The sequence below is a fragment of the Ambystoma mexicanum genome, chromosome 7q, assembly GCF_040938575.1.
Source record: "Ambystoma mexicanum isolate Mex_15411 chromosome 7q, UKY_AmexF1_1, whole genome shotgun sequence".
NCBI classification, from domain to species: Eukaryota; Metazoa; Chordata; class Amphibia; order Caudata; family Ambystomatidae; genus Ambystoma; species Ambystoma mexicanum.
The window spans coordinates 991494849-991566937 of NC_090941.1; the positions used below are offsets into that span (position 1 = coordinate 991494849).

Below are 72089 nucleotides of genomic sequence, written 5' to 3' on the forward strand. Positions count from 1 at the left end.
GATATACCATGTAAAAATATGTCACGTGTAAACTGGGAGAATGTTATGCTAATTTACCTGGTCGTGCAATAGCATGTTTTCTTCCATGTGCATGGATTCCTGTGGCGTTTGTCTCTGCAGGTAAACAGGTGGGGTTATCGGTAGGTTAGTGGAAGTAGAGGGATTGGAGCATGTGCTTTGTGTGTGGTATGCATTCGTGTTTTGCTAGTGTTCAGCAAGCAGGAACTTAGCGGGTGCGATGCTTCTTCTCTGGCGACGAGAAGGTGGGTGAAGAGTGCTATTTTGGAGTTTAGTGGGTGCTGGTTATGGTAGCAGTTAGCTGTTAGCACCAGAGCAGAATGGCACAACGCACTGTACCCCAGCTCGTTTCAGCTTAGCGTCTCAGGGTTGTCACTGTGCTGCATGAGCTTGCCCTTTGATAGATTCATGCCATAGGTCGGAAAAGAGATGGGCAGCGTTATTCAGGATATTGCGATGAGGTACAACACAGGAATTCTTGCAGATCTTGGCATGATTTAGTGCAGTGGTATTCAAACTTGTTCATACCGAGCCCCCTCTTGAGTACAAATATTGTTTCTGTGACCCCCCCACCTAGGGGCTGACCCCCCTAGGGTGTTGAAAGATTGTCCTGGGGGGGGCAGGTTCTTTAAAATGTAAGCAGATGTTCTGCTGTTTATATTTTCTATAAGAAACAGTCACCTTAATCAGGTTTGTTAAATATTAAAACAGTCATCATAATTCATTTAAAAGCGTCTGTGCCCCCCTTGGACATCCTTCGGGCACCCTAGGGGCTCTGCTCCCCAGTTTGAAGACCACTGGTCTAGTGCAAATGAAGCAGTGCAGCATATTGGATCAAGGCAAGAGGGTCCTACATTCTATTGAACTGAGTGCTGAGGATTGGTGGCAAGTGCTATTTGACGAACCCGACAGAAAATTAACAATTGCTCTGACCTTTTTTTTTTGGCGGTCATGACAAATCGACTAGCAGAAGCGAAGGACAGTAATGAAAAAATTAATTAGTGACATGTTCAAAGTTCCTAACATGTTCGATTATTTTGTTGACGCCTTGAATCCTCTTTCTTGTTACTTGTTTTTGTATGTTAGTTGAATTTGATGTGACAACACATTAAGTTGATTGTTGAAACAATTTGTATTTTAAAGGTTTGTAACACACCATAAAAAATAACAATAATTAATTAATTAATTGAACTGCATTTACTGGTATAGCCCTTTCAGTGCCGTTGGACGGGCAGGTCTGTTTCTTTTCAGCTTTTAATTTGTATTTATCTTTCTTGTAAACACTCTTCTACTTTTGAGCTAGGTGTCTATTTGCTTGATTTGTTTGTCTTATTATTGCCTTTCCAGAGCGCTTCACTGTGATTTCCTCCTTAGGTTGTTTGGGCGCGTCTTTCCTTTGGGTGGTCTTGTCAATAGCCCAATGTAGAATGCTTTTTGAGAAAGTGAGATGGCCTTGGAGAGATCCGATTCATATTCTACTGGTTATGGACTGCCATATTTTAGTCCCCATGTGCCATTGGAGGAGCCTCTTTGACTTTTGCTGGTGTTGGTGATACCAGGAGTACGGCAGTAAAAGTGGATCCAAGTGGCCTCCCCGATTCGGATCACTGCATTTTGTTTTGTGTTAAACCCTACCCTTGCCTTGCATGGCATGTCCGGCTGTGTCCTGGTGGTGCTTGTTCCCTCTGATATATAAGGGGTAGGGGTCTTGCAAAAGCCTTTTGTACTCTCTGAAGCCATCTAGAGAGGTACTCAGGATAGTCGTAGGTAGATGCTGTTTCCTAGTCCAACTTTGGAGGAACCAGCAAGATGATGGCGACTGTTCTTTGCGAGAAGGTAATACAAAGCATTATGCATCTACTTGATAGGAGGTAGAAAGAGCATTTTCTCACCAAGGTTTTGATTTGTGATTTCAGTGAGAGGTGATTGCCAATTAACATTCCTTGTCTCTTCAGTAATTGGCATGTCTGAGAGCAGGCACACAATTTGTCTGGCTGAGGGATAGTTCCAATAATTTGTTCCTGGGTACTGCAGATTAGTACTTCAGTTTTGTTGGTGTTGAGTTTGCAAAGGTATTGTGTCATCCAGTCTTCCACTTGTGTGAGGCAGTCGGTAATCCCTTGAGCATGTACCTATTGTCCCCTTTGGGTGTCAAAATGATTAGAGCGTTGTCACGGAATGTCTTCCGTGAGGGCGGAAGAGCCTGAGCTTTTTAGATTTTTGATATAAAATGATGCAGGTAAATTTGTCTCTGAAAAGTGAGGTCTGATAATCAGACCCCACTTTAATAATGTCTAATGCTGTAAAGTATAGTGCAAACATGTAACTCTGCTGAGCCCGTCTGCTGACAACTCTCAACAGCTGCCTTGTAGTTTGCCAACAGGGCAGTTACAAACGGACGTGTGCATTTCCTGCCAACAGCCTAATGGAACCTAGTGTTGCAACAGCCAAGCTCATAGTTTAACTGTGTGTAGCCCTGATCCAAATGTACATAATTGTGTGCTCCCCAATCCTAGTGACAGATTAAACTCGAAATATAAGCCATGTCTAGCTTTGACATTGCGGTCTTTGGAAATCTACAATTATACTGGCCAAAACATATTGGTATACAATTATTGTCAGCTTGGTTGCTAGGAACTCAAGTAACTGACATGGCCTTATGTGTATAAGTGTCAAGGTCTGGGTTTCATCCAAAACAACCATTTGGGTCCAAATCCGCAGAAACCACTCTTTTGATCTTTCTGGGAATGCTTGTCAACTTCATTAGAGAACAGGAAATCTCCCCAATGGGTTAGCTGGGAACCACCCATCAGCAGAATGGTGGGGTGACATCAGGGGGGCAATGAACACAGACTCTTTGATGCAGTGCAGGCTGGCTTTTTACTATTCAGGAGAGAAGCACCAATGCACAGAAGGGTGCGATCAAAATAGATTCTCGCATGGTTCCCACCCTTCCCGTGCCGCCTCCCCACTACCTGCCAGAAGAAAAAGCACTCTAGGGCTTGGACCAGTAGGCAAAATACTCTGAACACAGCATCCAACCTTGGACATCTTACAGATGGCTAGAAAGGGACCAATCCACTGTAGCAGATTGTCTATTTAAGTGGGAGAGTCAGCCCTCTCTTTTGAAGTATCTGTGAACTAGTGAAGAAGTCCTCTTATACAGAGGTGAGGACAACAGCTTCCAGGAAAGGAGCAAGTTCTTTCTCTCAGCCATCCCAAAGGAACATATTGGGTGATCTGCAGGCTGAATACGGCCTACTGAGACCACTGTTACCTAGGAACCTGCTCATTCGAGGTGATAACCCCTCAAGTGCTCTCTGGAAATGTTCCTGGCTTCAAATCGCAGAACAACAATCTACTTAGTCCTTGGAGACCCTGAATTGGGTTCCTGAGCAACCAGAAGTCAAGAACCAGCTCTTTACCCTGCTTCCCGCATTTCAATCAGTTTACAAGCTGACTTGACCTCTCAGGATGCTTTTCAAACCGTTACAAGCAGCCAGATTTGCCTTTAACACTCCCGAATTTTTCAACAGTCTTCAATCTGTTTCAACGTAAACTCATCTCGCCCGTCCTGATCGTCGACTCCACCCAGCGGAAACCATCGACTTGCCCATCTCGACTCGCTAGAAGCAATCATCTCGACCCATTTTGACACAAACTGGACCCACTGAAAGCCGTTATCTCGACCCGTCTCGACTCATTAGGATGCCGACTGAACCGACTGTAAGCCATGGACTCGACCCATCTCAATGAACACTTTTGAGGCCTAAGAATTAGCCTAAAGGTTATTTGAAGTAGCGTTAGCCCTCTGGTTTTCCTTAAAAAGCCCTAGTGTTTACTAACTCTCATCTATATTTCTTTTTAAAAGACCTTTTCAGTAAACCTAGAATGATTGCCTGTGCATCTATTTCTTCAAACCCAGAGTGTCCCCCCTCATTACAAAGAATGCATATTCTGCGTATTCTCTTATAGGCGTGGGTTACAGTGTTTTTGATTAGTGTGTTTGTATTTTTAGTTTAAATAAAGCATCCTTTTTTTTTTATAGAACCATGGTTGGACATTCTTTTATTTCTGTACCACAGGACGATTTGTTGTTTGGCCTGCTTCTGTGCTAGCTCACATCCCTCCTGGAGAGTATAGACTTCCCTCAGCCCACATTACCACATGATGAAGGTATACCTATTGGGATGTTGCTGTTTCACCTTTATGATTGGGATCATTGCTGGCTTAATAGTAGCTGTGTGGGCTGAATAGAACTTTTATCCATTACTCATCCCGGTACTCCTACTGGGAAGTATTTATTTTGTCACAAGGGGTCATCTGTGTTGTTCTAGCCCTTCAATTTGTGTTCTCAGATGATGCTCATTAGAGGTGTCCAATAGATGTTAAACAGAAGTAATGATCTGACCACATGATCCCACATGATCCTTGGGGATCATGTGGGCATAAGTGGCTGATTGAAAAGTTGCTAGATATGCTATGTCTGCCCTGTCGGTGAGTAGGGATGTCATCCATTGGTGTGCTGTGCTGGTGAGGCCCACTTCTTGCGAGATGGATTTGTGGCTGATTCTAACAAATACTACTGATGTAAAGGGGTGGATCGTCCATAATGGGCAAACGGGCGCTGTCCCACCTGTACCCTCGCCCATCAAGGAGAATTGTGCCAGCTCCGGAGCGCTCCCTCAGCTGCTTGCTGCAGCTGAGGGAGTGTTCTTGGGCTGGCTTGAACTGTCAAAAGATTTTGGTGGGTGGGACTGGAGGTTGGGAGGGACGATGGGTGGAGGTCACGGGAACAACAGCATTTATTACGGGGCATATACCATAGATGCCCAGAAAAATATGCCTTTTTTAACAGAAAATGATGTGTTATTAAGTGACTAGACTGGCATTTTGGGGCCGCTACTCTAGTCTTTTTTTCCTGGGCATTTATGATAAAACATGCATTTTAAGTGTTATGACGTGGCTAGAGTGACACTTTGGGTCAGCCGATCTAGCCATTTCATACTGTGGCATGACATTTGTTTTCCTGGGCATCTATAATAAAGCATGCATGTTGGTTTGATATTATGTGGCTAGAATGGCATTTTGGGGCAGGCAGGCTAACCATTTCATACTGTGGCATGATATTTGTTTCTGGACATCTTTTTTTTTTTAATAACACATTTTATTGTATTTTGTTACTTCAAAACAACAGTATACAATATACAAACAAAACTTACATACGAACAACACGGACATTGCTACCATTCCTTTTCCTTAGTTAAAACAGAACAGCTCAATAGTACAATAGCGCGTAGCACAACAGGTCCACAGCTGGGTCACCTCCATATTGTATAGTCATTGTGCATCAGAGTCCTGCAGTTCTTTGCTTGTGCATTACATTGTTTGTCCCCATTTCTGCAATATTTTGCCGGCTTTCCCAGGGCAGCCCCTAGCTTTGTAGATACGCGCTCCATTAATATATAGGCGTCCACCTCTGCTACCCATTGGTTATATTGAGGGGTGATCTCCGAGCCCCATAATTGTGCAATATTCCTTCTGGCCAGCCCTGTGGTCGTTGAGAGCAAGAGCTTTTCAAATCGGGTCATTTCTCCCTCTTCTTCAATCTCTAGTAGTAGAAGTTTTGGTTAGTTTGGGATTGGCCGACCCATAACCCTTGACAACCTGTCACAGCATTTTTGCCAAAAGTACTGTATGCGTGCACATTGCCACAAGATGTGGTAAAAGGTACCCTCTTCCTGTTTACAGCGTAGGCATTTGGCATCTGTGATCTTGCCCCAGCGGTACAGTGTTACACGGGGATAGTATATTCTGCGTAATACTTTCAATTGTATAAGCCGGATTCTGGCCGATATTGCAGTTTCTCTGGGGTACATTAGGGTTGATGTCCATTCCTCAGGTAACAACGGGCCCACATCCCTCTCCCATTTTGCCTTCAGGCTACACAACTCTTTCGTAGCAAAGGAAGAAATTGCATTATACATGACAGATGTAGTTTTAACATTCACGCTATCTAAGACGATGTTCCTCTCTATCGGTGTGCATTCTGGTAGGTCAGCAAGGTTCGTCATATGTTTGGTTAGTGCGTGGGACAGCTGTGTGTGGTGGTTGTATTCAGTAGGTGGGAGACCATAAGTAGCTGACAATTCAGCAAAGGGTATGATTTTGCCATCTTTGATCACATGCTGGATTGTTAGTATTCCCGCCGTTTCCCAATTTGGCCATTTAGGTAGTTTGTATAGCTCCGGGAGGAAGGTGTTGTTCCAGAGGGGTTGTATGGGGGTAATTTTGTTTCCCCAACCTATGTGTCTGTGTGTTTCCATCCAGATTTGGGCTGTGTGGGTTGTTATCGTGCGGGAGAGGGGGCGGCTCACCACATTATACAAGCTTTCGATTGGGGGTATGCCATGCCCTGCCGCTTTTTCTGCTCGTATGTGTGGTAGTTCTGGGTTACCGTGTAGTATGTCGTTTACAGTCGCCATCTTACTTGCCCAGTAGTATATTTGAGTGTGTGGGAGCCCGATCCCTCCCTCCCACACTGAGCGTTGAAGGGTGCTCAATGCTATCCTTGGGTGTTTCCCCCCCACAATAGTTTCCGTAGTGTCTTGTGTATTTTGCGAAATTCAACTGTGGGAATGTGTAGAGGAGCATTTTGTAGTATATATAAAAACGAGGCAGAGCCAGCAGTTTGAAGAGTGCCGCTCTTCCTAGAAGGGTCAGTGGCAGTGTCACCCAGTGGCCCACGTCTTGTGTAAAGCGCTTCACAATTGGGTGTAAATTATGGGTCACATAGTCTTCCAGTCTGTTCGATATCAGGATGCCCAGGTATCTGAATTGTTCCATCTCCACTTTGTATGGGTAACCCTCGGGAGGTATACAGTCTATTCCTTTAACCAGGAAGAGTATCGATTTACTCCAATTCACTCTCAGGCCACTGAAGGTACTATATTTTATCAGTATTTGTGTGACTATTGGACAGGAGACTGCCGGGTTACCCAGGTAAATCAGTAGGTCATCAGCATAGAGAGAGACCCTGTCTTCCCATGTTGGGTTCCAACGGAAACCTGACCACGTTGGTGTATTCCTTAGGATTATAGCCAGGGGCTCAACGATCCGCGCGAATAGCATGGCTGATAGTGGGCATCCTTGTCTGGTGCCTTTCCCCAGTTGGATGTTGCGGGAGGGCCAGCCGTTTACTCTCACTTCTGCTATGGGGGCGTTGTACAGGAGCTGGACCCATTTTATGAATTTTTTCCCAAAGCCCATTTTCCTCATGATTACCCATAGTGCCTCCCAGTGGACAGAGTCAAAGACTTTCTCAAAATCGATAGCCAATAGCGGCAGTGATTGCTGTAGGGTTGGTGCTCTTTCAAGTGCTAAATGCAGTCTACGTATATTCATTCTCGTGGATCTCTGCGGCATAAAGCCACATTGATCTGGGTGGATCAGGGACATGATTACCTTTTGGAGTCTATTGGCAAGTACCAGTATCTTAGCTTCGCTGTTTATCAGGGATGTTCATCTGGGGGCTTACCCTCCTTTGGTAGCACTATTATGGTGGCTTTACGTAAGTCCGCCGGGAGTATTCCTTCCTTTCTTGAGTGTTCAACGTATTGAGCAACTGTGGAGCAGTGACTTCATGGTTTAGTTTCTTCCATATGTCAACCAGGAAACCGTTCGGGCCTGGGGTTTTGCCTGATTGAAGTTGGGAGATGGCTGCCGATATTTCTTCCTCCGTAATGTTACTTTCCAGTATGTCTACTTGCTCAGCCGCCAGCGAGGGGAGCTCAACCTCGTCTAGTACCGTGCTCTCTATTGGGGTATTCGGAGAGAGATATAGCTCTTCATAGTATGTTGCAAGACTAGCTCTGCGTTTTCATCTTCAATATTTCTGATTTGCTGGTGCCCCTCATCCTGCCTTTCCAACCAGGCCAATAATTTCCCTGCTTTCTCTCCTGTTTCATACAGTCATGCTCTCCTGGTTCTGTGCGCTCTCTTGGCACAGTCTAGTGATAGGTTGTGCAGTTTCTTTTGTGCCAGTTTCAAAGCTCTGTTTGTCTCAGGTGTGTTGTCTTCTATGTGCTGTGTTTCCCTGTGTGCCACCTCCTTTTCAGCGTCTACTACCTCCTTCCAGTGTGCCTTTTTCTGTGCCGCTGTCCATGCGAGGATTTCTCCTCTCAGTACTGGCTTGTAAGCTTCCCACAGTGTTTCGGGATTGTCCACGGAACCTATATTCAGCTCGAAATAGGGAGTGGTAGTGTTGTTTATTTTCTCCTGCAGGTCCGGGAACCCTAGGTAGTAATTGTTGAGTCGCCAGGCGGTTGGGGGACGTGGCCTTTCCGTTTCGAGTTCTATCAACAGTGGGAAGTGATCGGAAATGTCACGCGGGAGTAGGGACGCGCTATGTGTCTTGTGGATATTCTGAGCTGGTAGAAAGAAGTAGTCTATTCTAAATAGTGAGGCATGCACACCTTTGTTGAAGGAGTATTTGCGCGCGTCCCTATGTAAATCGCGCCATACGTCTCTCAAGCCTAGTGCGGAGGCAAAGGTAGCTAGTTTGGTGTTAGTTATTGGATTCCTCCCCCTTATGTGTGTGCGGTCTAGTGTGTTGTCCATGACCTCATTGAAGTCCCCCCCCTAATACCCAGATATCAGCCGTGTTCTCGGCGAGGATGGGTGTAATTTCTGCCAGTAGTGTAGATAGAAGTGCCGGTGGGGTGTATACTGCCATGATCGCAAGTGTTTGATCCCATAGTGTAGCGTTTATGTGTACATATCTTCCCCCAGTGTCATGAGTCACCTTCGATATCGTTAATGGTAGCCTCTTATGAATTGGGATCAGCATCCCTCTAGCTCCCATGGAGAAGCCTGCATGTATCGCGGTGCAATAGTTGGATCTTTTAAAGAGGTTGCATACCGTTCTGGCCAGGTGTGTTTCTGTTAGGAGTACTATATCCGGTGAGTGCCTATTTATGTATTGTGTTACCAGGCACCTCTTAATGCCTGACCCTAGCCCGTTAACATTCGATGTCATAATTGTCAGGCGCTTGTTAGCTATCACAGTCGGCAGCGCCATTGGGTATCTGGACCTTGTGGTTCATTCGTGTGCTTTATGGGAAATGTTTGTTCTGCGGGTGCTAACACCTGCATTGTCGCTGTCTTATTGCTGTTGTGCTTCTCAGAAGATGTATGCTCCGTGTGTGTTAGCAAATGGGCTGTCCCTGTCTAACGTGGCTGCGATATTCTTGTGCATGAAACAATGAACAAGAAACATATACCCAACTCCCCCCTCCCTATACTCCGTCCCAAAATGAAGCATCCGTCGCCCCCTTTTAAACTGGAATCTTATAACAGACAAACAATCACACTTTACTGAGAGGCGGTCATGGTGACGTAGCGCGGGCCTCCAGCCGTCTGAGCTATTATGTGGTTCATTCGTACATTGGCGTCATCATGAGACAGAGCAGCGGTTGCTCACTTGAGATGAGCGCATTGTTCGTGCTCAAACATTGTCCATTTGTGGCATTTCTTCCATTGGTTGCTGCGGTCGCATGTTCGGCGGTCCGTCCAGGCATGGTCTAATCCGTCTGCCATCCTGCCTTCTCCATGGTCCCCAAACCCCCTCCAAATGGCGCTCCACCCATTTCCAAGCTGCATTCGAGTCCGTGAAGTGTATGGTCGTGCCATTGTGGTATATTTTCAGGTGTGCCGCAAACAATAAGCCATATTTCACATTCAGCGTCTGGAAACGTTTCTTAAGAGTATCAAATGATTGTCTTGCTTTTTGTACTTCCTTGGTAAAGTCAGGGAAGAAGGCTATCTTGGATCCGTTGTATGTTATGGAGCCTTTTGTTCTGGCCATTTGTAGCACTGCATCGCGATCTCTGTAATTCAAAATCTTGGCAATCACTGTACGTGGTTGTGCTCCAGGGATCGGTCTGCCAGTCGGTATTCGATGCGCTCTTTCAATGGAAAATTATTTTGACACTGTCTTTGGGGCAAACAAATCGGAGAGACACTGCTCCAGAAAAAGTTCCATGCTTTGTCCTTTCATTTTTTCAGGCACGCCCAAGATTCGAATATTATTTCTTCTTGATCGCCCCTCTCCCTCTTCCACACGCCCCTCAAGTGATTTAATGTGTTCCATTACACTGTTCATCTGCTGACCCATTTCCTGCAGCCCGTCCTCTGCCACAGAGATACGTGTCTCAGCCTCTCCTGTGTGGGAAGAGAGTTTCTGCAGGTCATGGCGCAGCAGCGAGACCTCTGTGCTGATGCTGTCCATTTTCACTTCCATGGAAGTCCGTGAGCTGGAAATAGCGTTCATTACGTCCCGGAGGGATATGATGTCTTCAGAGTCTTGTGGGTCTCCAGAGTTGTTTGGTTCCACTGAGGGGGGCAGGGTGGGTGTTGTGGATTGTTCCATTGTGCGCTGTGTGCCAGCTCTTTTGCCCTTATCCCTGCCCATTTCAGGATCTTTGCGCTGATATTTGGCACAATTCGCTGGTATTTGGCAGTTGGCAGGACAGCCTGCAGACCACAGCCAGATCCGGTGGTGTCACGGGGAGCCCGTGATCTGAGAGTACCACCACAGCGAGGTATATGTCAGTGCATCATCGTCGCCACACATCACATGCGGGTCTCGTCTGCTTTCTTCGTTCCTGCAGGGAGGTGGCTGCGAAGTGGGCTGCTGGAGGGATGGGTGTGGTGGTCATCCGCCGCGGTGCATGCTCCCCGGAACGTGGGCTTGCAGCTGGGTTGTATTTTGTTATCTATGCGTTGCCGCGTGGAAGTAGCGCACCAATGTTTATGGTTATTTGATCACTTCCCCCTCTCAGCAGGTCAGTGTTATTTCTCGTGTAGGGCAGGAGTCACTCAACAGTGGACATTATCATATGCACCCAGTGGTGTCAATGTGGTGTTGACTCAATCACTGCCTTGCAGATCCAAAAGAAAATATGTTTGTTTCCCAGTGTTTGCCAAGTGCCAGTCGTTTTGTTCAGGGCATGCAGGTGCCCACCTGGATGGGTACGACTCCTGCTCTCTAAATATTGCAGCTTATGTGTACCAGTCTCCAGTGTGGCTGCTCGGTATGCTGTTTATTTAATGGTGGACTGTTGAAACGCAGTGGACGCAAGCCATATTACTTTCAGTAGATTTATTGCCACAGCATGTCTGCAGATTAGTTGCAGTGCCACGATGCCCTGCGCTCCATGTATTGTTTTCCTGTTCTGTCTAGGGGGTGCGTGTATCCCAGATGAGTTTCGCCGCTCTCCACGCCCAGCTCAGGTCTTGTCGGCGGCGTGAGTGGAATCTGTCCCCCAGGTCACAGAGCGCAGAGTCACCGACACCCTCTCTGCGGTGTCTTGCCGGTGCTGCAGAGGGTTTATTATCCCTTCTGCGTTTAGGCCTGCGTGGCAATGGGTGTCCCGTCGGACACCGCTAGGGACCAGGGCAGCCCACGCCGGGGTCCGCATCCGCAGCAGCGCCGCCCCCATGCAGATTCCGCTGTAAGCCGAAGCACCGGCACCCAGCGGGACCCGTCGTGCCCGCAGGCGGCAACGATATCAGCGCTCAGCGAGTTAGGCTCTCTGGGGCTTCACAGGGCAGCACCATCTGGGAGAGGGAGAGACCCACATTTTCACTGCTTCGTCCCAATCTCCATGCACCATCCGTTACTGCTTCCTGACGCCATCGGCCATCTTGGGTGCAGACTGTTAACGGTTGGCTCCACACTTTCGCAGCAGATATCTCGTGAACCGTGCAGCGTTTATGGATCAAACTTCGGCAAGTTGTCCCCGCTGGTATCTGCTGTCTGCAGTCATTTCTCCAAGTAGGTGCTTGTACGATTTCCAGGATATTTATCAGGATATGGCTGGCGGCCCGGAGAGCGCCGAAAATCATGTCTGCATCGCGCGCTCGTTCGTTTCTGGTCATCTTTGTTAAAGTCAGCATGTTAAGTGTTATTACCTAGCTGGACTGGCATTTTGGTGCAGCCAATCCAGCTATTTCTTTGGCTTGGCCTTTTCCTAGGAATCTATAATAAAGCAAGCATGATAAGTGTTATTACGTGGTTAGAATAACATTTTGGTGCAGCCAGTCTAGATATTTCTTACTGTGATATGGCATTTTTCACTGGGCATCTATGATAAAGCAAGAATGATGTGTTATTAAGTGGCGAGATTGACCTTTATGCGCAACTGGTTTGAATGTGTTTTCATTTTGTGGCATGGCATTTTTAATGGCAAAGCAAATAGGAGTATGTTGCTGCCTGGGTTATACGGCACATATTGGCAAAATCAGCGTGGCCATGTCTTCTTATAGTATACTTACTTGCATTATGCGGCGATGACTCGATTTAAAAGAGTGATTAAGATGCACTTTTTCATTAATGGAGTTGACTAGTTCTCTTGCATAGCTCCATCTGCGTTTGTTTTCTTCATCCTTGTTTTGTTTAAGTATTCGTTTTATGTGCGCCCTGCGGCCTCCGGGGCATGTGGCGCTCGCTATATAAGAAGTAAAATAAAGTAATGTTTTTAATCATGCCTTATCGCCAAGTGCACCTCATGTAGTAATTGCACATGCCAGGCGTTTCCACCTGCTGTTGGAGAGTGACATTGAAGATCGCGATACTGGCGAAATGGAAAGAGGCTTGTGTTGGGCTGCTAGGATAATGGAGGCAGATGCATTTCACCGTTGAATAATTGAGGATGGGGCTCCCTAGTGTCCTTAAAGTGTGGTTGACAGATGTACCTTCCTCTCCCTGGCCCCAATGAAAATTATTTGCTTTGTTCATTATTAGATCACCTTTTTAGCTAGGGCTTGGCTGACACATGTTTTGCGTCTCATGCACTTTCCCAGGACTGTAATCCTTCAGAACGGTGAGAAGGGAGGTGTATGGTAGAAGATGGGATAATGGCATATCGGAGGGAAGGGGGCAGATATTCGAAAGGGAGCCAAGAGGGAGAATGGCACTGACACACCTTTGTGTCACAGAACCATCCATACACTTCCTATTAAAGGTTAATCATGTTTCTGACACTTTAAATATACATTACAGTTTATCTGAATACAATGATTCCAGTCTTGACAAATATTGCATATTGCATAAAACACGTGTCAGCCATGCATGAACTAATAAAGTTATTTGATACGGAGTAAACTAATAATGTTCATTGAAATTAGTCAATGCATTTGGCTGGATAGTTCACACGTTAGCTCTGGCATCTCACATGGGCACAGCCTACATTTAGCAAATTTGAAACCCACAGCAAGGCTTACTCAGCCCTTCTTCCTTCTGAGGCCGATAAACTGAGCACAATTAAATGGGGAAATAATAGGGCTATAACAGAGCTTAGAAACAGAAGGAATATAGCATGAAGCGTTATAAGAACCCACATTTCTTATCTTGTGAAAACACATTGGCATGCACGAGGCTTGTTGTCCACTCAGTCTCCATTTGTTTTCTTCATGGTTGAATCAGTGGACGCATATCACTGACAGGAAGAGATAAAACCTGACAGGAAGTGATGCAACCCAACAGGAAGTGATACAACCTGGTTGTGTGACATCTAATGCTCACTTTCCAAACCAAAAGAAATACCTCACAAAATTATGCTGTTGTAGGTACATAGGAGATACCGGTGGAAATAAACTCTTTTTTTCTTATTTTCTGAAAAATCACAAGCGAACTCAAGGTACATCACATGTATCCAAACACGTTTTGCATGGCATATCTTTCATATCCCTTTTGATGCCCATTCAAGCACTTTCCTATCAGGAAAAAAAACAGCATTCTTTATGATCAACTAGTTGGCTGATCTATCTAAGCCGTATTACTCTCGATGGAATGTATCTGAATTGAAGACTATAGTTTGGGGCTGAGTCGTAGGCTGATACTATTTGAGGGTGGCAGGTTAACTACCCCTGGTATTGGGCAATCCTAATGGTGTACTGCTGACTTGCGGGTAGCAGTTGCAAAATCAGCTGCAATGCAGTATGGTTAAGGAATGTAGGCAGTGGTTGAAGTGTACAAAAAGAAGTAGTGGAACTATGTTCCCTGCTTGTCTGCCCAGCTCCCCATAAACCCCATCGCTGCACCCCCTCCCACACACAATCCAAGCCCCCAAACAAACACACCTGCTATTTATGGGAGCGTTCAGTGCACTGCACTGACAGTGCAAGCTTCAACTTCTTCCTACACTTTTATTTTAAAAGTAAACCATTCTAGAACGGTTTATTTTTAAAATAAAAGTATAGGAACAGTGAAAATAAAAAGGATAGGAGCACCGCTCCCACCCACTTTGACCTATGAATGTAGGCCACCAGGATAGTGTCACTAAACGCCCTAGAACAATGCAGATGATAACATAGGGGGAGCCGGGGCACAGTGGTTTACTTGTTGGGTCTGGCAAAAAAGAGGGAGTTCTAGTCCCATCCTCCCTACCACCAAATTGTGTGTTTCCTGGGATATCACTTCATCACACTGGTCGTCAATTCCTTTATCTGCCAAAATTGGGAGTTTTTGGCAACAGACATACTTGTGCCTTTAGGTTGTATAAAGAAAATGTGCACAGCATAGATTCCCAGTGATTTATATAGCGTTCTACATAGGAGGTTCGAAGAACTTCCCGCTTTTGACAGCTAACAGGTCTGCGACACAAGAGTCGCAAAACTGGAGAAACTCAGAATAAATCAAGTTATGCCGCACATAGACAGAAGAGTTAAGTCACTAAAGCACATCTCTGTAGTTGCTGATGTGGAGCTGAAAGCAAAACATGTCTCCCCTGCATACAGATACGACGGTCACAGAATCAGAGACTTTTGGGTCTTCGTCAGGCACGCTAACATCAAACCTGTCCTTAGGTTCACAAATTGTATTTATTTCATATCTTATTTGCTTAAATATTAGGCATTAACAAACATTTTCAACAAATTAACATAATTTACTTTGGTACTTTGTCGACCTGCGAAAAGTATTTATCTATCCCAGTATTGGAATATAAGTCTATTGCAGATGTGGCTTAAACTGTAGGTGGCCTTGTAGTTCCAGGTGCAGGGAAATAACACTGAGTTCATCAAAGATTGGAGGCATTCAGATCCTAAGAGCCATGGAGTCGCTCAGACGCTACAATCCCTGGAAACATTTGGATCCTATGGAACTTGGATATGTTGAGATCCTAATGGTCATGGAGATGGTCAGATCCTAAGGCCATTGGAAACATTCATATCCTAATGGTCTCAAAGATGTTAAGATCCTAAGGGTCTTGGAGATGCTCAGATCCTTAGGCTGCCTGAGATGTTAAGAACCTAAGGGCCTTGAAAAGATTAGGATCCTAAGAGTCTAGGCGATCACGCGATTCTGATGGACCATGAGGCATTCAGTCGTATGGTCCTTGGGGTCAAGTATTTCCACAAGCCTCCAGCATCCTTGAGCATCCGTGTTCTTCCCATACCATCACATTGGCCTCCTTAGGGATTTTACTTCCCCTGTCTCCCTTTAAGTCACTTCCTTTGATCCTGTGTTATTTTTTCTGCAAATCCCCAGGCTCCCTTTTATGAAGCGAAAAGTGAACTACACCACTGCTTAGGCTTTTTGAACAGTAATCCAAAAATACAGAAGAGTACATTTTCTCCGAATCCACAAGAGATATTCAAGTTAAAACATTATCCATATAATTTCTCTGTGCTGTCCAATTGTTTCTTGTGTTTCAGATGGCCTGCCTGGCTTTGTTATCCTCCTGCTTGATTTTGCTGGTGTTTTTGACAATACTTTCCTTTTTCTTTCTTGAGGGTCTTGGCCTGCGGTTTATTTCTTTGCTTCTCTCTTGGCACCTGGGCACCAACGAGGTTCATATAATGGTTTAGCCCCACTGGCTGACAACCACTAAAGTAGACGCCGGTTGTACCACTGTGTGTGAAGAACATCTCAACACTTGCATTAAAGTCCCATCGTAAAAGTTGAAACATCCTTGTTCTCTTTCAAGTGCACCACCTCTGAACAGGTTATGAGCCCACGCGCCTTGTAAGCCCCCATGGCCATGGATTTGTGGTGTTCCTTCAGCGATTGCGTAAAGTTCTGGCCCCTGCGGGATACAATCGCTTTTATGCCTTTGGTGGTATTTCTGACGATGACTACGCTGAGCTATAAGCCATCATCATGGCCCTTTTGAGCTGCTCGTAGGTTACAAACATGACGATATTCCAGGACCCCAGGCGCAGGAATGCCGGCATGAAGCTGAAAGAGAAATAACAACAACTGTAAATTCACCTGCATGGATTTATGGTCCTATAACAACAATATGAGTGCAGAGATTAGACAAGGGGCAAATGGCCATTGTAAAATGGGAAAAAGTTCTGGCACAAAGTTTTCTAGGTCCCGGAATAAGGCAGCACACATCTCATAGGAGGTCAGTGCTGCGGCGCAATGAGCGGACAATGAGGAGGAGCACATAGAGGTAGAAAGGATTGCCTACTTGTGCCAAGGAATTTTGTTTTGTTAGAAAAGGGAGGAAGCAGTTACATATTCTTCAAATAAATTAATTGTGTATTTTTGTTTGAAAAGAAGATACAGAATTTGAGCCTTGTTCATCACAGTGTTCCACATAGGTACATAATACAAGTAGTTAAAAGCATAGCTCACTAGTTCAAGCTACGCGTGGTTGTCATGCCACCTGTTCCCTGGGAAACAAAATTAGGGAGACAAAGGGCGTGTATGGAGGAAGTCCCTTATGCCTTTCAGCCCTTCAAGACTTGCAATGACTTACTGTTCACCTCTGGCTGGAGACCACATAGTTCTAAATTCCTGCCATGGTTCGACCAGTCCTCAATGGTGCTCTTTTAAATAACATTTTATTGTCCGTTTTTCATTAATTGACAAGAAGAACAACTAATGGGCGGAACTCTATACCCTCTTCTCTGGCTGCCCCCATCCTGCATCCAACCTACCCCTCTTGAGCTCCTACATGGGCTTTGGAGAGAGCATCAGACACATCTCACCTTTTGTCTTCAAGTCTATAACAAGTGCAAAATCACCTGAACCCCAAATTTGCACGCTTGCCTTGAATGGGGCTCCTCCTATCCTGGATGGCCCAATTCGGCTCTGCCACCGCCCGCTCACAACCTAGAGATGATCCTTCAATTATCTCAATATTTTGTCAAACGTTTTGGGGCCGCCACTCCTCTTGTAATCTACTCTATCAGTAGTCTCTGGCCATTCCCCACCTTCCATTCTTGAGGGCCCTCACTGCTCCTTTTCCTCTTCACTGTATACAGGCCATGGACGTACTTGGTTTTTGGTCCATCGTGCGTTCAATTTCTCCCCAAACGCTGTAATGGTGCACGCACTTATGGTGGCCGCGCTGCAATTTAAAGCAAAAATACCCTGGAATGGTTGTCACCATTAAAGCATGAGTAACATATAAATTAATAACCTGGGCATGGACATACACCAGACAGTTGCCAAGCCACACAATGGGCCTCATCAGGAGTTGGGCGAAGCGGTAAAAATGCGACAATAGCGCTATTACCGCTGGATTACCGCTCTGACCAATCCTGAGCTCATAGCATTTGACTCCAGCTCGGAGCTGGAGGTGAATGCGTCGACTTTCTGCCCATTCGCGGTGCAATTACCGCCAATGTAATTGCACCAAAAATGCCCCATTGAGTCCTATGGACTCAAAATAAATGGCGATTTACCGCACCACCACAACTTGTGATCCAGTGCTAATAGCACCGGACCAAGTTGCAATAACGTTAATTGCGTTGGGTGGTATCCTGGGGGATTTACCGCTAGGATACTGCCACCCCTGATAGAGCCCAATGTCTCCACTTTGAAGCGGTGCCCGTTCGATGCTGTTAATTGCCCCAAACATTAGGTTCTGACCTGAAACCTTTTTCGACGTCGAGCATCAGTTCCTTATGGAAACACTGTCTTGCTTTTCTTCTAGACATGCCATTTTAATAGCCGTGTTATTGATTCTTTCCCTTCCATGAATATATCCAGGTTGTATGGGCTAGTGTGGCATATTTATAACTCCTTTGATAATATCCACTGGCCCACTAAACCAGCGCTGGTAAGAATTTTGCAGGCCAACCAAATTTTGACTACAAACACTTGTTATGATATACTACCTTCTTCTGTATAGCGCCAGCAAACCCTCAGGTATAAGAGTGCTCATGAGAGAAAAGGTCTGAGTCAGCTTGCAGAGATGAACTTTTGCAGAAGAGAAAACTTTGAAGATTTTTGAAAATTTGAAACTTTCTTTCCCGTACTCAAAGAATAAGGAACGCTAGTCCATCGCCAAGAGCCTTGAACAGCAAAGCTTTGGCTACCAGCATCCTGTACTTGCAATCTTGGACATACTAGAAAATGCTGGTTAATGGATCATAAGGATCTGACTGAACTGTAACGAGTAAGCCTGGATTAAAGGTCTTTAGGAGCTTTTTTAAATTAACATTTATGGACCAAAGTGGAACCCTTGAAGGCAATTCTTGCCTATACTGGAAGCCAGTGTAATTGGCAAAGATTGGGGTAGAATGCATTTTATAAGGGGTATAAGTAACTATCCGGGTGGTGCCGTTTTGTAAGATTTGCAGTCCAGAAATGTACTTCTTGGGCGCACCTATATAGATTGATTTACATTAGTCTATACCTGCCCAGGCTATTGTGTTTAAATGCACACCCTCATGGCATGGTCCTAGTTGTTTGAACAGTCTAAGATAGTAATGCCACTGACAGTCATGTTGACTGGAGGTGTTAAAGCCATATGTGAATCAAATATGATTCCTAGAGTTTTCACTTTTGGCAGCACCTGTACGTTTAGGGCATTGACTGAAAAAGGTAGGTTGGCTTGTGACTGGTCTAATGGTATTATAATCAATACTGTTTTATTAATGTTCAGACTGAGCCATTTACTCTCCATTATGGTTTACAAATGAAAAGATGTATTAGGCTGGTCATTGTTTGTCATATAATTAACATGTTATGGTGCAAAGAAGATCATGTAATAGCTTGACATAGGTATTAAACAGCAACAGGGAAAGAGTGGAACCTTGGGGAACTCCACAATGAGCAGGAAGGGATTTAGTGAAAAGTCCATCTAGAGTTTCACAATTAGATCTATTAGTTAGAAATGAGCTGAAACACTGTAGCACTGTGTTGGACACCCTTGTCCACCAATGTCTTTGAATTATGTTCTCATAGTCCAGGTTGTCAAAGGCGACAGAAGGACCGAGCATGATGATCAAAGAGCAAGAGTGGTCATCTGTGTTGCATAACAATTATTCTCTGACATCTTTTGAAGCAGGGAGTGCTAACTCTTCTTTGTGACCTCTCCCACATCAAAATCCTGATTGGAGGTCACCAAGAGGTTCAGAAAATTCAACAAAAAACTGGAGTTGTGACAGGGACCACCTTTTCCAGGATTTTTAAAATAAAAGTTATGTTAGCTATGAGCCTGTAGTTGTTAGGCTAATCAAATAAGGTTTTCTTCAATAGAGGATACGTCCAGGAGGTTTTTAACATAGCAGGACTATCACCCAATGAGAGAAAGTTGTTTACAAAAGATGTCAAAAAAGGAAGTAATCTGTCAATACGATCTTTTACTAAAAATGAGGACAGGGATTGACTGAAAAGAAGGTAGAATTCAATTTAGATACTACACTTAGAATTTCCTTGTCTGAGACTTTGTGAAATATACATTGTGTAATGTTTTTATCTCTTTGAGGAGAAAGTCTTGTTAACCAGGACAATTTTGTATTAATAGATAAACAGTAAGGCAGTAGATAGTTGTAAATTGTCTTCTGATCTGTCTTTGGTCCACTTTCTTAGAGGTTTCCTAAGAATAATGAACACAGCTTACAGTTCTTGTGTGTACCAGCATTGCCATTGGTATTGAGGAATAATCATTACCAAGTTTGTTGGAACAACTGTATGAGTGATCTCAGGTAATAAGCGATTGTAGATAGCAATTTGCTCATTAATGTTGGTAGAGGAATATTGGAAAATGCTTTCCTAATTAACTGAGAGAAGCAATCTGATTTTAAAGGAATAGTTCACTCAAAAATGTTATTGTCCCAAAAGATGAGCAATAATCAAAAACATAGATTAAACATCTTTTTAAAGAAAGTTCCTAAGTAAACATTTGAGCAAACGAGGCTCAAAGAGTTTACATGGGAGCATCCATTTTGTCAATTCAGGCAGCCCCCTCAGCTCATGTTAAGCTCTGCCCTGGTGGCACTAAACAAGCAGCAAAAGCCCCCTACTGTGAGCTTTTGCTTACTGTAGCCAGAGCAGAGCTGTACATGGAGGAGGCTGCCTTCACTTTCCTTTTATGTTTTCGGTGCTCCCCAAGCCCATGGAAGCACAGAAAATGTAAAATGAAAGGCAAAAAGCAAAGGCGCAGCAATTATAAATACAACGTTGTTATATTTGTGATTGCCGTGGTTAGAAAACCACGGAAATCATAAATACAACAACGTTGTATTTTTGACTGCGCCGGCTTTTGCTTTGAGTCTCCTGGGTCGGCGGAGCCCAGGAGACTCAAAGCGAAAGCCGCCGCTGCCAGAAATACAATATTGTTGTATTTGTAAATGCCACAGTTTTCTTTCTACTTTTCCTGGGCTCCCAGAGGAGCCCGGGAAACGTAGAAAGAAAACCGCAGCATTTATAAATACAACAAAGTTGTATTTATGTTTGCTGTGGCTTCAGCTTTGAGTCTCCTGGGCTCTCACGGGTCGCGGGAGCCCAGGAGACTCAAAGCTGAAGCCACCGCAAACATAAATACAATGTTATAAATGCTGCGGTTTTCTTTCTAAGTTAGAAAGAAACCCGCAGCATTTATTTTGCAGTGCTTTGAAAAAAGAATGAAATTTAAAGCACTTACCAGCAGCAGCTTGTGTTAATCTATGTTCTCCGGCCATAATGAAGCAAAAGCCACCCATTGGTAGCTTTTTTTTATTGCAGCTGGCTGGCTTTTGCTTCATTAGTGCCGCAAGGGCAGAGATTAACACATGCACAGGAGGCTCTTCCATTTCACAAAATGGATGCTTCCTAGTGCTTGAAATGTGTGACTTTGAGCCTCACTTGCTCAAAGGTTTACATAGGAACTTTCTTAATAAATATTTTTTATATATATTTTTTGATCATGGCCCATCTTTTGAGCCAATAACATTTTTTAGTGAACTATTCCTTTAATAATGTATTCTATATTTTGTAGGTCTAATTTTTGGAGAAACCTTTCTTGATAATTAAGTAGGACTGTTATAGAAAAACTGACGACCAAATGGCCAGTCCAATGGAAACAAGAAGTGAAAATCTTAGAAGTATTTAGATGTTTTAAAAATACAGTGCAGCGTATGGCTAGATGTATGCTTGGCCATATGCCACCTGTTTGGATGGGATTAAAATCTGATGCCGCAGCTATGTCCTTTTTGATTAGATATAAGAGTATCTATAGTGAAGTCCTGCAGGACTAAACATTTATGGATATTAATGACTGACTCATCAGAAAGTTGCCTGACTCTTCTAGAAACACTTGCTTGTTATCATGTGGTATGTGAAAAATCAACTCTATGTCAATGGATTTATGTTCATCTAAACTAAGCTTGGCTCGTATAGTCTCCCATGAAGACAAATGATAGGTATGGATGCTCGCACATTCATTAAATCTTTACTGGCAAACCACCTTCTTTCTGCTTGATCTATCTACTTGAGTAAGACGATCACTCAGTGGAGTTCAATTGAGCTTGAAACAGCCTTGATAACCAAGTTGCGGTCACAAATAAAATGCCTAAATCAGTTTTTAGTTATGGAAAGGATGATAGAGTCTTGTGACAATGAACCCACAGGGATGCGCTGTGTGAGCAACCCAGCCGTTTTTTGTTGGTGGAAACCTACCCCTTGTAAAAAGCTGTGGTCCCTTCGGCAAGCGCCATCGTAAACGCGCAGTTCAAGGCGTTCCTGTACTGCCCAGGAGCTGAGTTCATGTAGCGTGTCTTCACGACATCGACGGGCGATGCCACCACAGTAGCACAGAAGCCAGCACCGAAAGCTGCTACAAAATGGCAGGGCAGGTTATCTGGGGGAGGGAGAGAAATGAAGGTAAGCAGTAAGCAGTACTAATCGATGACACCCAGCGCTTGCTCGCATGACATTTGGGTTCAGAGCCAGTCGTTGCAATGACACAAGCCCCAACAGTTCCTGTCAAAGGCTTAGTATTCACCACACATCACAAAATGAATTATGGGAACGGGTTTCGATTATGACTCAACTTGCAGTTCTAAATTTACAAACCACCGAAGAATGAATGGATGGCGTGGGTCTCTCGGGACACAGATCATAATAGCAGGAGCCCACTGAGTCGTGTATGCATGCTATCATGATTTCTGTGTGGTTGGTCATTATATCCATACATTGAAATGCAACACACACCCACCCCCTCCATTTTGTCTTGCATCCTAAAACAGGACCTCAAGGAGCCTGGAATGCTTTTCATTACAGTTAATACTAATGGTCATATCAGGTTTTTGTGCGTTTATAGTGCTTCATGAGGAATACCTCCAAGCTTCTAAGTGTTATAATGATAGGTGTTTCTACCCTGTTTAACAGCACTCAATATGGCATCCTCGGGAGGATGAATTGCTGAGTCGGCCCAATCCAGGCCAGAGACAGAACCTTTCACTTCAGGCTGCCATTGTACAGCAAAGCCTGATGGGGGCTGATGTTGTATTTAGGGGTGACGTGTGAGAAAGCCTTTGAACCAAGATGTGTTGTGATGTGCTTTCATCTTCTCTGCTTGCATGTTGTGATGTCATGCGGCATGGGCGTGACCTGCTGAGCGTTCCTGAAGTGACAGTAGGGGGAGGCTGGGCCCGCCAATGTCCCTTCCTGGTGCATGTCTTGTGCCACTTCCGGGACCTGAACATCTGTAAACAAGTAAATAAAGAAGCTTCCTTGGTACCCGAGCCTCCTGGCCCACTTCTGAGAAGGTTTGTCCCCACAATATGCCTGGCATTGGGGTCGTGTGGGGGCCTCGACGAGCAGCAATTGCTACCCCTGTCTTTCCACTTGCCACCCCCTGTGGACTGCTTTGCAACCCATGTGTGTCACAAATCTGGCTACTAGTCTGATAAGTGCCTGTTAGTTGCAGTGTCTGGTTGCATGTGCCTGTTATCGGTACCTGCTTGGTAACATGCACAGATCAGTAAGGATTGTTTAAAAGCAAGTGCAGAGCCCCTTGATTAAGAGCCACTAGCTCAGGGAAGTGACATCACATGACCCTTGACCTTTGATGTCATCACAGGAAGTGACGTAATTTGACCCCACCCCGAAGTGACATCATGGGAAGCAATAAAACATGACCTTTCACCCCTTTAATGAGTCTAGCAATTATTGTATAGAATTCCAGAAAGACAAATTATTTGGTATTCCTATTCTTTCTTATTTATGGTCACTGCTCAAAGTGTTACACTTGTGGAACCCCCTGTTTTTTTAAGAGGCCTCAACATAAATTCCAACCACTCCAAAAACAAAGAGCCACATGGCACTGGCCACAGCCCAGGAGCTTCAATGTAAAAAAAAAACATCCTTTGTTTTCTTTTTTTGTCTTTTTTAGGGGTAGTAAGTGACCCCTGGCGACCGCCAAATGACGTCCCTCCACTAGTTCATGTCACTTAGTTGTACATGGCAGAGTGATAGGGCATGCAATGTCACCTGCTAACCCTGTGACCTTTGGCAAAATCACTCGGCTCTTCTCCATATTGTCCAACATTTGGGAACCACCTAAGAGGGAGATTTTACACCAGGATGCAGGAAGTTTGTTTTTCCAATTGTACTTGCATTGGTGTTGTATATTTAATGTGGGAGAAAGCAAGGAATGTTTTGAAACATCCCCTTTTTCCCCTGAAGCACTCAGTATCCCAGCAAAACAGGGAGAGTTGGCAGGTGTGCTCGAACTCAACTGTCATTGTGCTATTCCCTGAACTTTGCACACTGTCCAGAGCTGTGGGGTCTAACCCCTTAAGTGCCAAGGACGAGTATGCTCGTCCTTTTTGCATAGACTTGCAACGACCCGTAGTAGCCCAGATTTTCAAACTGGCGTCCTCGCGGACATGGGTTCCACAGACGTATTTTGAGCACATTTTTGATTGGGTTATACACAGGGCCGCTCTGCTTCGTTAAAATGCAAATGGACGAAGCTCATTGGACGAGGAGTCGGACATTATATACGAGACCTTGGAGGAAGGGGTCCCCTGCGTTTTGTGCACTGCGCCCCACCCAAGTGGAAGATGAAATGCACTTTATGCTCTTCTGTCCATTGCATACAAACCTGAGATGCAAGTGGCTGAATTCTTTACTAAGTCCACGTGGAAGCAAGACGAAGCAGAGCAACACAGGTTCGAATCCCCGGGAAGCGCGTTATAAATAACTATCATATCACATCACGTGTGATTACTACCAGGAGGGCGGCTCCTGCAGTTAGGGAATCATGCTCCAAACCCTGGCCTTTCAATGCGGTTTCTATGTTTGTATCCACTGCCTTTAAAAAAAAGGGAGAGCTGAAGTGTTTTGTGTTTGTACACACGTGCTGTCTGATTTGTGTGTTTATAGACAGTTGTGTCTAGTAATTGACGAAATTTGATGCCGAAAATTCAAGTTACTGATGTTTCTGTAACTGTCATTAATTAGCCTAACGGGATGGAATTGTATAAATAATTTGTTGTGTGATTTTATCTAGTTGAATGAATAACTTTGCTTAACTTTTATGGTGTACAGCCGAAATAAATCTGATTTGATCGATTGATGTTACTGCTTCCTAATGACTATGCACCTAGTGAAAATCGGGAAAAAATCCACGGATAACTTTATCGCAGGCTTTCTTTTTGTTCATTTTATTAATCCAGTGTTTCTATCAATGACAACGACTGCGTCCCTTGCAATATGGTTTTTACTCATGGTGCAGTTTGCATAGGTTAGTCACTCCAAACTCTTTGTGGGAAAACTGCTGGAAACTAGCAAAATGTGAAACTGACATAATGAAACTTAAAACCAACATTAAGAGGTGACAATATTAAATAGAAGAAGATAATTATAAAGATGAAACAGTCCAACAGAGCCCATCTAACAAAAACAGCAATAAAACACGTCTCATGTAGTGAAAGCTCATTGCACTTCCTAGGTCTGTCAGTGTGTAACAACACACATAAGGCCTCTTAACGGGGTCGCAGGTAAAACCTGCTGGTAGGCGGCGGGCTACCGGCAACCCCGTAACACTGTTTCTGTCTGACTTCCCAGTGCCAACGGGGTATTATGGCAGGTGGCGGAACGGTAAATCCCCATTCCCGTGGAGTCCCATTGGACAATGCCACAAGAATGGGGTCACCGAAGCGCCAGAACTCTTCTGAACGGTGCCGGTGCTTCAGTGAAAATACTGCCGGTAGGGTCCTGAACTTAGTTTGACCGTCTGGAAAGGGTGGCAGTTACGTTGGTACTGCCACCCTTTATTCCGGACCGCAAACTTCTAATGAGGCGCTATAGTTTGGGGACTTAAGAGTTTCAGAGGTAAGTGGGGGCACTTAGTCTCCCGGCATGCTCCCTACTCACAGCTCACCCTGTGACCATGGGTAAGTGGTCTCTGGAAGGCTTTGTCCGCCTCTCATCCAGCGACCTCCATGATCTGGTCGCAGGGGGGCGCAGACTACAGAACTTTTCTGGAAAGGGGGCTTGGGATAGAAAAGTTTTAAGTCCTCATTTTTATAAGCGCACGGTTTGTTATTTTTGAAAACCGTGCAATTTGTGTGCATCTTGCGCATGGAGCTGAAGGCGCGTAAAGTCTGCCTCCACCTCCGCAGCCCTTCTGTGGGGCCGATGCACATGCACCACTGCCCACATTGATTTAAATGTGGCATAGAGGGTTAAGTCGGCATTGAACTCCGCCCGGTTGCACCTGCAAAAAACAGAGGGAACCCATTGGGATTCATGTAAATGCCATCTGCAATGCACAGACATTACGTATGGCATTTAGAAGTGGAATGGCCACACATTAAACAACACACATTGCATGCAGAGGACTGCTTACACAGAAGTGTATGAATAAACCCATAGTGTCCCAGCAAGCGCGTTCCTCCCCATTGGAGCGCCTTGCAGCTGACGCCATGTTGGACTCACCTGTCAGAAGGTGGCGCTTCAGCAGGGCCTCCTTAATCACGTCGTAGGTAACCAGTTCCGCGCAGTTTACAATGGCGTTGCGGGCTATGTTGGGTAACGTTCCTGCGTTGGAAGAAGAGCAAACAGTTAACGGTGGTGACCACCTGTGACCTTTACTAGAACTCTTCTCACTGTGTGTTGGCCGGAAATGGTTCACGATGTCCACCCCCTACACTCGATTAAGAACTTTAATGGTCATCACTTGACAGGATGTGCCCTTTACTGCTGTCCTTCGGTCATAGCATCAAGTGCCTTCGGGCATTTGAGGCTGCACCCAGCATATGACAGACAGACAGAACCTATTGGCTTTTCCAATGCTATATATGTGGGGGGGAGAGTAAAGTTAATAAAAATGTATTGGTGTAAGGCGGGAGGGCTGTCGGGGGTCTCCCCCCACATATATTTATGCGAAAGAATGGAGAAAAAAAAACTGACTTTTGGTGGTCAGACTTTTCAACTCTGTAATTTCACACAGATGAATGGATTGACAGACCGAAACTATACTCTGGCTATGGAATGCTTCACAAAAGTTTCATTGACTTGAAATTGACGAATTTGCATCAGTACGCTTGCATCTGTGTGTTTACATTGGTTTTGTTCATTTTTCAGGGAGCAGCCAGAACAGGTGTAAAAGAAAGGCTAAGGCAGAAGAGGAAAAATGAAAAGGGAGTGCGGCACACAAGCTTGGGACTGCTGTAAAGACAATATGATGCAAATGCACTGATGCAAAGCCATGCAAACGTTCAGATGTAAAGACATGGAACTGCAAGGGATAATGTGTGCTTCTAAGTTTCATGGAAGGGTGGCAGAAATTAACAGGGATAAAAGTCAATCAAGAGTATATGCAGGCTTTTAAGTGGGCCGGGGCTAGCCGGAGCAGAGCCCCGACAGCCTCAGATATATGAGTCTGAGGTAGGGCCCTGCCACGTCCCCCTAATGTCCCCTGGCAGCCCCGGCTGCTAGAGGACAAAGCTTTTTTTCTAAAGCCTGAAGCTCTCCCGCATGTACGAGAGTTTCAGGCTACACAAAAATCCTTTTCCCTGTAGTGGTGGAGCAGGCACCTGCGAGAGTCCCGTGGGCCGGTGCCACCATTATAGAAGAAAAGGTGCGGCTTCTGGACACTGAGGCCTTTTTTTCTAAAGCCTGAAGCTCCCCCGCGTTCGCGGGAGCTTCAGGCTTTAGGAAAAAAGGCCTTACCTTTCAACCAGCGGCTTCATCTTTTGAGCCTTAATGGTGCCGCTGCCCCTCGACAAATGTCTGGCAAGGGGCGGTGCCACCATTAAGGCTGAAAGCATGTGGCTGCTGTCGCACACCACACATCCTGTTAGGTAATAGATGCAGAGTCCAGAACCCTCTCTCTTGGGGTGCTGATCTCTAGAAAGGGCTGCCTGGCGGGGGTGCCTGTAGCCCATTAAGCCTGGCCTCGTCAAGGGGGTGTGGCCTAATGCCCCATTAGGCAACGCCCTCTTGATGAGCCCTGATTCATTTGCCATGCCACTTAAGGCACTGGTATAGGTAGAGCAGGGGTCTGCTACCTCTGCCTCACCAGAGGTATTCAACCACAAAATCCCAATTTCCTACGGTGGCTCGGTCTCATGGGAGTTGTTATATTATGTTATGTTATTTGGCATTCATATAGCGCTCTATATATCATTGCTATGACCTGAAAGTGCTGGTAGGTTGAACGCCCTTGGTAGTAAAAACACATCTGGAGAGCCAAATGTTGCAGAGAGAGGGGGGATATTCTTTGAACGCTCTCTCCTTTGTCTGTTGAGAGAAAGGATTGGATAGTCCTAGTTGTGTGTGGATTTTTCCATTCTTTGAATGTTCTAGGAGATAAAGTTTGGGTCCTAGATTTCACTTTCATGGAGTGAGGAGGTCCTATTCCAGGTCGGAGTGCTAGGTCCCCTTGTTCTATCAATTCCATATAAGAGAGGTTGCACATTCAGATGCTCCGTTTGTGTGGTCTGACTATTTATGGCCTCATGGATGTAACCAGTGTGTCTCTTGCTGTACCTTTCCACAGTCCCCTGATGCCTTCCTCCTTGGCAATCGTCTTGTAGGCGTCTATGGTCCCATTGTATCTCCTGTTCCCGTCGATCAGTTTGATGTGAGCTTGGAATCGCACCTTCACTACGTCCGTGGGCTGGGCGAAAGTGACCGCCAGGGCTCCGGTGGTGCTCCCTGCAAGGAGCCGGCTAACCACGCTAGAATCTGGAAGGGGCGAGAGGGGAACATGGCAGTGTTACGATTTCTTCAACACAGATATGTTATGTCAAAGTATACTTGCAAGACACCATAATACACTGTCGCCAGGGCTTTAAGTGGGCCAGGGCTCTGGGGGTTGTGAGGCAGGGACTAGGGTGCGTGGCCTGGCAGGGGGTCAGTGCCACAATTAAGAGGCAACACTTGCCTCAGCATGGCCAAACAGGAGGCATTCAAATCAGATAAGTGATTCTGCCCTACTGCGGCAACGACCCTCTGCCCGGCACCACTTTGCACTGATCATCACCCTAGCACCTGGGGCACGACGGTGATGATCCCTGCAATTCTAATGAAAGGGGTGTCTTGCAGGGGGTTCGTGCTGCAATGAAAAGGCAGGCAAGGCTTTCTTTCCTAAAGCATGAAGGGCTGGGGTTAGCAGGGCACATAAGGGAACCCTGGCACGGCCCTGTCTCAGGCATAATTGTCAGAACCTGCTGGGGCTCTGCCCCAGCCAGTCCTGGCCCACTTAAAACCCTTAAGACACCATAATATACCATTGCAGAACCCTTTCCTGCGAAACTTTGGAATTAAACATGCTTTAATAGTTAAGCTCATGGTTTAAGAGGGATTCCCAGGTTGTCACTCCAATTGCCCAACTAACCAAATGCTTGGCTCTCGGGAACTCACTTTACCTTCTGTTCTCCACTTCATTTAACTGAGTGTTAATATAGCTAAGAATTACACTTTCTATGTGAACATGCTTGAGAAATGTGGACATTTTCAGGATAAATTTTTTTATGAGAGATCAAGAAAGAACTGTCAACACAAAAAGACTGTCTAAAGGAATGTGTTTTTAGTTTTGGCTACCTCTAAGCCAAAACGATTGAATTGGAGTACGGCTCGGATGGAGATGGGATATGACGAAGGACACACAGCTTTTGGTTGTTTGGTTATTTATGCGCCATTGCCCACGGCCATGCTAATCCCTATGGCAATTTCCACTCACTTCCTGCTAAAAAAAAATCCTCCTGATAGCTCTTTGAGCTAGCTTTATCAAGCAATGACATCAACCTGTGTGCTTTAAGGGCCTGCTAGTGTTATTTAAAAAGAGTCTTCTGAGAGGTAATGTCTTCATTGCAGTTGTAAATGTGCTTCTGGTGTATTACAAATGACTTGATGAAGCGTGACTTCAGCCACCTGATTTAATAGCAGTATAAGGGCCCTTTGGCTGACATTTGGCTATAAACACGCATTGACAAAGCCAACAGCTTTGGCTTGTGCATTGATATTAGAAATATATGTGTAAGCCACTGCTATTATAGGACCAGGTACTAGTGCCATTTTGAAATTGCCATTAATGGCCAGTTAGTACAATTATGATAGTGACTGGAAAAAGCCTATCTCATGCCTACACAAAAGGCAAAACCAGTGGCATTGAAAATACTACTTCAGACTGGTCCTTAAGCCTAATTAGGAACTGACCTTTCCATGCAATATGGCATGCTCTAAGCATGGTCAGTGCAGGGGTAGTACCAACGATTCTGAAGAAATTGGTGGTTACGCCACTGTTAAAAAAGAATAATCTAGACCCCAAACATTTTCAGAATTACAGACCATTAGCCGGATTGCCATGGGCATCGGAAATCTGGGAAGAAATCGTGACAGCCCAGCTGCAGGAACATGTAGACCAAGAGAAACTACTCGACCCTGGTTTTTGACCAAGGGTAGGCACAGAGACGCCATTGCTGACAGTGTGGAATGATCTGCTGGAAACAGCGGACCAGGGGGCTTGTCCCTGCTGGTCATGCTGGATTTATCAGCTGCATTCGATACAGTGAATCATAGGACCCTACTCAACCGTCTGAGTGAAGTTGGTGGGGTGGGGGAAGCAGATCTCAGATGGTTCGAATCATTTCCTTCTAAGAGAGAACAAAGAGTTCGACTTGGAGACTTCATGTCAGACTCAGTCCCATTAAATTGTGGTGTCCCACATGGATCTTCCCTTTCCCCCGCTGCTTTTCAATCTATATGTTAAATTACTTATGAATATCTTTAGGAAACAGGATATATTTCCACTCATATGCAGATGATACCCAGGTATTTATGAGGATACATAATTTAGAGGAGACCTATGAAAAAGTGGAAAAGTGCTTGCAGGAAATCCAATCCTGGATGTGTGCCAATCAACTAATGTTGAATGCCATTAAGACGGAAGTGGCTTTGTTTGCATCAAAACACCCTTCTGCAGCGAGAGCAATTACACCCCCTTGCCTTCTGGGGACACAGTTGGAGTTCTCCAAGAAGATTAAGAACTTGGGGTGTATCTGGGAGGACAACATGGGAAGTGGAGCCCAGGTCAGCGCAAAGGTTCAGGCAGCATTTTACTCACTACGCCTATTGAAGCATATTTTGCCTTTTATTGCGGAGGATGATAGAGCGGTGGTCATTGGTACGCTGGTCAACTCCAAACTTGACTATGGCAATTCATTATTGTCAGGAATCCCAGTTTACCAGTTACGCAGATTACAAATTGCTCAAAATGCAGCAGTCAGGCTGGTATATAGGGTAATAAAATCTGCCCCAATCTCTGATTTAAGGAGAGCCTTACACTGGCTACCTATAATACAGAGAATTGAGTTCAAGGTTCTGTGCCTGGTCTTTAAATGTGTTAATGGCACAGGATCAGACTATCTAATGAATACAATTAGAAAATACGCTCCTACCCGACAGCTGCGCTCAGTAGATAATAATCTGCTCTTGATACCACGGACAAGATGCGTGAGTAAAGGGGATCGCAGATTCGGAGTTTACGGCCCAAGAGTTTAGAATAAATTTCCCAGGGATATCTGAACTATTACAAATATGATGGAATTTCGAAGGGCTGTAAATACCTACCTGTTCAGTTAGAACCTCTGAAGCTTACTTCTGACTTTCTACAAATGCATTGATAGAGGTACGTTCCTAAATCTAAATATTTCATCTGCGCCCAATTATGATTCATTTAGTCCGGTGCACCATACAAATGGCTCAAAATCAAAATCAAAATCAAAATCATGTCAGCTGCTGGTGCTTCTTCGATTGCTTCCATCCCGAGCAGATCTTTGCATGTTTAAACTGTTCATCCAGCCGCCATTAACACTAAACACATTAATGTCTAATGTATTTTCAGCCAGTCTCCTGTCTGTGCCCTGCTAGAGCGAGTAATATGTTGCAATAGTGCTCCAGCAATTGTATCAATATGGCTTAGTGCAACATTAGCCAAAAATGTGCAAAGCCCTTTACTGAGTGTGAGCAAAAGCTGGGAGAGCTTGTTCTGTGGGCTGTAGCCCACTCCAGAGGGTCCTCACTCACTTTCTGCTCTCGTGCTGCACCACAGGAGAATACACATTTGCATATCTGCCTCGCTTGCCCTCCCCTCCCCCACCCCAAGGATTTGTTTTCCTTTTCGTAAAGTCTCTACATTACCCTTTACAACCGTCCCAAACCTCACAACATTTTGAAAATATCCAATTGAATTTAAAACGTAGTCCATTAAAAAAAAAGTCAATTAAAGTTGTTCCACATAATTGAAACACTTTTAGAAAGAAAAACTAAGCAAAAAGGTGTGGGTTGACCAACTCTAATCAAGATGACGCAGTTAACCTCCTGCAGTTGTTTTGCTGCCAAAAGGTTTCAGCGTGGTCTTTTGACATCAACACAATAATACGTGTACACATGGCACAGTGCTACCCGCACGCATTCATTTGAGGTGATGTCCTTGTGCTGCAGAACTAAAGGGCAGCTTGCTTTCCATAAGGCTTACTTAACAGAAGCAATTCATTTGTATAAACGTTCATTTTCATGTTTCCCCCACCCTCTCTTACTCCTGTTAGAACTGCATCATTGGCCATCAGCAGTGTGGTGCAGTATCTGGATTACCCAATTCACTCCAAGAGATTCAAAATTAGCCAACGATGAGTCCTTCAACATTACTTTGAGGCTTTGAGGGTCAATATCATCATTGCATATTTATTTATTTATTTGTTTGTTTGTTTGTTTGTTTGTTTGTTTGTTTATTTCACACCCAGACCCTTGGGTATCACGACGTGGTTACAGCCAGTTTTGGAAATAATAGTACAAAGTTACAGTGCACAAAAATTAATAACAGAATATTATACAGTGCACAAAAATGTGTAACAATGGAATATTATACATCATAGTCAGTCATTATATACAGGTTTCGCTAGGGGGTTAGATCTAGCAAGTGAGAATCAGCTCCAAATCTTAGTATTAGTTGAATAACCACGTTTTGAGTTGTTTTTTAAAGCCTGAGAGAGAGGATTCATTTTTGATATAGGGGGGAGGGAGTTCCAGTGTTTAGACGCTCGGACAGTGAAACTGCAGCCCCCTGCTCTCGTGGATTTGAATCGAGAGGGTACTAGTGTGAGATTATCATTAGATCTAAGTCATCTCGTGGATTTTCTTATATGTAAAGTATTGTTGAGGTAGCTTGGGGCTTTACTTGTAAGACATTTATGGGCAATGCAGAGTGTTTTAAAGATGATTTTGGCTTTAATGGGTAGCCAGTGCGCATCCTTCCTGATCTTAGAGATGTGTTCAGACTTTTTTTTATCCCTAGCGCTGCCCTAAGGACTTTATTTTGCAGGAGTTGCATTTTGGAGATGTTAGCCTTGGTGGTACCTAGCATTAGAACATTACAATAGTCCAGCTTAGACAATGCCAGGGCTCTGGCTAAGGTCAGGCAATTGGTGGTTGTTAGGAATTGTCAACTTAGGGTGATCAATTTAGAAGTGAATGTCGTGGATGAGGAGAGTGTATTAATGTGTTTGGTCATAGTGAGGTTGGCGTCAAGGTGAAACCTAGTGTCTTAACTTGCTTTAGAACTGGAATTGGCGTACCGTCAATATTGATGGTCAAGTAGTCAGGGTGAAGGGTGGCTATTTTAGATGGGGAGCCCATGACGAGGATTTCAGTCTTCTCATCGTTGAGGCAGAGACTATTTAGGGCCATCCAGTTTTGGATGATGGCATACATTTTGTTAATGGTCACCGTGTCATGGTCATAGTCACCCGATATGGGTATGAGGATCTGGGTGGTCATCTGCAAAGTTTGTGTAGATGACACCCATTTCATCTAAGGCTGAGAAAAGGAGTTTTGTATAGGCATTATATAGAGTAGGAGAGAGGCAGGATCCTTGGGGTACTCCAATGGGTACTGGGATGGGATTGGCAGCCTCTTTGCCTATGGAAACTCCAGATGTGCATTCGGCTAGGAAAGATTTCACCCATAGAGTGGCGTCATTAGAAAAATTGAAATCCTTGGGCAGTGATATACACAGTTCGTCATGGTCTATGAGGTCAAATGCCGCGGAGAGATCTAACAGTAGGAGTATGCAGAGTTTCCCTGAATCTCTGATAGTGTCCATCTGCATTTTGAGATCTAAAAGGGCTGTTTCTGTACTGTGATTGGGCCTAAAACCTGATTGTCTGGTTCCAGTCGAATAACGCGAGACACGCAAAGATAAATTGACATGTCCTTTGTCAGGCACTGCATTATGGGGGAATCCAGGATGAAGACACAGACATCCTGACTGAGTGTTGCTTGCTCTTAAAGGCATGCCTGGTGGCATTGGCTCAAGCAAAGGATACGGATAGGACCATTGAGAAAATGTGCAGCGTGTAATGGCTTCACCAGACACTGTGATCTTTGGTACGGTCCAAAGTTCTGGGTGACATTTGACTTTTAGACTGTAGGCTAGGCTGTCACAGGAGAAGCAAGGATGAGAACAACCGAGGCCCGGTCTGAAAAGTTATTTTGCAAGTGCAGTAAACACCATGTGAGCAACGTGCTGCTGACGCAGCTGTGCTGAAAATAGCAGGTTGTGCAGGGCGCGCTAAGTGCCATTTACAATTATACCGCCAATATGGTTCAAGCCGTGGCTGATGGCGATTCACATCATTATTATTATTATTATTATTATTATTATTTTTGTTATTTATTACTTTTAACGCGCAACACGCCCATGGGCTTCAGTGCGCACATAGAAGACAAACAGCCCAAAGTTGGAGGAGGGCAGGAATCCAGGATCAGGAAATCATATGGGAAATAGGCATATTGATCCTTGGAGTTGAAGAAGTGGGTTTTTATGTCCTTCTTAAAGCTGAGGAGGCATGAGGTGGCATGTATATTAGATGCAAGGAAACTTCACAAACCTGGCGCGCAAGCATCAAAGCCCGTGCCACCAATGTTTTTCCGCTTAAACCAGGGAGGACGAAGTTTATTGTCTCGGAAGGATAGCTCAGGGGCAACTTGCTTGCCTTGGAAGCAAGACGACATAGAGCAACACCGGTTTGATCCCCGGTCTGTGCTGAGAAACCTAAGTATTAAGTGCTTTATAAATAACCTATTATATCATATCATATCATTGTTACCATTGGAATGAAGAGTTCTCATGGCGGAAGCCTTGTGCAACCGTTTCGGTAGGCAGCCAGGTGCTTTCGCAGCTAGACATTTGGGAGTGAGGGAGAGAATTGTGTGTGACATCCGGTGATGGTCAGGCAGCCCGTGAAGAAATCTTCTAGCCTCAGTGACATGATCAGTCCTGCCCAGCCCTCACACAGCTTTCACCCCTCCGTTTTGAGTCACCTGCAGGGTTTACAGGTTAGCGTTCGAAGCGCCCAATAAGCTGTAACAGTAATCAATTTTTGAGTTGATCAAGGGACATGCCACGAAAGACACATTAGTTCTAGACAAGTACGGCTTAGTTTGTCTGAGCAGTTTGGTGGTATAACCGCAGGAGGCTTTTACGTGTACTCGGGAGGGCAACGTGCTCGCATTGGAAACAAGATGAGACCGAGCAATACAGGTTCGATCCCCGGGTCTGCGTTTAGAAACCGATGAGTATTAAGCACGTTATAAATAACCTATTATATCATATTATATGCCACGTGTTTTTTCATAGTGAGGCACGAGTCGAGATGGACTCCTAATGTTTTCACAGATGAGGTGACTGAAATAACACAATCAGCGATTTTAAACTGGCCATGATTAGCATCGAGCTTTCTCATATGTTGAGCCCAGCCCACGATCATCAGCTCTGTTTTGAAATTAAGTGCCAGGCAGTTGGTAGCCATCCAAGCTTGAATCATACCACGTGCACGGTTAATGCTGGTGGCATCTAGATCGAGAAACCCCGTCAGCTCATGCAGAACACACCGTACCATTTTCTACAAGAAATGCAAGGAAACCGAGCAAGAATGGATCTTTCTTGACGGAACTTTACAATGCACGTCTATTGGTGGGGTGGAATGGGGCTAGAGAGGGGGAATCCCCTATATGCATCACAGTAACATATTCTGGAAACCATTAGTCAGGCTAAAGGGGAATCGGAAACGGTTCTGCATTGACCTCTGGGAACCGTACCTCAGTATATTCCCCAGTAATCGACCTGCGAGTATTCAAAGTCTTCCCAGGAGAGCCTGAGCACCTTACAAACACTGGCAGGCCAGTTGGGGCTTTCCTGCTGCAAACCAGGATCTGGAATCTGCCAACCTTTTTTCTTTCTTAAAGCATGCTCTGAACTTTCCTGTGACCATGCTGAGAAGGCCATCCAGTCAAGTGTTTGCATTGAATTTTAGAACTTGTAGTTTTCCTAAATTCCAAGTAGGAAAGAAAAAATAACAAGTCTCAGACTCTGAATGGGTGAAAACGGGACTGGATGTCCTGAAGCGCTTGCACCCACGGGGCACGGAAGCATATTTTAAAGGTATTTAAAGCCCTTCGGGGGAGGGAAATGTCCCATCAAGACAGTGTGACGATGCATTTTTAGAACTATAGTAAACACCTGCTCGATCTGTGTCATGAACATGGTAGATAGACGCCATTGTGCTTTTTCTATCGCATATAGATATCCGGAGGCAGTCTTTCCTCTAAGTTAGCATAGAGGAAAGACTACCTTTTGGTATCCAACGCAACAGAAGATAGTTGTCCTACTATTTTCTAGTGAGGGCCTCTGTGAAATTCAGAACACTCCTATTCTGACTTATACCACAGTTCATAGTGAAAGTCTCAGGCTCACATTATTGTATAGACGCTCCTTCCCACCAGAGCTGGCTTCTATGGTGCTTTATAGCGGGGTTCAGTCTCTTTTCATTTTGGCAGATACGGAAATTGAGCCACAGTGAGATGAAGTGATAGTCCCAGATTCACACAGTTGTGGATAGGAAAAAAAGGAGAGATCGACCGAAAGTCTCCTGACTGCAGTGTTTACCACTCCACCACTACCACACACATCATTACCAACACAATCCATTATACTCTATAGGTGATTATAAAGTCCTTGTTTTTTTCTTGACATTCTGGGAGTTGCAGTCTGATTCTGATTTTTATAATGGGAAAATCAGAACTACAGCTCCCAGAATTCCAAGAATAAAACAGGACTGGATAAGTACCTGCAGATTGGAAGGGATCATGTTGGCAACTATGCACTCATTTAATTTTGCATTATTGTTGGTCTTTGTAGTGGCATCGCAAAATGTTAAGTGGATTGGTTAAGTTGATGGTCGAATTGTATAGAATCTACTGACCCGCGTGGCTAATTTTCCAATCGTGTTTGCTTCATGACGATATCCAAGTCTCATTGCGGGATGGACTAGTGGACGACACAGAGGGGTTGCATACAATGGCAATAGAGTATTCCACTTCATAATGTTCGGACCTTTAGCTGCGACACCTTCATTGTTGTAACCCAGAAGTCTGCAACCTTTGGGTCGCTGAGTGTTGTGGACTATAACTCTTACATGCCCTTGCCAGCAAAGTCAATTGCGAGGACCTATGGGAGTTGTAGTCCAAAACATCTGGAGAGCCACATGTTGTAGACCCCCGCTGTACCTTATTTAGAGATCAATATCTTGGTTTTAAAATATTTGAAACCTCATAGGTTTTTTGAAAGGTAAAAGTAATGTAGACCCCATGTACTTACGTTCAGTCCCCCTTGAGTAGAATTGCTTGACAGAGTCGTACAGGCCGATGCGGACTGAAGCAAAGCTCATTTGTCGTTGCAATCCGGCCACCAGTCCATTGTAGGGGCTCTTAGGACCCTCCATCTTCACCATGGTGGTAATGGTGCCGAAGACGCCTTTGTACTGGACACCCTTCCCATTCTTGCGAGTCTTATCCTCCCCTTGGATCTGAAAGACATTGATGATCAGATAAGAGTTGACTGACTGATGAAACATGGTCCTAATTCACAAAGAACTACGTTGGAGCAAATCAGGACATGGCCGTGCACATTGAAGACCTGCATCTGCCACGTTATACCACATTCACAAAGACTAATCCTGGAACAAATCAGGAGATGCCCGTGAGCATCAAAGATCTGCACCCGCCTCTATGGGCCAAAATCACAAAGACTAAACACCCGGAGTAAATCAGACGATGCCGTGAGCATCAGAAATCTGCACCCGCCTCTATATATCACAAACACAAAGACTAAACCTGGAGCAAATCAGGAGATGTCCATGCGCGTCAAAGATCTGCACCCGCTCTATGTACCAAAATCACAAAGATTAAACATGGAGCAAATCAGAAGATACCCGCGAGCATCAAAGATCTGCACCCGCTCTATGTACCAAAATCACAAAGATTAAACGTGGAGAAAATCAGGAGATACCCGCGAGCATCAAAGATCTGCACCCGCCTCTATATACCACAATCACAAAGACTAATCCTGGAACAAATCAGAAGCTGCCAGTGAGCATGAAAGATCTGCACCCGCCTCTATGTCCCAAAATCGCAAACACTAAACCTGAAGCAAATCAGGAGATGCCTGTGCACATCAAAAGGTTCTATGTTCTTTAAATATTTTTTTAACACGTTTTTTGGAAAAAACGAATTGAATTTTATTTTTGGTGGATTCACCTTCAAACCCACATCGCCTATTGTTTTTTATGTATTACCAACAACTCCAACCCCTTATATGCACTCCCCCCCGCTATATTGTTCAATTAGTATTTTTGAAAAAATTGTTTCGTAAACAAAACAACATCGGAAAAAGGTCAGTCAATGAAAGAACGGTACAGGCATCAAAGATCTGCATCTGCTACTTTATATCATATTCACAAAGACTAAACCTGGAGCACATCTGGAAGTGACTGAAGCTTCTTTGAGAGGTCTAACACACAGATGGAGGAACCCATCTATTACCACATGTCTTCTCATGATCTCCACATAGCTACCCGTCGCTAAAGAAAGGGTAAATTACCCTGCCTATGGGAGATCACCCTAGAACAGCAGTGGTGGGCCTCCTATCTAGGTAAAGATGACCCCCCCTCATCTGCCCCATTAAGATCTTGTTGCTATTGTTACTGCATTCATCTAGTCCTGATGAATGCGATAACAATAATGCTAGAAACAGCAGAAACCGGTCGACCCAGTGAGCAGTGGACATAGGGGATATACATAGATTAATGCCCCAGTTCACTGCATAATCATTTTTGGTTTTAACTGCTTTTAGTAACAAGATTTTAATGGGACAGATGGGGGGGAGAAATAAGGATGTAGGACACTCCTCACCTGTTCTACATTTGCTGTTTACACAGCAGAGTTTTTTAAACCTTTGAGTTACGGGTGTAGTATTCGTTGAAGGCACAATACACATTTGAAATTGGTGTTCGGCGCGCACAGTGTGGTGAATGATTTGTTGTCATTTTCTATATCATTTGTTTTTGTACATGATCTCCATAATTTGGAGAGAGAGTCAGCTTCTTTCTGTCCCCTTTACCTAGATAGGCAGCCCACACCCATGTGAGGAACGAGGAAGACCAGGATGCTCAGTTATTTGGCCTCAATAGGGGTTTGTTTGATAGTGCTTGTCTGAGAGGGCCTGGAGTAACTCTGGACATGGCCAAAGCTTCTCTGAGGTCCTTGAGTAAATCTGGACGTGGCTGAAGCTTCTCTGAGGTCCTGGAGTAAATCTGGAGGTGGTTGAAGCTTCTCTGAGGGCCTTGAGAAAATCAGGACGTGACTGAAGCTTCTCTGTGAGGACCTGGAGCAAATCTGGATGTGGCCGAGGCTTCTCTGAGAGGGCCTGGAGTACATTTGGACGTGGCTAAAGCTTCTCTGAGAGGGCCTGTAGGAACTCTGGACGTGGCTGAAGCTTCTCTGAGAGGGCCTGTAGGAACTCTGGACGTGGCTGAAGCTTCTCTGAGAGGGCCTGGAGTACATTTGGACGTGGCTAAAGCTTCTCTGAGAGGGCCTGTAGGAACTCTGGACGTGGCTGAAGCTTCTCTGTGAGGGCCTGGAGTAAATCTGGACATGGCCGAAGCTTCTCTGAGGTCCTTGAGTAAATGTGGACATGGCTGAAGCTTCTCTGAGGTCCTGGAGTAAATCTGGAGGTGGTTGAAGCATCTCTGAGGGCCTGGAGTAAATCTTGACATGGCCAAAGCTTCTCTGAGAGGGCCTGGAGTAAATCTGGACATGGCTGAAGCTTTTCTGCGAGGGCCTGGAGGAACTCTGGACGTGGCTGAAGCTTCTCTGAGAGGGCCTGGAGGAACTCTGGACGTGGCTGAAGCATCTCTGAGAGCGACTGGAGCAAATCTGGACGTGGCTGAAGCTTCTCTGAGAGGGCCTGGAGCAAATCTGGATGTGGCAGAAGCTTCTTTGAGAGGGCCTGGAGTAAATCTGGACGTGGCTGAAGCTTCTCTGAGATGGCCTGGAGCAAATCTGGACGAGGCCGAAGCTTCTCTGAGAGGGCCTGGAGCAAATAATTCTGGACGTGGCTGAAGCTTCTCCGAGAGGGCCTGGAGCAAATAATTCTGGACGTGGCTGAAGCTTCTCTGAGAGGGCCGGGAGCAAATAATTCTGGACGTGGCTGAAGCTTCTCTGAGAGGGACTGGAGCAAATCATTCTGGACGTGGCTGAAGCTTCTCAGAGAGGGCCTGGAGTAATTCTGGACGTGGCCGAAGCTTCTCTGAGAGGGCCTGGAGCAAATCTGGATGTGGCTGAAGCTTCTCTGTGAGGGCCAGGAGTACATCTGGACGTGGCCGAAGCTTCTCTGAGAGGGCCTGGAGTAAATCTGGATGTGGCTGAAGCTTCTCTGAGAGGGCCTGGAGTAAATCTGGACGTGGCCGAAGCTTCTCTGAGAGGGCCTGGAGTAAATCTTGACGTGGCTGAAGCTTCTCTGAGAGGGCCTGGAGCAAATCTGGACGTGGTTGCAGCTTCTCTGAGAGGGCCTGGAGCAAATCATTGTGGCTCACATTTGCACTTCAGCATCTCAAAGACGTTCTTGGTATCTCCAGAATTGCTCCAGATGTGCACAGAAATCATGTTGCTCCTCCAGCTAATATGTTTCACCCTTGTAATATGTTTGACCAGTATAAATATATCAGGCTTTAAAACGAGGTGGCTTACTAAGCTCTCTCCCCACCCCTACTCTGAGCCTAGACCAAGCATTCTGTTCCATGGCCTCCAATTGATCTCACCTGACTGTCTAAGATCCTTTAGAGAAAGCTGTGGCTCTTTAAAACCTCTTAGATAGTCAGGTGAGATCAATAGGTGAGACCAGAATGCTGCGGCTCTTTGGCTCTTAACAACATATCTTACAGCGTTACCAAGGAGATTAGTCCACAAAAATGCCAACAGTAGGGGAAATCACATCACACGTCGGATGGCATCAGAGGAAGTGATGTCACATGACTTAGCACAGGAGGTGACATTACAGATGTTTGAAGGTGAAAATTATATTTTAGGCGTGCACCTTTTATATCAAGAGTCATAACTCTCCCTTCATGTGCAGCAGAGTCATATATAGCTAGTTACTGCAGTCCTATGCCAGTCATGACCTAGCACGCCAGGTATTGCCATCAACCCAGAAACCCAGTACTACCACCACGAGCCAGAACACAATGCCTCGTATCAATGCTTTAGGCATCACACATGAAGTACGGACTCACATGTCCAGGTGTTGAGGGTATCAAATGCAAAAACCTGGAAATGCATAGGCAGCGGCAAATTCCACACACTGTACACTCTGCTACCCTGATTGGATTGACCATCTAAGTGGTCTATAGGTGTTTGGCTTCAGTTAAGGGTTATAACCCTGTCAAAATGTCAGGAGATTGATTCAATACATGTTGTGTTCCATTAGGTCAGCAAAAAGTATTATCTCAACATATAGGTTTAGAACCTCTTACACCCGCCCACTCAAAATAAATTACAATAATAATTTGTTTTTTATATAGCGCTTTAATCTAAAGCGCTTTACATAGGACATATTTACATACATTACTATTATTACCCAATCGAAATTGGTACTCCGCCACACTAAGCCTAAGGTCCCAGGCACAGTTTCATAGAATGATGTCAGTGAAAAGAGATGATGCCTGTTGAAAGACATATTACTGACCTCTTGGTGTTGAGTTTAATGATATTAGTAATGGCTTGGGGTGCGACCCCTGTCCGCACCTTAACCCTCTATCCGACTTGCCTGCCCCTCCAAATTTCTCCCAATGCTACCAGCATTGACTACAGCTACCAGAATTCCCTGAGGCCAAAATTGGTACTAATCAGCAACACCTGAACAGACTGTCTCCCTGAAGATTGCAAGAGGCATGAAAGCGCTTGGAGGAGAAGAGCAACTGAACTGCAGAAGGTACACAAAGCTGGGAACTAGAGTGCGCGCCTCACACCCCCCCCTTCCTCCTAATTTCTTGGCCCATTATATTGCTTTTGCTTACAGGTTCAGGAACCTGGGAACCTCAACTGTTGTCCCGGTTCATTTGTGGGTTTTGACGATTGGTGGCGTAGCACCAATGGCCTGCAATTGGCTTTTACATGGCAGAGACCTGAGGATATCAACTCAAGTAAGTAGTAGTGCACTCCAAACATTGCGTTCTGTGAGTATCCTTCCACAGGAGGCGGCCGCTGAAGGCTGTGGCGTGCATGCTGCGTGGAGCACGCCCTAGCAGTATACATGACGGAGGTCAGCGTGCTGTGGCCTTCAAGTTAGTTTCTTCACTTCCCTCCCCAGTTTAACCATGTGAGCCTTGGCATGATGGCAGTTCTTGGTAATGAAGTAATTGTCTGGGAGTTTGATGTCAATGCCTGTTAATGGGTGTGAGTACCTTCAGTTTTGATGACAATAGCTGACATAGTATAGCAAAGTGAGTAAATTATGGTAGTACATTATGGTAATAAGTGGAAAATGTTGAGAGCCTGGAAAGGACTGTACAACAGCCCAAAATATTGCTCTTTTCAGTGCTTGCTTCTGTTAGGTCAGCCTCGTAGAGTGTTGTAGTATCTGGGAACCTTGGGTAAGTCAGCTAGCACGCAGGAATCATGCAGGAGTCAGGTAAGTGCACACTGGAAGTGTACTTTATTGCTTAGACCTGAGGTCGAAGGTTACAGAGGAGAGATAAGGTTGGGTGTCCTTCTACTGCAGGTTCCCATCTCTAAGTCCCTTCCAACAGTCATCCCTAGAATTCCCCCCGCCTCCCGCCCCCACACAACATTCTACATTCCCTCTGGCATAGCTGACCCACACAGACAGCTTGCAATCATTCACTCAGCACACAACCATGCCAGACACCACAAGTGCCTATATTCATTGTCGAGCGCTTACATCCCATTGTGGAATTGTTAGAGAAAACTCCAAATGACTCCAAACTAGTGCCTGGGTCTGTCGCCCAGTGGACTCACGCATCCACTGTGGGGATTTCAGTTTGACCTCGTGGCCACAGTTTCAAATCCAGGAGGATTCTCTCAACCTTCATCTTTCCAAAGGCGATAAAATAAACGCCATTCAATTGGGTAACAACGTAATTCAGTTATGAGTGCCAAGATACCGCATTAGGGTGAAAGTGGGCACCATATATATAAAATACCACTAAGATGGCTCAGCCGGTCAATCGCTTGTTACTGCGATCTGTGTTTGATCTGCAGGTTGCAGGTTCAAATCCCGGTAAGTTCGATTCAGCCTTTCATCCTTCCGAGGTCGATAAAGTGAGTACCAATTTCGATTGGGTAATAATAATGTATGTAAATATATGCTATGTAAAGCGCTTTGCATAAAAGTGCTTAATAAATATCAAATGATTATTATCATTCTGTAGGGCTTTCGATAGTGGGAGATTATCTCAGCAGGCCACTTGCTCCTCGGTTTGATGAAGAAAGCACCTCTTGGTCTGAAATCACTTCCCTATAAATGCTTCAAGAGTTTGGCTCCACTTGGCGGGTTCTGTAAAAGCCCTATGCTCCACTGATCGCCATCTTCTCAGCATTCCTTCTGAAGGCCTGTGGTTGGTCTCCCATTGTTTCAAGGAAGTGAATTACTTCCTGGTAATTTACTTTGTTGCAAACACTTCGAATTACTTGATACATGAATTTAAGGGTTAATGGGTAAAACGAGGGTTTGGGGGCTTGGGGCAGGGATGGTAGTTAAGGGAAGGGGGATATGGCCCCCCAGGCACATTAAAAAAAAAAATCAAAGTGATTGCAACGAAGTAAATTACCACAAAGTCATTTCATTTGTTGTAATAGCGTAGAACCCCTTGGTTATGGAACTCCATCCGGCTGCGGATTTGATTGCTTATAATTTGCTATCCGTTATAAAGGCACTTAAATTCTTCCTATTCCCTGCAGTGCTAAATAAGACCCCTGCCCTACTTTTTTAGAATTCCACAGTAAAAGCTGTTTGGTGGATGATGGTTGCGGCAGCAATAGTCAAACCAAATTAAATTGAGTCAAAATGCTCTATTTACTGATGCATGCTTAGGATATATCGCTAACACATATGAGCGTAAGACCCACCTTCACACTCTGAATGGCGTTCATTCATTATAGACCCTCATGCGCCAGATCATGCCCAGCTCGCCTGCCTAAATGGCGTTCATTATAGACCCTCATGCTCCAGATCAAATGACCCTCATGCTCCTGATCATGCCCAGATGGCCTGCCTGCATGGCGTTCATTATAGACCCTCATGCTCCCGATCATGCCCAGATGGCCTGCCTGCATGGCGTTCATTATAGACCCTCATGCGCCAGATAATGCGCAGGTGGCCTGCCTGAATGGCATTCATTATAGACCCTCATGCGCCATATCATGCCCAGGTGGCCTGCCTGAATGGCGTTCATTATAGACCCTCATGCGTCAGATCATGTGCAGGTGGGCTGCCTGAATGGCGTTCATTATAGACCCTCATGTGCCAGATCATGCCCAGGTGCCTGCCTGAATGGCGTTCATTATAGACCCTCATGCTCCCGATCATGCCCAGATGGCCTGCCTGCATGGCGTTCATTATAGACCCTCATGCGCCAGATCATACCCAGATGGCCTGCCTGCATGGTGTTCATTATAGACCCTCATGCGACAGATCATACCCATATGGCCTGCCTGCATGGCATTCATTATAGACCCTCATGCGCCAGATCATGCCCAGATGGCCTGCCTGCATGGCGTTCATTATAGACCCTCATGCGCCAGATCATACCCAGGTGGCATGCCTGCATGGCATTCATTATAGACCCTCATGTCCCTCATGCGCCAGACCATGCCCAGGTGACCTGCCTGAATGGCATTCATTATAGACCCTCATGTGCCAGATCATGCCCAGGTGGCCTGCCTGAATGGCATTCATTATAGACCCTCATGCGCCAGATCATGCCCAGATGGCCTGCCTGCATGGCGTTCATTATAGACCTCATGCGCCAGACCATGCTCAGATGGCCTGCCTGCATGGCGTTCATTATAGACCTAATGTGCCAAATCATGCCCAGGTGGCCTGCCTGAATGGCGTTAATTCATAATAGACCCTCATGAGCCAGATCATGCCCAGGTGCCTGCCTGAATGGCGTTCATTATAGACCCTCAAGCGCAGATCATGCCCAGGTGGCCTGCCTGAATGGCATTCATTATAGACCCTCATGCACCAGATCATGCGCAGGTGGACTGCCTGAATGGCGTTCATTATAGACCCTCATGCGCCAGATCATGCCCAGGTGCCTGCCTGAATGGCGTTCATTATAGACCCTCATGCGCCAGATCATACCCAGATGGCCTGCCTGAATGGCGTTCATTATAGACCCTCATGCGCAGATCATGCCCAGGTGGCCTGCCTGCATGGCGTTCATTATAGACCCTCATGCGCCAGATCATGCGCAGGTGGCCTGCATGAATGGCATTCATTATAGACCCTCATGCGCAGATCATGCCCAGGTGGCCTGCCTGAATGGCGTTCATTATAGACCTTCATGCGCCAGATCATGCCCAGGTGGCCTGCCTGCATGGCGTTCATTATAGACCCTCCTGCGCCAGATCATGCCCAGATGGCCTGCCTGCATGGCGTTCATTATAGACCCTCATGCGCCAGATAATGCGCAGGTGGCCTGCCTGAATGGCATTCATTATAGACCCTCATGCGCCAGATCATGCCCAGGTGGCCTGCCTGAATGGCGTTCGTTCATTATAGACCCTCATGTGCCAGATCATGCCCAGGTGCCTGCCTGAATGGCGTTCATTATAGACCCTCATGCGCAGATCATGCCCAGGTGGCCTGCCTGAATGGCATTCATTATAGACCCTCATGCGCCAGATCATGTGCAGGTGGGCTGCCTGAATGGCGTTCATTATAGACCCTCATGTGCCAGATCATGCCCAGGTGCCTGCCTGAATGGCGTTCGTTATAGACCCTCATGCACAGATCATGCGCAGGTGGGCTGCCTGAATGGCGTTCATTATAGACCCTCATGCGCCAGATCATGCCCTGATGGCCTGCCTGCATGGCGTTCATAATAGTCCCTCATGCGCCAGATCATGCGCAGGTGGCCTGCCTGAATGGCGTTCATTATAGACCCTCATGCGCCAGATCATGCCCAGGTGGCCTGCCTGAATGGCGTTTGTTCATTATAGACCCTCATGCGCCAGATCATGCCCAGGTGCCTGCCTGAATGGCGTTCATTATAGACCCTCATGCGCAGATCATGCCCTGGTGGCCTGCCTGAATGGCGTTCATTATAGACCCTCCTGCGCCAGATCATGTCCAGGTGGGCTGCCTGAATGGCGCTCATTATAGACCCTCATGTGCCAGATCATGCCCAGGTGGCCTGCCTGAATGGCGTTTATTATAGACCCTCATGCGCCAGATCATGCCCAGGTGGCCTGCCTGAATGGCTTTCATTATAGACCCTCATGTGCCAGATCATGCCCAGGTGCCTGCCTGAATGGCGTTCATTATAGACCCTCATGCGCCAGATCATGCCCAGGTGGCCTGCCTGAATGGCGTTCATTATAGACCCTCATGGGCCAGATCATGCGCAGGTGGCCTGCCTGCATGGCGTTCATTATAGACCCTAATGCTCCAGATCATGCTCAGGTGGCCTGCCTGAATGCGTTCATTATAGACCCTCATGCGCCAGATGATGCCCAGTTGCCTGCCTGAATGGCGTTCATTATAGACCCTCATGCGCCAGATCATGTCCAGGTGGGCTGCCTGAATGGCGTTCATTATAGACCCTCATGCACCAGATCATGCACAGGTGGCCTGCCTGAATGGCGCTCATTATAGACCCTAATGCGCCAGATCATGCCCAGGTGGCCTGCCTGAATGGCGTTCATTATAGACCCTCATGACCCTCATGCGCCAGATCATGCCCAGATGGCCTGCCTGCATGGCGTTCATTATAGACCCTCATGCGCCAGATCATGACCACGTGGGCTGCATGAATGGCGTTCATTATAGACCCTCATACGCCAGATCATGCCCAGGTGGCCTGTATGAATGGCGTTCCTTATAGACCCTGATGCGCCAGATCATGCCCAGGTGGCCTACCTGAATGGTGTTCCTTATAGACCCTCAAGCGCCAGATCATGCCCAGGTGGCCTGCCTGAATGGCGTTGATTATAGACCCTCATGTGACCCTCATGCACCAGATCATGCCCAGGTGGCCTGCCTTAATGGCGTTCATTATAGACCCTCATGCGCCAGATCATGCCCAGGTGGCCTGCCTGAATGGCGCTCATTATAGACCCTAATGCGCCAGATCATGCCCAGGTAGCCTGCCTGAATGGCGTTCATTATAGACCCTCATGACCCTCATGCGCCAGATCATGCCCAGATGGCTTGCCTGCATGGTGTTCATTATAGACCCTCATGCGCCAGATCATGACCAGGTGGCCTGCCTGAATGGCGTTCATTATAGACCCTCATGCGCCAGATCATGCCCAGGTGGCCTGTATGAATGGCGTTCCTTATAAACCCTGATGCGCCAGATCATGCCCAGGTGGCCTACCTGAATGGCGTTCCTTATAGACCCTCAAGCGCCAGATCATGCCCAGGTGGCCTGCCTGAATGGCGTTGATTATAGACCCTCATGTGACCCTCATGCACCAGATCATGCCCAGGTGGCCTGCCTTAATGGCGTTCATTAAAGACCCTCATGTGCCAGATCATGCCCAGGTGGCCTGCCTGAATGGTGTTGATTATAGACCCTCATGTGCCAGATCATGCCCAGGTGCCTACCTGAAGCCTGACTTTGGCAGTGTCTAGCGGGAACGTGAAAAGGTCCGCCACGCAGGCTGCTGTCCCAGCGCCAGCGAACTTGACCAAGGCAGTTGGTGGGACATCTGTGGGCTTCAGTCCAACCATCGTCTGCTGTTAGTTGGAAGGAGTGAGTCACAGTACGGTGCAAGTGAAGAAGGGTTCAAGAGGGATCAGGAAGGTCACAAGGGCTCCTTTTAGAAACAAACACCTGTAAATAAAGCAAGAGTTTGACATTATTGAAATGTAAAAAGAGACTAAATAAATTTGACTGCGGGAGAATTGATCTAATTTAAAAGGTCAATTTGGGTAATACCAATAAATTTGATGAATTCGTCAAAATTATCTCGACCAAATCACATTGGACCCTCTGAAACTACTACAGTGGTGATTTGGCACAGTACAAAAGCAGATTACCAGAAAAACATCACTTCTTGCTGCACTCTAAGGAAGCGTGTGCCAAAATGGCACTTGGCACCAGACCTACATCTTCTACACCATGGCATGAACAGATTATTTGAATCTTTGTTTCACTGAAGCACACGTGATCAAAGCAAACAGGTACCTGATTTGGCGAGTGGTCAAAAGGCTTTGTCTCTTTCCACGAAATATTGGTTCACGATTCCTTCTTCCGAGATTTCCATCAAATGTGAATTGGCGCAGCTGCTTCTAAACATAATAGAACCCTGGAGATGCAAAAAAATAAATAAATAATTCTTTGTTAATTCTTTCTCAACATTAGGCCCAATCCACCAAGATTTGCACTGGAACACACGATGAGGTGCCCTTGAGCGTCTCGCATTTACCCCATTCCTTGTACCTCATTCACAAAGCTTAAAAATGGAGCAAATGAGGAGTTGCCCATGAGAATCTCACCTTTTTTTAAAAATATTTTTATAATGCACTTAATACCAAAGAGGCTTTTAAGCATGGACTGGGATTCGAACCTATGTTGCTCAGTGTAGTCTTGCTTTCAAGACAAGCCATTGTCACTAAGCTATGATACCCGTGTGATTTACCCCGTTCCTTGTAACTCACTCATAAAGCTTAAAACTGGAGCAAATCTGGAGATGCCTGGCGCCACTTTGAGAGCCACGTTCACATCCTTGTGAACCCCCATTTGCTCATCATCGTGAGCGTGGGGTGTCTCCTGAAAGATACTGTGGGCAGTGGGAAGATAGCAGCCGGCAGGGTATGGTGATCGCAGTGCCTGCCGCTTGATCCAGTCCTACTCTGGGCCAATAATACATCGGATCTGCCATGTGAGCTGTGCACCGGGGATGCGGGCCAGGGTTCTGGGAAACCCAGAACACCGTAATCCAATATCACGCGGGCGGGTGCCAAGCCTTCTTGGTAATAGCAGCACAGGGGGTATGAGACGGATCCCTGGCCTCCAGAGCGCTCTTACCTTTGCTCTACTTCCCCGGGGGTCGCTTGTCTAGTCTCCAGTGTGCCGCCCTGCACTTGGCTTAAAATGGGGACATGCTCTTAGGCTCTTCAGAATAACCCCATTTACTCTAACACTTGTATATGGGCGCACTATAAATAAAATATCATATCAAATTTAAGAAGGTGAGTACTGGCTCTTCTTAGCAGTGGTGCAATACTGTCACTGGGAGACTACAGGTGTTTTTATTTTTTTAAATAAAATTTGTTTTGCTGATGCATAATACCTACACTTCTTATAGGGGGTGCCATATTTTGAAACGGGGAATACTGGCCCTTCTTAGCATGGATGTAATTCTTTCACTGGACGAGTGAGTACTAGCACTTCTCAGGAGGGGTGTAATGACTTTAAGGGGAGAGCACACCATTTCTTAGCTGGTATGCAATATTTTCAGTGGGAGAGCACACTTCTTACCAAGGTAGCCAATACTCTCGACCGGGGAGTAATTGCACCCTTTGTGGGGGCTCAGTGCTTTCATTGAGGCAGTGCTTAATCTGTGGGGGTGTTTGCCAGTGGTCAGCACCAGCACTTATTTCTGAGCACCGGCACTTATTGTCTCAGATTCAGCCTGATTATGAAGTGATGATAGCCCAATGATCAGGTGCCAGCTGTAGTTTAACCCCAAATGTGTCGACACTGTGGGGAGCAGCTATGGGTGGTGGTGGCGGCAGTGGTGGGGAACTGCCCACCCACAGTGTCACAGGAGTGCTAGAAAATATTTGGGCCCTGGCACTTATTTTCTTGCAAATTAAGCACTGCAATGAGGAAGTGAAGAACTTCTCAGGATAGTTGCAATACTTTCAATGGAAGAGCAAAGTACTTCTTGGCAAAGATACACTACTTTCAAGGAAGAACAAAGTATTTCTTATCGTACTTTCAATGTGATAGAATTGGCACTTCAAATGTTTTCCCGGGGAAATACGGCACTTCTCAGGGTGCAACACTTTCAATAGGAGATCTTTGGAGGCATGCAATGCTTTCAGTGGGAGAGCAAGTATGTCATTTCTCAGTAGGGGTGCAATACTATTACAACACTTCTCAGGAGGGTTGCAATACTTTCAATCGGAAACTACTGGCACTTCTTTGGTGGGATGAAGTGCTTTCAGTGGGAGAGCAAGTATGTCAATTCTCGGTAGGGGTGCAATACTATTACAACACTTCTCAGGAGGGATGCAATACTTACAATGGGAAACTACTGGCACTTGAATCGATGAAGTTATGTCTTTGGGAGAGTAAGTACCACACTTCTCAGGATGGGGTCAATTCTTTCAATGCGTAAGCACAGCACTTCAGAGGAAGGATAATATACTTTCAATTGTAAAGAACTGGCACTTCTTGGAAGAGGTGAACTCTTTCAATGGGAGACTACTGGCACTTGGCAGGAGTGCAAAACATCCGGTGGGAGAGTACAGGCACTTCTTCGGAGGGATGCAAGGTTTTCAGAGAGGGAGTCAGTATGACACTTGTCTAGAGGGGTGCAACACTTTTAATGGGCAAGCACAGCACTTTCTTAGCAACGATGCAATGCTTTCAATGGGAGAGAACTGGAACTTCTTGGGAGGGGTGCAATGCTTTCACGGGGGGACTACTGCCACTTCTTTGGAGGGATGTGATGCTTTCAGTGATAGAGTAAGTACAACATTCTTTGGGGGGGGCAATACATTCAGCGGGAGAGGACTGGCACTTCTCAGGCTGGATGCCATGCTTTCAGTGAGGAAACACTTGGTAACGTTGCAGACCATCTAGGTCTTGGGTGTCTAGCAGGCCAGGGTGAAGATGTGTGGGGGCCCATTTCAACATGATGGTTGCCCCCCTCCCCCTTTGCTTAGAGGGGAAAGCAGTCTGAGGCACCCATGGGGGTCATACATTATAATGGAGTTAAAGATAAGGTTAATAGCCGCCAATTCTGACGAGACGCCGAGCCAGCAGGGAGCTGAAACACTGAAAGCCTGCTGAATAGCTATGAATCCTTTTTTTGTTAGCAAGTGGCTGTGCTGACGTGGACAAACCAGTGTTAGAAGGCAATGAGGTGATAACACTTCTGTTTTCCTAATGGAATTGACGGCTGGACGGGTTCCAGCAAACGCAGCTTGTAAGGTGAGCGCTGCAAAGCGCACTCTGTAAGCCCCCGAACATATGTAAAATATGCGTTATTAGACTGCTGACTGGCAATATGGGGGCCGTTTCTAGGGTGCACAACACCCTATTCAGATACATCCTGACCTGTTGTGCGTGTGGTCTGTGCCCTGATGCCTTGGGAATTAACTTCCCAGTATTACTTTAGCAATACGAAATGCAGATGCATTTTCTGTATGATTCACAAACATTTGCACTAGAGCAAATCCGCGGATGCCCCTAAGCATCTCCTATTTGCACCAGCTATCTTACACCTGAATAAAGAAGCCTAAAACTGGAGCAAATTCCCAGATGCGTGGAGCGCCTCGGAAAGGCCCTGAGCATCTCCTATTTGCACCTGCTATCTTACACCTGAATAAAGAAGCCTAAAACTGGAGCAAATTCCCAGATGCGTGGAGCGCCTCGGAAAGGCCCTGAGCATCTCCTATTTGCACCTGCTATCTTACACCTGAATAAGGAAGCCTAAAACTGGAGCAAATTCCCAGATGCGTGGAGCGCCTCGGAAAGGCCCTGAGCATCTCCTATTTGCACCCGCTATCTTACACCTGAATAAAGAAGCCTAAAACTGGAGCAAATTCCCAGATGCATGGAGCACCTCGGAAAGGCCCTGAGCATCTCCTATTTGCACCCGCTATCTTACACCTGAATAAAGAAGCCTAAAACTGGAGCAAATTCCCAGATGCGTGGAGCACCTCGGAAAGGCCCTGAGCATCTCCTGTTGCACCAGCTATCTTACACCTGAATAAAGAAGCCTAAAACTGGAGCAAATTCCCAGATGCGTGGAGCACCTCGGAAAGGCCCTGAGCATCTCCTATTTGCACCCGCTATCTTACACCTGAATAAGGAAGCCTAAAACTGGAGCAAATTCCCAGATGCGTGGAGCACCTCGGAAAGGCACTGAGAATCTCCTATTTGCACCCGCTATCTTACACCTGAATAAGGAAGCCTAAAACTGGAGCAAATTCCCAGATGCTTGGAGCACCTCGGAAAGGCCCTGAGTATCTCCTATTTGCACCCGCTATCTTACACCTGAATAAAGAAGCCTAAAACTGGAGCAAATTCCCAGATGCATGGAGCACCTCGGAAAGGCCCTGAGCATCTCCTATTTGCACCAGCTATCTTACACCTGAATAAAGAAGCCTAAAACTGGAGCAAATTCCCAGATGCATGGAGCACCTCGGAAAGGCCCTGAGCATCTCCTATTTGCACCAGCTATCTTACACCTGAATAAAGAAGCCTAAAACTGGAGCAAATTCCCAGATGCGTGGAGCACCTCGGAAAGGCCCTGAGCATCTCCTATTTGCACCTGCTATCTTACACCTGAATAAAGAAGCCTAAAACTGGAGCAAATTCCCAGATGCGTGGAGCGCCTCGGAAAGGCCCTGAGCATCTTCTATTTGCACCAGCTATCTTACACCTGAATAAAGAAGCCTAAAACTGGAGCAAATTCCCAGATGCGTGGAGCGCCTCGGAAAGGCCCTGAGCATCTCCTATTTGCACCACCTATCTTACACCTGAATAAAGAAGCCTAAAACTGGAGCAAATTCCCAGATGCGTGGAGCGCCTCGGAAAGGCCCTGAGCATCTCCTATTTGCACCAGCTATCTTACACCTGAATAAAGAAGCCTAAAACTGGAGCAAATTCCCAGATGCGTGGAGCGCCTCGGAAAGGCCCTGAGCATCTCCTATTTGCACCAGCTATCTTACACCTGAATAAAGAAGCCTAAAACTGGAGCAAATTCCCGGATGCGTGGAGAGCCTCGGAAAGGCCCTGAGCATCTCCTATTTGCACCTGCTATCTTACACCTGAATAAAGAAGCCTAAAACTGGAGCAAATTCCCAGATGCGTGGAGCGCCTCGGAAAGGCCCAGAGCATCTCCTATTTGCACCAGCTATCTTACACCTGAATAAAGAAGCCTAAAACTGGAGCAAATTCCCAGATGCGTGGAGCGCCTCGGAAAGGCCCTGAGCATCTCCTATTTGCACCTGCTATCTTACACCTGAATAAAGAAGCCTAAAACTGGAGCAAATTCCCAGATGCGTGGAGCGCCTCGGAAAGGCCCTGAGCATCTCCTATTTGCACCTGCTATCTTACACCTGAATAAAGAAGCCTAAAACTGGAGCAAATTCCCAGATGCGTGGAGCGCCTCGGAAAGGCCCTGAGCATCTCCTATTTGCACCAGCTATCTTACACCTGAATAAAGAAGTCTAAAACTGGAGCAAATTCCCAGATGCATGGAGCACCTGGGAAAGGCCCTGAGCATCTCCTATTTGCACCAGCTATCTTACACCTGAATAAAGAAGCCTAAAACTGGAGCAAATTCCCAGATGCATGGAGCACCTGGGAAAGGCCCTGAGCATCTCCTATTTGCACCTGCTATCTTACACCTGAATAAATAAGCCTAAAACTGGAGCAAATTCCCAGATGCATGGAGCACCTGGGAAAGGCCCCGAGCATCTCCTATTTGCACCTGCTATCTTACAACTGAATAAAGAAGCCTAAAACTGGAGCAAATTCCCAGATACATGGAGCACCTGGGAAAGGCCCCGAGCATCTCCTATTTGCACCAGCTATCTTACACCTGAATAAAGAAGCCTAAAACTGGAGCAAATTCCCAGATGCATGGAGCACCTCGGAAAGGCCCCGAGCATCTCATATTTGCACCTGCTATCTTACACCTGAATAAAGAAGCCTAAAACTGGAGCAAATTCCCAGATGCATCGGGCACCTCTGAGATGCCGTGAGCATCTCAGATTTGCACCTTGATGCACAACCCCTAAAAGTGGAGCAAATCTGCAGATGCCTGGTGCATCTCAGATTTGTATCTGCAACCTTATAACTGATTCACAAGGCCTAAATCTGGAACAAACCAGCAGGTGCCTGGTGCACCTCTAAGATGCCATGAGCATATCAGATTTGCACCTTGATTCACAAAGCCTAAAATTGGAGCAAATCTGCAGATGCCTGGGGCATCTCGGATCTGCACCTTGATTCACAAAGCCCAAAACAAGAGCAAAAGATGCCTTGTGCACCTCTGAGATGCCGTGAGCATCTCAGATTTGCACCTTGATTCACAAAGCCTAAAACTAGAGCAAAGCTTCAGATGCGTGGTGCACCTCTGAGATGCTATGAGCATCTCAGATTTGCACCTCGATTGACAAAGCCTAAAATTGGAGCAAATCTGCAGATGCCTTGTGCACCTCTGAGATGCCGTGCGCATCTCAGATTTGCACCTCGATTGACAAAGTCTAAAACTGGAGCAAATCTGCAGATGCCGGGTGCACCTCTGAAATGCCGTGAGCATCTCAGATTTGCACCTCGATTGACAAAGTCTAAAACTGGAGCAAATCTGCAGATGCCGGGTGCACCTCTGAAATGCCCATCAGGGACTAAAGATCAGCCCCCGTCATGCTTCAAAGGCCGAGAACAAGACAATGCCCCCCCTTGCTTGTCCCTCCCACAAAAACACACACATGCACGCCTGTCTTAAATATATTATTGTCTATGTTGATCGCTGGAGATGTCAGATGCATTAGAAAGCACGCCTTTTTAGCTCGGCATGTAAGCAATGAGCACCCCACGCCAATCAAAAAATAAAGGGGCACCTTTTAATCCAGGCATTGACAATAAAACTATGAGCAAACACCATCACTTTGTTGTTGTTAGTCTTCCTATTTGTATTGGCTAATCCTGCCTTTTGGCTTCTGATCCCAGCGCTTTGAAGTGGGCATTCGGCAGCAGTAAGCACTTTTCAAAGCAATCAAATACATAAATTACATATGTGTAGAAGTTGTATTAGTATTATTTTATTACAAACCTTAACTAGTAGTAATACTCTCAATACATATTGTAGTACAGTTACTATCAGTAAGGGCACCACTGATGTTACACATTATGATGATTCAATCATTGCAAGTGATGTCAACAAGGAAGACACAGGTGGCTGTGTGGGTCGGGGGCATTGCACACGCTGCCCCTCTGCTCATTACAGGGCAATACAACACAAGCGACTGCAGCTGCCCGAGATTCATTTATATATATAGTGATGCCAATGTTAGCTTTTAAACTAGAACCTGCACGAGACAAGCAATGTCAATGTCCATTTCTAGCAGTGGATTTATGCACAGGTGAGAGGGACCCCTCCACTACCTCCCACCCCCAAAACATCAGATCGCAGATATGACACAAAGACAGACTATTGGCTAGGATTGTATGAAAACAAAAGCATCTAACGATAACAGAAAGCAATGCAAGCAAGGGAGAGCTGAACATAGGGGCTTGGGGGTGGTCGTTTTATCTCTGCGCTAAGCACATAGGCCACTGTTCTTCTCAGTCGTTCCCCGTGAGGCATTAGTGATGTGGTGTGGCGAGGTCTTACCCCTGTAGCTCCCGCCGGAAGTGGGTCCTCCCTGTCAGATGGACAGTCCTGTTCAGTGGTCCTGCCTCAGCTCTGCTAACGGCTGCCCCCGACAGCACCAGTCTGTGTTGGTAACCCTTCTAGCCCCAATCTATATATACCCACACCCTCGTACCAGGCACGAAACCCTATCCGCCCCCAGGAGCAGTGATGCAGTCCCAGCCGGGGCGGCCCAGGGGGCACAAAAGGTGACAACAGGGATCGCCTGACAAACAATCCCAGGCTGCCTGCGCACAGCGCCTGCGTGACGGACGCGGGCCCCCCTGAACGTTAAGAGGAAAAAGTTAGGTTACAAAAACATCCCAACCCAGGAATGCAGCCATGAATGTGGCAAGACACGTGCTTTCCGAGACACCAACAAGTGAGGGAGTGGTGGCTTCCAATGGCGGGCGCCTTCCCGCAACCATCCTTCCTTGACAGGTTATGATCCATAGGAATGAGGAAATACAGGAGTCACTGGTAGATGTGTGCCCTTTTAATTTATTTTTAGATTTTAGATTCTGCTGCCTTTACGAACCCTAACTTCATAACTGTATGCACCTTCAATATGTGGGCTTAGTGAGCCCAGACAGCCCGCCTAGTGCGACTTTCCAGAACAACCTGGAAACCTTTGGTCCTGCGCCCCTGTAGAGGAGGAGCCACGTACCCCCACCTCAACCACTTCACCTATATCGCCTATAGAGTGGAAAGCAGAGTATGGACTCTGTGCAATACCAGTAAGACTACTAATACCTATGAGAATTTTAGAAGCAAGGTTCCCATTGAGAAAGCCATATCTTCGCGTTGTTTAAATGAAATCGCTGAAGAAGTAGAGCAGATAAACGGCAGAGATGAAGCAGATAAACGGCAGAGATGAAGCAGATAAACGGCAGAGATGAATGGTGACGTCACGCAGGGTCGCGCTGACGTGTATAGAAGAGATGCAGAGACCAGAGAATGCAGATATTCTATAAGGCATCAAGAAAGTACCGAGGATAAGTGACATCTTGGGCTCAAGGTGAAGAAGCTTATGCCACAGAAACAATGAAGATATCAAGTTAGTTTACACGTCTACAGATGCAAGAAATGCAAGCAGCAAAGTAATCATAAAGTTAGCCTTATGCTTTATAGTGAATAGATTGCGGCAAGCACCATTGTATACATATATACAGATGAACTAGTAAAGGATGGATGTTTCCACTATGCATTATAGCAGTGCTGAACAGTAACAAGAAGGCCTCATTTTAGTATGTCGCAGTTAGAAAGCAGTTGAATTAACAAATCTTATCTCAGAAGGCAGAGCTGGATGAGCCAAGAAGCCAAGGTCTTATGAAACCAGAGTAAACTGACTTTGGATACAAATCGTGTGAAAGAACAGAACTCCTTTTCTGAAGACATGGACAAAAACAAAAGACGTCAGAGGTCTATTAAGAATTAGTATTTAAATGCACCAGAAGCTCTATTCCATGGTCTCTAGTCAAGTGGAAGGATGAAGTTGGACGAACAAGGTGGTCACACCTACGCACAAGGGCAGTCCGTGCCTTCACTCCCTGAATTTCTAAGAGTTAAGAACACTCTCAAGGACGAGCTTCAAAGCCCTTATTGACACTGGACCATTGAGGTGGTGATGGATTGATATGCTAATTGGTTGGAAGCTGGTGTTAAGGTGAGCTCACCAGCACCTGGATGTTCAGCCTGCCTGCTGCTAGACGTAGGTGGGAAAATACTGACGGAGGTTAGACGCCAACCAATTATAGAGGGCTGCATAATTAAGGGTCCTATTGTTTTGTAGCCAATGGGACGTCATACATTTAGTGACGTTCATAGTGGCCATTTTGAGGGGAGGGCTTAGTTGCCCAGGCTGATGTTAAGTACCCTATCATTTTCATTCACTGACTCATGCTAGTATAGAATTTATGCTTAGATATTCACTGAGAGCCTATCATTACTGCGCATAGTTTTTTGTAGTTTGCCACGTAGGATGACATTGGTAGCACGCAGGTTAACGTCATCAATAATGATTTTTGGGTATAAGAAACTAGTTTTTTTTAAGATGCATTGTGTATAAGAGGATCGAGCGAGTGCGCTGATGTTCGTTGTACTCCCTGTTTTAGATCATTGAAAATAAAACAGTCTTCCTTTTGCCAAATTACTTGAGTTGTTTCTATTATTGATGTATGAATAAAATCTGCATCCCCATCCATCTCCAGGGTATTGCTAATCGCCTTAAAAAGCTGGGGAGCCACCCCAGTTCACACCCACCCCCACATCTGAGGGGGGTGGAGGGTCAGAAGAAGGACATAGACACAGCGGTGACATTTCTATTTTGATGTTTATTGAATGATAAGGAAAGACCTAACTTTCCCTATTGCTATGTTGGTGTTCCCTGCCTATATAAATAACTAAGGTGCTTGTCCATCGCCAGGAAGTCATAAAACACAAAGGGTCAGCTGTCCAAAAACCAATCCTAACTGACCCTACCACAATTCTAACAGCAATGAAGGCCAGGAGAATGGCTCCCTTCTCCTGATTGTCTGTTCTCTCAAGATTTTCTCCTTGGCTTAAACTTCGTGTAACTCTTTCGCAAGCTCTGTGGGGGTTCTCTGCTCTTTAGGGATTGTTTTCCAGGAATCCCTTTTGTCTCTTTCTTTCTCTTATCTTTTCCTTCACATTGCAGTGCCTTTTGTACTTTGGTAACACATACTTCCGTAGCTGAGATAGGCTTTCTTGATAGCTAAGGTTCCCACTCTCTTGGGGTGTGTTGGTTGCCTTATCTTGACACTCTGGGATTTCCCTTTGCTTCCCTTCATAGGATGCTCCTTCTGGTTTACAGTCTCTGTCTCTTAACAAATATATCACTCTCCCCTCTTCCCAGGGTATTTGTATCTCAGTCTTACTGAAATCTCTTTCTGCATTTAGCATAATTCACTATTTCTCATTATTATAGTTCCCCTTCCTCGACTTCCATGTCACTGTCTCATCAATTCTACTGAGACAAGTTCCATATATTCCAGAATGATCCCCCAGTGGCCTCCCGGTTCTCCCATTCTGCCTATTACCTTGGATTCTGTGCGTAAATGTCTCCAGGGCCTCTCTTCCCTCTGGGTCTGTTTGGTTGCTTGTTTTCTCAACACCACATGTTCTCTGGTGTCCCGCTCTCTATGATCTCCCTCCGTGCGAGTTGGTAACGCCCCAGGTATCCCAATGGTTTGCTGCTTTTGCAGCTTGGTGGTTTCAGTGTTGGTCTGTGGGTGCCCTGCCCACCACAAAGTTGTCATGGTCATGCCACCATTTCCTGTTCCTCAGTTTATTCCTCTGTGTTGACTCTGCACGTATGGGAGAAGTTTCCAAACCCAGGGGCTCCGTGGCACTCAGTGACTCCTCCCCTCTCAGGTGTTACGCTGCCAGGGGGCCTGCCCTGCTTGCGTATGTGTCTCTTTGCCTCAACTCGCTTCGGCGTGTCCGCCTCTTCCAGTGTCCTAGTCCCAGTTAAATGGGGATTTCTGTTTAAATGGTTAGATGCTCTTTCTTGTAGGTAACAAGGAAGTGTTAAGTATAGTCCCCACTCCAGTTCCCCCCCCACTTACCTATTGAGTTCACGCCCAAGTATGTGACGTATGGAGAACAGGAAAATCAGCAGAGAGCAGCACATTGGCCCTCGCCCAGTACCTATCAGGATGACAGCACCTATTAATATACCGACACTTAAGAAAACCTGGACAGTAGGGTATCCTTTAAAGAAGCCATACCTACATTCTAAACAATATGACTGTTGTTTGAATAAAATACCCAAAGAAGCAAAGAAGATAATGAAGGAAGATGAATGGTGACGTCATGAGAAATCGGACTGACGCACATACAGAAGATATAAATAACACCGACGAGAGACGAAATATAGAGAAGATACCATGGATAAGTATCATCTTGAGCCCAAGGTGAAGAAGTTGATGTCAAGATGAAGAAACTTATGCCACATACATGATGAAGATATTTAGTTAGTTTAAATGTGTACAGATGAAAGTAACTGCAAGAGGCAAAGAAATCATGAAGCTTGCTTATGCTAAATAGTCAACAGATTGTGACAAGTGTCAAAGTTTACAAGTATATACCTCAAGAAGCACTTTATGTATGAGTATCCACTACGCACATAAGCAGAATTGAACAAAGGTTACAAAAGGCCTCAGACGGAGTGTGTCACAGTAAGAAAATACAGAATCAAGACAGAACAAATCTCAGCTAAGGATGACCATGCCAAGAAGCCAAGGTCTTATCTGGCTGGAATAAGCTAACATTGGATACAATTAAGGAGAGAAGAGAACAGAGGATCCTGTTCAGAAAGGTCAAGATAAGCCACAGATGTCAGAGAACTGGTAGACTTAAATCAAATATACGAAAAGGCACAGAGAAAGCCGATTTCACGGTGTCCAGTCACATGACAAAGGCAGGCTGGAAGGGTGAAACTATCACACCTACGCATGGATCCCTTCCATGCCCATACTCCTTGAAAGTTCTCAGAGCACAGAGCAGACACAAGGCCAAACTACAAAGCAGTAATTGACACATGACCACTGAGGTGATGATTGATTGTAGCATAATTGGTGGGAAGCTGGGGTGCAGACCAGCTTCTCTGCACCTGGATGTTCTTTCTGCGTGCTGCTAGACGTAGGTGGAAAAGTATGAGTGGGGTTGATGCCAACCCAATCATAGTGGACCATGTAATCTAGGGTACTATAGTGAGTAGAGCCAATGGGACGTCGTACTTTTAGTGACGTTCATAGTGGCCATTTTGAAGGGAGGGCTTAGTTGCCCCGCCTGACATTTATTATTCAATCCCCTCTCCCTGTTAACATGTACAGCTATAATACCTATGTTAAGTTACCTTCCTATAACCAATCACATTGCATGTTAGGTTTTTAAGATTGCCACGTAGGCAAAGCATGCATGGCTTAGAAAACAAGTAAAGGGAAGGTAACAGAGGGAGGCTGGATACAATATAACGTCAGAATAAGAGTGTAATGTATATATAAGGGGAAAGAAATGGACTTGAGTGTGGCCGAGCAATATAAAGAGTTATCATGAGTGTGGCCGCGCCCAGGATACGCCCAGTTCCTAGATTTTAAAGAACGCTAGCAGAAGCCCTTAATAGGATGACATAGGAAACCAGATTGATTAAAGACAATCTGAAAGAGATAGGCTTAAAATCCATGTCGGAATAAACATAGGGGTAAGATGCGTTTGAGAGAGCACACGGCATAAGATTTGTGTGGCGGCCAGAGTTTGTCTGTTTGTTTTATGTGTTTGAATAAAATCGTGATGTCACAGTTGAAAAAAGTTTTTAAGTGAAAAAAAGAGCATGAAAATTTGCATGATTGTAGAAGGAAATTGTTTCATGACATGGATTAATGGTTGTTTTTTTAGCAAGAGTAAAGTAAAAAATATTGCTGAAAAAAAACGGGCTTGGAGCTTGCGACGATTTGTGCTCGCTCATATTGTTGATTGTTATATAGTAATTGTAATAAAGTGTGAAGTAAAAAAATAAGCAAGTATTATATGAATAAGGGATAAACGAATTAAGCATGGAAGATATCACTCATTAATACACATGTGCAAACAGTTGGCGAAACACGCACCTAAGCTTAAACAGTACAGTGCAGAATGGGTTAAAGGGACCGCAGACAAAATGTTTATGCCTTGGCCACAAGGCGGATCTAAAACGGTCCTGCAGCACATGACGACATATTTACATGCCACAAACACTGGCAAAAAGTTAGACAAGCGCCTGCCTAGTTTAGAACTTTGGAAGATGTACCAGGAATAAAGAGAGGATGAGCCGCCGTTAGATTGGATAGTGAATATATGCAAAGAGGGGGGTGAAGAGCCTTCTGCGCCATCCGCCCCGTCTGAAATAAAAAACGAAGCTAGTAAAGACAAAGGATTGTATCCACTAAGAGAACTTAAAGCAGCAACGGGATATGGCAACCCATATGAGTCACCTACACAAAATAGTGACGAAAGCCCAGAGCAAGACAAGGAAAAAATGTTACCTCCAAAGTCCCAAGGGACAAGGAGAGACACGAAAAGGAAAAAGGTGGTCAAGCACAAGCAAGTACATCTCTAGGTACAGGAAGAGAGGTAAAGAGATGGAAAGGAGATGAGGATAGAACTGATGAGATAGCATTCACACAGAACGAGTGGATGGGAGGTCAGATTTTTATTGAAACTCGATGGTAAAGGCATTGAGGACATGAGACAAAGGGGAGAACGAGACGAACAAGAGAGAAAGGATAAGGAGAAAGGACGATTAAGGGAGCGAGAAAAAAGGATAGGCGGAAACGAGAGCAGTTATACCATGATGAAAAGATCAGAAAACAGGAAAAGACGGAAGAACAAAGAACCGCGATAATAAGCAGAGAACAGCTGATGATCAGGAAAGAATAGAACAAAGGAGAAAAGAAGAAGAAGAGCAAAAGATACGAGAGAAGAGAATAAAAAAGACATAAACATGAGGAAATAGGAAGGGCAAATGAATGAATAGATGCTAGGAAAAAGGAGGAAGACAGGGTTAGAGAGGAAGCGAGGAAGCGTAGAGAATTTGATGATGACATAGAACGCAAGCGAAGACAGAGAATGCATGATTTCGAGTATCTGGAAAGGGAGTTAGAAAATCCGATCCAGTGGTAGAATTGGAAGATACAAAAGAATTATTTCCCGAGTACGATTCAGTACCAAGCACGTCTAGAGTAAATCTAGAAGATGACTTCGACACCAGGAACATCGGGGAAACAATAGATAGAATATATGATGAGATGGGACTAGAAAAAGTACCCCAAGGAAAGGAAAGGAGGAGCGCCTTGAAAGCACTCAGTTGTACGATACTGAGGACGCTTCATGCAGCAGCAGACATAAAGAGCTGTCGTTAGATCGGCTGACTCTAAATAGAAATGAGGAAGATGAGAGAAGCTGCACGAGCTGGGCACAGACAATATCAGACAAAGAAAGGGAAGCCTGTGAAAGAGTAGAAAGAGGGGAAAGAGAAGAAAGAGACGCAGAGCGAGGTCGCGAGAAACGTTTCTCTAGGGGTAAGGGAATAAGATGGTCGGATTCAACTGCGTCTACATCTAAAGTACCAGAGTCAGTGACACATTCAGATCGGCATGAAGGACTGTCACACGGTCAGAGGGGGGTGTCTCCCCTGCCATGTGAAAGCAGGTTAAGGACATTGCCAGGCAGACGGCGATGAGGGACTATTATCCCTGCGGTAGACAGACAAATGATGAGAGAAGAAAAGGAGTTTAATGCATCACAGTTTCCCTTATTAGAGAAGGGAGGGACAATGTTACCCTCACCTGGTATCCGCGGGGGTGCCACACGATACTGGATGGACGTCTAAGTGCTATCGTGGACCCCTCTCTGCTTGGTTAAGTGCCAGACATTGGGTAGCGCCTATAACAGGAGAATGGAGGGTTAAGATACTGGTTCTGTGATGGGTGGACTCCCACCTCCCTCTGGTCCAAATCCCCTCCCTTGGGGTTATTGCTCACCTTAGGTTTTTGTGCGTTGAACTCTCCGTCCTGCGTCTCTGTGCAGGGGCGTGTGGTTAATGCGGGCGTTCCGTGGACCTAGTTGCTTCACTGGTCTATGTGCCCTCATGTCGGGTCCAGACCGGCTCTCACTCTGACTCTGCTTGTTGTCTTCCAGGTGAGTTATAATGTCTTTTACGTCTTTATTCTGTCTCTTTCTTTCCCTCTGTTTTCTCTGTCTTTTCGGTGTCTTGCTCCACTACGCTGTTCCCTAACAATGGGCCTCATTACGACTTTGGCGGTAGCCATGCTGCTATTTGCGGCATGGCTGCCGCCAAAATTGGGTCCGGGTTCCCTGAATGGGGAATTACCAGACCATTCCGAGTTCGGAGGGCCCGGTAATTCCTCCCTCCAGGAACCCGGGCCCGGACCTTCCCCATTCCCATTGAGCCCCCATAGGGCTCAATGGGAATGGGAGAGGGAGCAAACAACGGGACAATTATGAGCGGCCCTTTGTTTGCTCCCTCTTCCCCTCGCGGGACCCGGTAAGGACGCCTGATTTGACCAGGCGTTACTTACCGGGTCCCGCAAGGGGATCTTGTAATGAGGCGGAACGGGTTTAACGGGTCCGCCTCCTTTAGCGGAGCCCGTTTACCCATTCCGCCTCAGTCATAATGAGGCCCAATGTCTCTTTTTGTTTTCACAGGGATGGTTGCGATCTCAAAGGTGCTGCACTGATGGCGATGACCACAGTGAGTTATTGATGCGCAGAGCGCTGCGCTGTTTATTGGTGTTAATTGCTGACCTGTGTTCTTGTCCCTTCTTTGTACAGGTTGCGGTGATGTTTCGGAATGATGAGCGATCGAAGCGCTCCTTGCCCAGGTAAGTGCTTTGTTAATGCTGACCTTGCTCCTTCTCCCTTGCAGGTTGCAGTGAAACCCGGAGATGGGCGAGGTAAGAGAAGTGCAAGGTGCTGCCAGGACTTGCTGCTTGCCCAGGTAAGAATTGGTAGATGGGCGAGGTAAGCGAAGCGCAGGATGTATTCAAGACCGGTTACTTCACAGGTGAGTGTTCTTGCTCGCTACTGCTATTCTTGTTCTTCCAGGTTATTAATGGAATCCAGATCTAGGGCTTCATGATCGTGCCGCCGGAGAAGCAGATAAGCAGGAGCTGGACACGGTGAGCGTTACGCTGCAGCAGTGCAGAATAACGCGAAGCGTGTTCTGTTGTTTGGGTGTGTTTTAAATAGCCCAGGTAAAGTAGTTCCAGGCCAAGTAGTTTCCAGGCCCAGCCACACCCAAAACACTAGACCGCATGGCTTGGTTCTAAAGAACTGAGCTGTGTAATAGGCCTCCATGTTGAATTAAGGTCCAAAACTGGTATTGCTTTATTCCTGATAATGAGCATGGCGCCAAAGGTGCCAGGACTGACTCCATGTATGATTCTGATAGAGTTTTAAGGCACTTGGGGCCAGTGTGAAGGCTGCTGCCAGGGGGCTGTTATACCTGAGGGGGTCAGCGGCATGGATCGTGACAGACAAGGCCACAGTATATACTATGGCCACAAATGGATAGAGAGAATCTAAAAAACAAGCTTCCAATGTTGACATCTGGAGCTGGGAAATGGATACACGAGTTAGAAAAAATGACGGGAGTTAATTAGTTGGTTATAGGGGATATCAAGGGACTTTTGATCGCCGTACTTGGCGATAGAGCCGATGATGTTTAGACACGTGCAGGTTACCCTGGTGTGACTACAGTCAATGCCACATATGACGGAGTGCCGTTTAACAATTGCAGAACCGCGGTATGGAAAGCGATTCGAGTGCTATACCAAGACACTTCTGACATAGGAGCTATAATGACGCGTAAGATGAAAGAGGGAGATGATCCGTTGCTTTACATTCAGACATTTCAAGATGCATAGGTACTGGAAACTTGGGAATCTTGGGGGAAATCTATACCCGTGTTTTACCATATATTATGTCAAGGGCTGCCAGAACAGGTGCAGAAGCAGCTCAAGAAGTTGGTAGGAATTGAAGCTAAGCCATGGTCAGAAATACAACTGACCATTGCGCATTACTGCAGGCTGCTGCAAGAGAAAGGCAAGGAAAGGAAAGGCAAAGGAAAGGCAAAGAGGCCAAATTAGTGCAGAAAATTGTCAAAATATGCCATTAATGGGGCTATGTTAACCAGCACAGATCCAATGCGCAGCAGGTTAATATCCAGAGGCAGTTCGATCAAAGCAATAATGGGGTCAGCCCAAGAGGAAGAGCCAACCGAGGAAGGGGATGGCAAAATAATCAGGGAGGCTTCCAGAATATGCAAGGCGGAAATCATAATATGCAAAATGGGCAAATGATCAGACCACCACCAACGTGTTGGATGTGAGGGATGACAGGGCATCTAGCACGTATGTGCAGGAGTCAAGGGATGGTGCAAAATGACCAATTTACAAGAGGGGGGGATGATGAATCTACCTGCGTTCCTGAGCAGGGTGGAGATGGATTTCCATAGAATCAAACTGTACAGCAGCAAGCGCCGAGAGTGCAGCAAAACTTAAAGCCACAGCAGACTGTGACTAATTTCACGCAAGGGCAGTCTCAACGGTCCCCGATGTAACTTCTACAGACTACGGGCACAGGACAGGTATTGAACTCTAGAGCGGAAATGCCACTAGTGATGGAGGAAATCCATTCACTAATTGTGGGACAAAATTGTACATGGACTAGGACAGCTCACTGGGAGACCTGATGTGTTCCATCCTATCAGTGATACCAAAGCATCACGTGGAACCAACGGTAGATGCCACTATGGGGGATAAAGAATATTCATTCCTAGTGGACACAGGTGCAACAAGCTTGTGTATACGTGAAGGCAAGTTTTCTTTATCTGGCGACGCCATGAATACCCAAGGTTTTAGAGAAGCCACAATCCATGTTCCTTTCACAAAAGAACATCCGGTTTCTGTAGGAGAATGTGACATGAAAGTGCCACTATTGTATTCGAGAGAGACGTCGGTCAATATATTGGGACGAGATTTGATGACAAAGTTAAATATGACAATCTCGTTCACGTAAGAAGGCATAGTATGTTCAACTCTAGGAATGCATTACTTAAACGTGTGCAAAATTATCAGAGCATATGCAGGACGAATGGCTGATGAGATATTCACATATGGAGTGCGCATATTAATGTCATGGCTACCAGGCCTGGCAGACAGAACAATGAGAACACCAGATGAGTTTCTGTTCAGACCAAGAATATCTATGCATGAGGAAAAGGGACCAGTGCAGCCATAGTGTGGTAGACAATGGTGCGCAATAATCGCGCAATAATCGCCATTGGAGTAGGTTACAGATTGACTGATGTCACTGATGACGATCTGTTTGAAGAACAACTAGCTGAGGATGAGATGAAATTTGAGGTAAACCTCATTTATTGGGTGAAAATTATTAAAAGAGAGGTGCGCCAGAGGATGATGCTGGCACAAAAATGTTCTGAATATTTTGGTGACGACATGGCAAAGGTGCCTGCATCAGTATGGATTACAGGCCCTTATGATGTAGGATTACTGAAAGGAGTTGGAGAAGTGAAAATTAAATTGAAACCAGGAACAATTTTACCAAGAGCACGACAATATCCCATGTCTAGGGAGGCAGATGAAGGGATTTTAAGACAATTTCTGCCATGATGGATCAAGGCATCTTAGTGACGTCAGAGTCGTCATGCAATACTTCAGTTTATCCTATCAAAAAATCAAAGGGAGGGTCTTGGCGTTTAATACAAGATTTTCACCCGATAAACCAGATAGTAGAGGCCGAGGTCCCTCTAGTCCCTAACCCGTCCACAATTCTGTGTAATATACCTGTTGAGGCATGTTATTTCACGGTTATTGACTTGAAAAATGCATTTTTCTCAATCCCATTGCACAAAGACTTGCAAGATTTGACATCTTTTAGGTTCAGACAGGTTCGTCTGAAAAGCACAAGGCTGCCCCAAGGTTAGTGTGGGTCTCCTTCGATTTTCAATACAGTTCTGCAGATGGACTTGAGCAACATTGCATTAGAGAGTGTTGTTTTGCAATACGTGGATGACATTTTAGTCTGTAGCACTACAGAGGAAGAGTGAAGACACGATTCTCCATCGAGTTATTGACTACACTTGCTGAAAGAGGATATAAAGTTGACAAGGAGAACTTACAGTATTGTCAACAAGAGGTGTTGTACGTAGGCCAATTGAAAGAAGGTTACTCCTGAAAGGGCTGAAGCTATTTTGAGAACAGCTAAGCCACACACGGTAAAGCAAATGCAAAGTTTTCTAGGATTATGTAATTATGTCAGGGCATGGTTCTTTGACTACAGCTCCTATACCAGGCCCTTGTTACAAGCCTTACAGAAAGCACAGGCAACAAAAGAAAAAATCGTGTGGACTAATGCCATGGAGGAAGTGTCTGATGAACTAAAAAAGGCTATTTGCACGGCACCAGTTTTGGGGATTCCCAATTATGCAGAGGAATTCTACCTGTTTTCACACACAGATGGTACTGTTATGACAGCAGTCCTTACACAGAAAACCACGTTGGGGTACAAACCCCTGTCATACTACAGTGGAATTTTAGACCCAGTGATAAGAGGTCATTTCCCATGCGAACAAATTTGGCTGCCGCCACATTCGCCATAGAGAACGCTCCAACCATTGTAGTGGGGTGCCCAATGACGCTATTTGTTGAACATGCATTATTTGCCATTTTAGAGAAACCGAAATGTACATTGACATCACAAAAAGCTTCTGCTTATGAAGTGGTCATATCAAATCCAGCGATTAAAATAGTTGGATGCAGAATAGTGAACCCAGCTGTGTTTATAGCAGAGCCAGTTACTGAAGGAGAGCCAATACATGATTGTGCGAACTATGAAGAGTTCTATGATGAGATCCCCAGAGTAAAGGAAAATGCATTGGCAGAAGGAGAAATCGTCTTTATTGGTAGTTCTTCGAGAATCACGCAGACCAGGAAGTCACAGTGTACAGTGACTCTGCCTATGTGACGTCGACAGTACACGCAGGCTTAGCGCACTGGAAAAGGAGGGGCTACCTCCGAGCGGACGGCACGCCAGTGCAGCATGCCGCCTTATTAGACAGGCTGATTAAGGCACTACAACTCCCAGTGGGCATAGCAGTCGTGAAATGCGCAGCCCACACGAAAGGGACAGATTTTTATCTTGCACAGAAATCAAGCAGCAAACAATGAAGCCAAGCGTGTGGCAACTGAAGATGAAATAATGATGGATGTGGAAATATTTGATGTGCATGAGAAAATGATTGTTGTGAGGAGTGAGCCGGAAGGCTACAGTAACATGTCAAATACACAGTTAATGGAGTTCCAAGGGGAGGCACCACAGGAAGAAAAGAACCTTTGGAAGCGAAGAGGGTGTTCTTTAAACCCCTCTGAGGCTTTATGGCAACAGGACAACACTGGTAAACCAGTAATGCCTATGGCCCTACTGAAAATAGCACTGGAACAGTTACACCATCCAGCGCATATAACAAGAGAGAATCTAGTAGCAACCATTGCCGAAGACTGGTTTGTACCAAACCTAGCAGAGCATGTTGCATTCTTTATGATAAATTGCATATTCTTTCAGAAATGTACGGCTGTGCATACACTACGTGTGATCAGAGGAGTCATCCCAAGACCTAATGGTCCTTTTCAGCACTTGCACATCGACTATGTCGATATGATTCAAGTATGTAATGGGTACAGGTATCTAATTGTTGTGGTGTGTCCATTCTCTAGATGGATAGAAGCAGATCCATATACACACCCAGACACTAGCTGTGCAGCCAAATTCTTGGTGAGGGAAGTGTTTCCCAGATGAGGAGTTTGTGACGTGATGAGGTCGGATAACGGTCCTCATTTTGTTAACGCAATATTTGAACAGATCAGCTTGTTACTTGGTATAACGCACAAGTTTTCATTAGCGTATCATCTGCAAGGGAATGGAATATGTGAGAAGCTCAACGGCTTGCTAAAAGAAAGGATAGCCAAGTTGAAGCTTACTCTGAAGAAAGGATGGTTGCACTGCCTTCCACTGGCATTGTATGCACTCAGAAACCAGTCTGGTTCTGACCACCACCTTACGCCACATGGAATTGTGATGGGCAGAAAAATGCAGACGCCTTTAATGACTTGAACTAGAGCTAGATGTAATGCTCAGCCAATAGGAGAAGTGCTAGGATTGGAAATGCAAAACTACATTAACTATATGACTTCCAGTTTTTCTGTAATTTCAGGACAGCTGCAGCGATCACAAGGAGGGTGTAGGGCAGTACAGAACACAGAAGAAGATACTACAACAGACAGGGTTCCGGAGTTACATGTACCTCAACTATACCCTGGGGATACCATACTAGTTCGGAATCACACAAGGAAAAGGTGGGATGAGCCAAGATTCCACGGCCCTTTCATTGTAGAGGACATTACATCATCTGCAGTCAGGTTACAGGGAAGAAGAGCTTGGATCTTCCTTGGGGACATCAAGCCATATATGGGAGAGAACCCTCTGCCCGCACCCCAAACAGGAGAATGTACAGACAACGGGGAAGAACCACAGCACAAGAACTATGACGAGGAAGAAGGACGCATGACTAGTCAAGTGGAAAAAAAAAGCAAGGAAACCTTTGGGATAAGGTTGTGGCCCATGTATAAGACATTTTCTTTGAGCAAAATAAAGGAAAAAAGAACACAAATACGAACATTCTGTGCATCCTAGTTGCAGGGTGAAAGAAGAAGATTGAATTTATTGAGCCACAAGTAGCTTGTTGACTTTGGACTGAGGCACCCTAAAGCCTTTATATAAAAAGCTATGCCGAATTGTGATCGAGGATATATAAATTGGAAGAGAATATAGTATCCTGAGTCATTCAATACAGAGGGCCTCATTACGACCCAGGCGGTAAGGGGTTTACGGCAGCGTAAACAGCGCCGACCCTTACCGCCTGATTCCGAGGTCCCTTAGCGCCATGGAGGATTTAACACCTGCTTTTAGCAGGTGTTAAAATCCATGGCGCTAAGGGACCTTGTTGTTAATTACGCCACCGTAATTTACGGTGGCGTAATTAACGCCTTCCCCACTCCCATTATGCCCTATGGGGCAAAAATGGGAATGGGGAAGGGTAAATGGGGATTGGGGACTAACCGCCCCGCCAACCTCGGAATGGGGCGGTAAGTCCACCAACCACCATGGCGTAAACATAGTTTACGCCATGGTGGTAAAGGTACGACCCAGGCGGTAACTTACCGCCTGGGTCGTAATGAGGCCCAGAGTCTTTGTTTGGACTTACTTATGGTGTCACACAATAGTGACCTCACCAGGAATATACTGGCCTATTTCAAATTGTTATTGAGGTCCTACTCGTCATCGGTGGGGAGACTTACAAGCATAACAGAGTTTTTGCAAGATCTTGATAAGGAAAAGACAATAAGAAGACTGCTCACAGTGATCGCAGAAGAATTTCTTCTACTTCCAGAGTACAGCAAGGACAAGACAAATGTCCCTATCACAAGAGAATCATAGACTGGCAAATGCAGTGTTTTTTCGTTTAATTGAAGACTTTCCAGACCTTTTTGGGAGACATGCCAATGTTGGTGTGCTCACATTTGTCTTTGATCCAGCTAACACTACAAACTTGAGTATGCTTCTACATAGCATAATAATACAGGTTGCACTTTCTTCTCATCAAAATCACAGAAGAGTAAGGAAACTTTCATTCAAGGGACAGATCGTGGAAGTGTTGACAAGAAATACACTTTTTGCTGACAGGGAAGCAACATGTCATCTGGAGTGAAGCTGATTCGAGGTATAGACTTGGAACTAGTCCATATGGAACACGTGTTCTAGACTTGCTGAGGTCATTGTTCAGTGTTGGAACATTACATTACAGAACAGAACTGTTTCCAGAGATAAGAGACAGTCCTTTTTCCAGAGTAAGAGGACAATTGGTCCAGAACTATTGATCCATGAAGCAGAGACAGCAGAATCCAGAAAAAGTGATAATAATGAAAATGTATTAAAGAACCAGTTTTTGTTTCCTTAGATGAACGAGATAGGAAGCCAGAGCAGCAGCATTTTTCTCCCTCACAAGGAGAGACATTCATATTGCCCAAGAATCTGTTTGTAAGATGACCTACAGATGCATTATCTATGCATGCATTATATTCATATTACTGTCATTAACAATCAGAACTGCATTTTTTATAGGTGCACAAAGTGTTGTTCCTGTGCACCCACTGGGGATATACGCCTGATACCCACAAGAGCACCCAGACCATATATAGTCATTCCTGTTCCAAGAACGAATGATAGAGTGACTGAGCTTGAAATGGATGTGGTAAGCAATGACACACTCACGACACTTGCTTTAGTAAATGAGACAAAACGTCAGAGACAGGGTCGGCAAAGTAACCCAGACAAGGGATTGATTAAAGTTGTACCTGCAAAGATAATGAGTAGAAACACGCCTGATCTAGTGTCAATGATTTCAGAATCACATTCCAGAGAATGAGGGAAGTTTGGACAAAAAATGATGAGAAGTTTTACACCAAGAGAAGTTGAGAGACAAATGAAG

At 45.6% G+C, this 72089-nt stretch overlaps 1 protein-coding gene across 1 annotated transcript; it reads right to left on the reverse strand.

Moving 5' to 3' along the window:
- Positions 1-14882: 14882 nt before the first annotated feature.
- LOC138528476 (putative mitochondrial transporter UCP3) lies at positions 14883-56059 on the reverse strand. The gene is made up of 8 exons (XM_069640136.1): positions 55925-56059; positions 48529-48649; positions 47946-48174; positions 37413-37620; positions 28244-28441; positions 26189-26290; positions 21920-22100; positions 14883-16258 (listed from the first exon to the last, which is right to left on the reverse strand). Exons 3-8 carry the CDS (start codon positions 48069-48071, stop codon positions 16156-16158), a joined length of 918 nt encoding a protein of 305 aa, XP_069496237.1. The 5' UTR covers positions 48072-48174; positions 48529-48649; positions 55925-56059; the 3' UTR covers positions 14883-16155.
- Positions 56060-72089: the final 16030 nt, after the last annotated feature.

Bases quoted from the DNA above. Each gene is read 5' to 3' on its own strand.
- LOC138528476 (XM_069640136.1), bottom strand. From the start codon at position 48,071: ATGGTTGGACTGAAGCCCACAGATGTCCCACCAACTGCCTTGGTCAAG. The intron at 37,621-47,945 runs GTAGGCACCTGG...AATGTCTTTCAG, and splicing joins CTGCCAAAGTCAGGCTTCAG to ATCCAAGGGGAGGATAAGAC. The intron at 28,442-37,412 runs GTAAGTACATGG...CGCCCCTTCCAG, and splicing joins CTACTCAAGGGGGACTGAAC to ATTCTAGCGTGGTTAGCCGG.